At 41.0% G+C, this 70,387-nt stretch overlaps 3 protein-coding genes across 4 annotated transcripts; 1 reads left to right on the forward strand and 2 right to left on the reverse strand.

Moving 5' to 3' along the window:
- Nucleotides 1-6,764: 6,764 nt before the first annotated feature.
- GOLT1B (golgi transport 1B) lies at nucleotides 6,765-18,520 on the reverse strand. The gene is made up of 5 exons (XM_054386766.1): nucleotides 18,492-18,520; nucleotides 13,244-13,335; nucleotides 11,238-11,416; nucleotides 9,661-9,742; nucleotides 6,765-7,157 (listed from the first exon to the last, which is right to left on the reverse strand). Exons 1-5 carry the CDS (start codon nucleotides 18,514-18,516, stop codon nucleotides 7,119-7,121), a joined length of 417 nt encoding a protein of 138 aa, XP_054242741.1. The 5' UTR covers nucleotides 18,517-18,520; the 3' UTR covers nucleotides 6,765-7,118.
- Nucleotides 18,521-21,205: 2,685 nt separating this feature from the next.
- On the forward strand, nucleotides 21,206-35,034 carry RECQL (RecQ like helicase). The gene is made up of 14 exons (XM_054386879.1): nucleotides 21,206-21,221; nucleotides 23,105-23,302; nucleotides 24,404-24,583; nucleotides 25,430-25,536; nucleotides 26,433-26,631; nucleotides 27,874-28,040; nucleotides 28,594-28,675; nucleotides 29,720-29,868; nucleotides 30,189-30,306; nucleotides 31,146-31,284; nucleotides 32,908-32,999; nucleotides 34,050-34,269; nucleotides 34,541-34,670; nucleotides 34,861-35,034. Exons 1-14 carry the CDS (start codon nucleotides 21,206-21,208, stop codon nucleotides 35,032-35,034), a joined length of 1,971 nt encoding a protein of 656 aa, XP_054242854.1.
- A 4,790-nt stretch (nucleotides 35,035-39,824) lies between these two features.
- PYROXD1 (pyridine nucleotide-disulphide oxidoreductase domain 1) lies at nucleotides 39,825-54,355 on the reverse strand. Of its 2 annotated transcripts, none has more exons than XM_054386910.1 (12): nucleotides 54,275-54,355; nucleotides 51,588-51,668; nucleotides 50,194-50,313; nucleotides 48,695-48,823; nucleotides 46,825-46,898; nucleotides 45,740-45,900; nucleotides 44,725-44,810; nucleotides 43,485-43,614; nucleotides 42,314-42,426; nucleotides 41,457-41,579; nucleotides 40,552-40,689; nucleotides 39,825-40,073 (listed from the first exon to the last, which is right to left on the reverse strand). In XM_054386910.1, exons 1-12 carry the CDS (start codon nucleotides 54,353-54,355, stop codon nucleotides 39,825-39,827), a joined length of 1,485 nt encoding a protein of 494 aa, XP_054242885.1. The 2 variants fall into 2 exon arrangements, with proteins under 2 accessions (XP_054242885.1, XP_054242884.1); XM_054386909.1 differs by having other exon boundaries at nucleotides 44,725-44,825.
- Between the last annotated feature and the right edge of the window lie 16,032 nt (nucleotides 54,356-70,387).

Below are 70,387 nucleotides of genomic sequence, written 5' to 3' on the forward strand. Positions count from 1 at the left end.
TTATCTGCTTGAGGGTAGGAAGGCTGTGCAGAGGGATCTGGACAGGCTGGATCAATGGGCCAGGGTCAATTGTATGAGGTTTAACAAAGCCAAGTACCAGGTGCTACACCTGGGTCACAACGACCCCATGCAACGCTACAGGCTTGGGGCCGAGTGGCTGGAAAGTTGCTCAGCAGGAAAGGACTGGTTGACAGCTGGCTGAACATGAGCCAGCAGTAAGCTCAGGTGGCCAAGAAGGCCAATGGCATCATGACCTATATCAGAAACAGAGTGACCAGAAGGAGTAGGGAAGTGTTCGTACCCTTGTACTCAATACTACTGAGGCTGCACCTCAAATACTGGGTTCAGTTTTGGGCCCCTCACTACAGGAAAGACATCTTGAGGGATCACTAGAAAAGTGATGCAGCCAACAGCCCATCTGAAGTGCCTCTACGTGACCATATGCAGCATGGGCAACAAACAGAAGGAGTTGGAAACTACTGTGCTGCTAGAAAACTGACCTGATTGCCATCACTGAAAGTTGGTGGGATGAATCCTTTGACTGGAGTGTGGCTATCAATGGCTACAGGCTGTTCAGAGAGGACAGGTGAGGAAGGAGGGGCAGAGGTGTTGCCTTTTATGTCAGAAAATGGATAGAGTGTGAAGAGCTGTCCCCAAAGAATAGCAATGAACAGGTTGAAAGCTTATGGATAAGAATTAGAGACAGAGACAACAAAGGGAGCCTTGTGGTTGGCATCTACTACAGGTCATCTGATCAAGGGGAGCCCATTGATGAAGCCATCGAGGAATCTTCATGCTCACAGGCTCTTGTCAGGGGGACTTCAATCACCCTGACATCTGCTGGAAGGTAACACCATGAGCTGTAGGTGATCGAGGAGACTCCCAGAGTGTCTCAATGATAGCTCCTTAAGCCAGGTAATAGACAGCCTACCTGAGAAGATATGATACTGGACCTGATGGTCACAAACGCAAGTGAGCTCATTCAGTGATGTCAAGATCGGAGGCAGCCTGGGCTGCAGGGATCATGCACTGGTGCAGTTTCCAGTCCTAAGGGATATGGGACAGGCAATGAATTTTAGGAAAGTAAACTTCCAGCTTTTCATGGAGCTAGTCAAGAAGACCCTCTGGAAAACAATCCTCAGAGACAGGGGGCAGAACAGAGATGACAGATCTTTAAGGACACTTTCCTTAGTGCAAGAGCTCTTGATCCCCACATGTAAGAATCCTGGCAAGGGAGGAAAGAGACTGGCATGGCTGAATAGAGACCTGCTGGTAAAAATAAAGAGGGAACTGCACAGACAGGGGAACTGCACAGACAGTGGAACTGCATGGACAGTGGAAGCAGGGACAGGTAATCTGGGAGGAGTATAGGAACACTGCCTGGTTGTGTAGGACAGGAAGGCCAAGGCATAGCTGGAGCACCTAGCAAAGGACACAAAGAATAACAAAAAGGCCTTCTACAGGTACATTAACCAGCAAAGGAAAATTAAAGTGTGTTCCCCCTCTGAGGAGTGAGAATGGAGAGCTGGTGTCAGCAGATGAGGACAAGGCTGAGGTACTCAGTATTCTTTTTGCTTCAGTCTTCACTGGCAATCTTACTCTGTACCTGTCCTGAGCTGACAGACCACTAGATGAGGACCAGGGTGGTAAAGTCCCTCCTACTGTAAGGGAGGCAGTCAGGTGAAGTCCCTGGAGACTGGAAGAAGGGAAACATTATACCCATCTTTAAAAAGGATAAAAAAGGGGACCCTGGAAATTACTGACCTGTGAGCCTCAGCTCTCTGCCTGGGAAGATCATGGAACAGATCCTCCTAGAAGCTATGCTAAAGCACATGAAGGACAGGGAGGTGATTTGAGACAGCCAGCATGGCTTTACCAAGGGCAAGTCCTTCCTGACCAACCCAATGGACAAGGGAAGACCAACACATGACATCTATCTGAACTTGTGTAAAGCCCTTGACACAGTCCCCCAGGACATCCTTCTCTCTAAGCTGGAGAGATATGGATTTGAGGGGTGAACTGTTCAGTGGCTAAAGAACTGGTTGGATGGTGGTAGTGGTCAATGGCTTGATGTCCAGATGGAGATGGGTGACAAGTGGCGTTCCTCAGGTCTTCATATTCGGACCAGTGCTGTTCAATATCCTCTTACTCTGAGAGTGCCTGGAGAAAAGGAAGCAGCCAGGCTGTGGCAAGTGGATAGCTCATTTTCTGAATCTTCAAATCACAACCTGACTGCTTCAGATACTGCCAGCTGGGGACTTATGTACAGCATTTTGGCGTGAATGGCTCTCTATGAAAATTTCAATGTGCATTTCGTGTTTTGAAGCCACGCTGTGGTTCCCCAGTCTAAATGAAATGAAGCCTAAGAAGTGCACGTCAAATCAACCAGACATTTCCAAGACGTTTTTCAGTGCCCACATACCGGCTATACGACAATAGGAAGCACCTTTTGCCCTCAACCACCACTTAATCTTTAGCCCCCGTCTTTGCCGGTGTCAGCCCCGCTCTGGCTCCCTGCCCCGCGCTACCGCCCCCACCGCCGGTGAACCGCCCGCCCCGCCGGGCCCTCCCGCCGCCTCTCGCTGTTTCGCTTCCTCCTGGCGCCCCCCGGTGGCCGTCTCTTCCGATCGCAGAAGAGCGAGGTGCGAGGGTAAGTTTAAAAACAGCAAATAAAGACGTTTTAGCCCGCGGTCAGTTCGAAGGTTATAAAGAACCTGGCCCCCGGATCATGATGAGACCTACAGCCCTGAGCCCTTTCAGTAGAGAAATTCCTGTGCATGATATGCCAGTCACGAACCCAAAGCTTTTATGAGCTTTCAGCATCACATGCAAAAAGATGCATCAAGCCTATGTATTTTAATATGAGATCCATCACATTCCCCAGCAAATGAAAAATAATACTTGCTAGAACATACAGAGGAACGCACTTGCTTTCCAGCAAGCATATCTCCAGGCATGCATGCTCTGCTTCAGCAAATAAACTAGACACGTTAATGATGGGTTAAAAGCACATAAATGCATTGCCATAAATAAATCTTGAGCAACATCCCAAATTATTAGCCATAATCCTTAGTCTGAGATAAAGAATTCCACACAAAATTACACATCAGTTCTGTCATTTTGCTGGAAATTGGTCCATTATTCAAGGATGCTTCAGCATATAATAATGGTGCTGAAATTAGGTTTGGCAAGGGATTACAGCAGCTGCAGAATCTCTTTGTTGGACTGTGCATGAGATCCAAGTCTTCTGAAAGGTGCTTTAATAGGCCAAGCCAAACATTAGAGGGGTAAAACTCAGAAATGGGCCACAAAGGCCAAATTCTGCTGTGCAAGTTAGTCTGGTAATGGCATATTAGTGCTGTCATAGCTGGTAACAGTGATCTGAAGGGTAGAAGGAACACCCAAAGCATGCCAGGATGTGGCAGCCAGAGAAATAGCAACAGGAGTCCAAGGGTTGACAACAACATCTGAAGAGGCAGCAGGGAGATAATATATACTACATTTGTTTTAGGGATGTGGACTTTGATTATTGGGCTGGAAAGCAAACAAAGGAAGAAAGGCTACACTAAGGGAATCTGTACCTTGAAATTTGGCAAGGGAAGAATTTTAAAATAATCCAATACAACCTTGCCTTTGATGTGTACTGCAGAGACAAGATCCCTTTCTTCAAAATCTTTTGGACACAGACTCTAGACTAGAGTGGTAGCATATTGTCAAAGTATTTCTGGTTATTAAATGACAACTGTTCACTGAAAGTAACTTGCCATGAGCTACATACATAATAGTACTGCACCTCTTACACTTTAGTACATGTAATTAGATGTAGCTGGGATTTATCCCACTTTAAATTAGAAAGTGCTGGTCCTTTGGAATTATTAGCACAGAAATAACTGCAGTAGAAGTTAGTTGAGAGGCTGGAAATTGTCACTTTGGCTTCAGGGCATCATGTAGCACATGGCTCCAACACAACACCTCAACAACCAATTAAAAACCCTGCTTTGCTGTCCTTCTCCATGAAAATCCTGCAGCATGGGCTGCACGCTTGCAGATCACCACAGAACACTAAATCTGCTTATCAGGCTACTCTCTGGCATACAGAGAACTTACACTCATATCCTTGAACTAAACTGAAAGCACAGGGACTAGAACCTGGTCTGAGTTCTAGACATGCACCCTTTGCTCCTGCAGTTTCAGTTCTTTTCTCAGAAAGGAAAGGAGGCAGTTTAACAACGATTTCCCATGTAACTGCGATTTCCACACTTTGTTCTGATGTGCTTGAAGGAAGAACCTGAGTAACTAGAGGAATACTTATTGCAAGAAAAAGAGAGGAAACTTTTTCCAGTTAAGACCAAAGGCACTGTTTACAATTCAAGTCACAACAGCCTAAGACAGCCAAGCAGTAAGAGCGTGCTCTCCCTAACCTCCAGAAAGTAAAACTTGTCAAAAAACTTTCTTAAAGGTGCATGAAAAGAGACACAAAGACACATTATAGAAAAAGGTACCCATTTATTCAAGGTATGACAAGGATATTTACAGTATTCATTTGCTCAGAATAAGATCCATCCTTATGATGTTGAAAGCAGCAATTATAAATTATATTTAAAAGGGGAAATGCTTCAAGCATGTTTCTGTTAAAGATATTTTCACAAAGACAGAAACACTTTAAGGCTAAGTCGTTTTGACCTTTGCTGCCACCCACATTTATCTGGGCAAAACTGTCTCAAAGACAACATTACTTTGAGGGATAAATTCAACATACACTAAATTCAACATACAATTTTGTTCCCTCGGACACTTTTCACAATAGTTCACATCTGACAAAAACTGACTTTTGATTTAAAACAATAGAAGTGATGAACTGCCTGCATCCTGGCATTTCAGAGAAATAAAAGATCAAGTACAGCAACACATTCATCACCTCTGACAGGTACCATCAGCTTTCTTGCTGATGAAGGTACTTCAGCACTTCAGCTTACCAAGCAATTTGCTTTCAGTCAGAGCTCCATAGTCATGTGGTGTAATCCACCTTTCCCATCACATTGCTTTTCAAAAGACAAGAATACACAGCTTTAGGGAGCTGACTTCTAATGTAAATGATGAACACTGTCTGCTTCAGACAGTACTTGATTCCCACATACAGACTAGCACTCCAGTAAAGCAAACAAGATTGAGTTTGCTAAACTGCTGTAGTGTTATTCTCTAGTCATTTTAACACACAACAGATCTACAAGAGCAGTTAAAATTGATTTATCTCTTGAGGTAGAAGCCACAAGTCACACTTAGTCCTGTCTGTAAACTGTAACACACATGCCAGCAGGCAAATATAGGCTTTTTTTTTTTTTGCCATTTATAAAATAAAAATCACTGATTTTTCAGATGTTATTCATTGTAAATAAATGGCTTTTTTTTTCTCCACTGAGTAGTTTTGTGCCTGTTTGAGAAGGAAGCAAATGACACATTCAGAATGTTAGATTGTGGCTATTTATACAGTTGTAATGAAAACATGCCTTATAGAAATAAGCTTCACAGCAACTTCCAAAACAGTTGGTATAGAAGGATTCTCTTCTTATTTTGGAAAACACCAATTTTAACTGCCTAATGATGAAAAAATCCAAACCAAACCCACTCATTAAATCTTTAAGACTCCTAGCTACTTAAAATGCTACCATTGTATTTTGGTAGTTTGTTTTTTTTTAATTTTTTTAGGATTACATTTAAGGGAAAAGGAAGATAAACACAACAGAGACTCCCCTCCCCCACACCCCCCCCCCCCAAGCCTGTACAAACGCAGATTACTTTAATTATCACATTTTGTTAGGTGAGGACACAACATAACTAAATCTATTGAAAGTGCACAAAGTTTTAGCATTTCAATAGAAGCGAAAGGGTGACCCTTGCATTAGCAGGGGGCATTTACTCCAGGTTAGCTAAGAGCTGCCGTAGCAGCAAAGTAGCTGCTGTGAATGATAGGAGTTTAAAGTTTTTTGAAGATAACCCAAGCAAGAAGGTACAAAATATATGGAGATTGGCACTTGATCTGTAGTTAGCCCCATTATTAGTTCAATCTTCTCCCCAGAGACTCACATACACAGAACTTTCAGTTTTCATTTTATTACCATAAAAAAGTCAATTTGTAGTTCCAGAGTAAACAAACCCCTCCTCAGCTTCCACCTATTTAAAAAACAAAGGTTCAAATTCTGCTAAGATAGATTTCACAGGGTCCATATCAGCACCTTAACCAAATGCCTTTTTTTTTTTTTTTTTTATGAACTAAGCATATTTCAGAAAGTTTTCATGTTAGTGACAAGGGGCTACATTCTCATCTGGATGCACATGTAACATGACTCAAGGAGAACAAACTGGAAGGAGTGCAAGTCAGGTCTCCAGAATCCCCTGTTGAGCTCCACATGGTCAGAACCAACATTCACAACTGAAATTAAAGATTGACCTTTTGCATATTCCAAAAGGGAAGGCATATACAATCAACTTAATTTGGCTTTGAAACATTAGGATAACAATGTTTTATTTCAGCCATATATTTACAAAAAAAATGTTTACAAGAGAACTGTGTAGGTTTTTTTTTGTCATAATACACTTAAAGATGAATAGTCATCTTAACCGTCATGCAAAGATGCAGCTCTTGTTACACAAGAAGTTTTCTGTTTGTATTTTGTTTGGTTTTTTTCTTCCCTCTGAAGATAGCAAGCAGAGAGTTGGGTAAGTTTGGGCCACCCTTAAAAATATAGGCCTGTTTGCTCTACTATACCTTCAAAATAAGGAGGTAAAGTACAGGCACTGTTAATTCCACAAGGGTTCACCGCCTCTATCGTGTTTTCCAAAACCGACAAAAATTGTCTTGAACAGTTATAACATGGGTTATTCCATGACTTTCACCTCTTCAGTTTACTTCCTGACCTCTGGAGTTACTTTCCTAGAAGCATACTTGCTGAGCTTCTTCTCTAAGGTATATTGTTGACTATACATTTTAAATTAAACTTACGTAAAGAATGTAACAAGCTTTTCCTTTGTACACAACTTAATCTTTGTGCTGAGTATTCTTCAAAAGGATTTCATAAATAATACAGTAAGTTTAGAGTCAGTCTTCTCCCCTCTTGCCATTATACCATGTTGTTGCTTTCTCCAACTTTATCTACAAGCTGCAAAAAGGAGACAAAAAGGTTTTAGGCTGTGTGACATTTATCTACAGTGAAGTTATTCTCAAGTATTACTTGCTGCTTGCACGGTTAATATGCAACTGAAAATGAGAGTCAAATTGTACTCACCAAGGTTTTATGATTTACATTTGTGAAAATTAAAAATCTTACATTGCAATTGTGCTTCTGCATGACATGTTTTTCTCATATAGACATTAACAGTGCAACATGAAGATGCAACAGGATGAGAAAGGAAAAAAGAATGCAGATAACACTGCTAGCTTAATGATCAAAACAAAACAATACGGTATCAGCCACACATGCATTAGTAGACCAAGTAAGATATTTCAACTGACCATTACTGTGGATTCTCTTCTGAGCCTACGTAGGCTTTGAATAAAACATTAACAATTATCTTTTAAAAATAAGATTTAACCCCATTATGATCAAATTAAATATGACTAAGTAAGATCAATTGACAAATTAAACATTCAATTGATCACGAATTATGAGCCCGAACTTGGCCTACCTGTAAGATAGGAACAGATGATCTTGAACACTAACTTTTAAAAAGCACCCTGTAGACATCTAAGTTATATCCCCTACTAATTTTTTTACATAATGACAGAATCAACTAGGTTGGAAAAGACCTTCAAGATCACCAAGGCCAAGCTATCACCCAACACCATCTAATCAATTAAACCATGGCACTAAGTGCCTCATCCAGTCTTATTTTAAACACTTCCAGGGACAGTGACTCCACTGCCTCCCTGGCCAGCCCATTCCAATGGCCAATCTTTCTCTCTCTGTGAAGAATTTCTTCATAACATCCAGCCTAAACCTCCCCTGGTGCAGCTTGAGACTGTGTCCTCTTGTTCTGGTGCTGGTTGCCTGGGAGAAGAGACCAACCCCCACCTGGCTACAACCTCCCTTCAGGTAGTTGTAGACAGCAATGAGGTCTCCCCTGAGCCTCCTTTTCTCCAGGCTAAACACCCCCAGCTCCCTCAGCCTCTCCTCACAGGGCTGTGCTCCAGACCCCTCCCCAGCTTTGTTGCCCTTCTCTGGACACATTCAAGCAACTCAACATCTTTCTTAAACTGAGGGGCCCAGAACTGGACACAGTACTCAAGGTGTGGCCTAACCAGAGCTGTGTACAGGGGTACAATGACCTCCCTGCTCCTGCTGGCCAAACTATTCCTGATCCAGGCCACGATGCCATTGGCTCTCATGGCCACCTGGGCACACTGCTGGCTCATGTTCAGCTGCTGTCAACCAGTACCCCCAGGTCCCTTTCTGCCTGGCTGCTCTCCAGCCACTCTGACCCCAGCCTGTAGCTCTGCATGGGGTTGTTGCGGCCAATGTGTAGAACTCGGCACTTAGGCATGTTAAATCTCATGCCATTGGAGTCTGCCCATCTGTCCAGCTTGTTAAGGTCCCTCTGCAGAGCCCTCCTACCCTCCAACAGATCAACACCTGCCTCCAGCTTGGTGTCATCTGCAAACTTACTGATGATGGACTCAATCCCCTTGTCCATATCATCAATAAAGACATTGAACAGGATAGGACCCAGCACTGATCCCTGGGGGACACCACTAGTGACAGGCTGCCAGCTGGATGTGGCACCATTCAACACCACTCTCTGGGCCTGGCCCTCCAGCCAGTTCCTAACCCAGTGCAGAGTGCTCCTGTCCAAGCCACAGGCTCACAGCTTGGCCAGCAGTTTGCTATGGGGGACAGTGTCAAAGGCCTTTTAGTAGCAGCTATTAAAACCACTGCTTTCAAAACTAGGGTTAAAAAAATCCTTGTGTTAAACTACATACAGAAATTAGCACAGGAGAAGTAGCTGACTGAAATACCCTAGGATTACCATCTTTCTGGCATCTGTAAATTGTCTTCAAATCCCTGGCTAGTTGGTTAAGAAAACTGAAAACTGCACTTGAAAAAATACAAAATCTCAGCAAACAGCAAGATGTAGCCCAGTGCAGTGGACCTGACTAAATATATTTGATGAATGATTATGCATTGTGAGAGTTTCTGGATTTGCCATAAAAGTTACAACTCGATATAGAATTTAAAACTTTGCTTTTACAGGCCACATTTCATAAATATATCCAAATACTGCACCAAGAAGAGTGTCTTCCTCATTGTGCAGACCGAAGAGGTACAGAATAGTGGCATGATTCACCTATATGGTCACCTAGGGCCAACAGTGAAACAGGAAGCAGAATCCCAGCATTCTGAGTTGTAATCCATGGCTTTTTCCACTTCACAACCTCTAACTGGGGGCAGCTTCTGCAAAGGTGTTCTTTTGTTCCTTATACACCTAGAAGTCTCCAACTGGGAATGGAAGTGATTAGTATGGTGCAAGAACTGTACATGAATAGAGACAAAGTCACTGCTCTGAAGTTATATTTGGTCTATTGCTGATGCATTTCTATTACTGCAATAACAATGGAATAAAACACAGTACAAACTTCAAATTTTGCATGAAGTACCAAACACTTACCGAGCTTATACCAGGTAAATTCAAGAGATATCCAAGAACTGGAACTCTTCTAATAAAGCCAACCACCACAGGAAAGAACCCCCTTGAGATAAGATTAACAGAAGATTGCATTAGTTTTTTACATTTAAACTTTCTCATGTATAGGTGGAGACAAAAAAGGCATTCAGTAACTCTGCCTTCTTTGTATCCTCTGTCACCAAGGCACCCACCTCATTCAGCAGTGGGCCTATATTGCCTCTGACGTTACGTTTTCCCTGCAATGTATTTGAAGAAGCCCTTCCAACCCAAACCATTCCATGATTCTAGAAGCTGTTGTCCTCTTTGCTAAGCTGATAAGAACTATTTGCTTGGTAATATCAATAGCAGTCATTTTTTTCTAGATTTTTTTTTTTTTTAAAGACCAGATCATCTCAGTGGTCCAATAAATTGTGATGCAGGACACACAAGTCACTTGTAACAGATTAAAATAACTGGTGTAGCCAGGAATAAGGAATAGTCAACACTGGATGGATGATGGTATTAGCCATAACTTTAAATGCCTCTAATCTGAACAAAGCTTCAAAGCAGCTTAGAGTACACAACTGTTCCTTCTAGTGGGAAACTTGTGGCAGCATGTTAAACAACAGCAAGAAGAGAAAGACATTCTAGATTTAAACCAGACTGAAAGAGTAACTGTGCCATCCCCCACTTCAGTCAGATGCGAAATTAATAAAAATATCATCTTTGCAATTTTGTAAATAAAGTGTTCTTGGTCACTAGTACCTAACCACTGCCTTGTGGACAAGAGCAACCCTGCAATTACTGCTCCCAGGGTGCATGAAAAGTGTTAGTGCAGATATAGTCTAGATAAGACAGCAACCTACAGTGGAACTGTTTTAATGGTCTAAAAATCAAAAGACTGAAAAAAATACAGTCCAGTGATTACATTTGTATTATCTTAGTCTGAGCTGAAGTTACCAGAACTGCTAAACTGTTCTTATGTTAAGGTTTACCATACAGAAATCCTGATAACCCACATGACTAGAACCAGTAAGATACACAGAAATGCGTCCTTACAACACACTGCCCTAACAAATCCAAAGGTGCCTAAGTATTGATCCAGTAATCCTATTTCCTAAAGAAATTATCTACTTCAGGGACAAATGACAAACAGGGAAGTTTTCTGTTTTGCAACCGAACAGCAGGATGCTGAGGAATTATAAAATGATGCTTGAAGAAAGGAGATTAATTAAGTCTTGGGGAAAAAATAGTATTTAAGCATTTAAACTAAATTAAAGACTAACAACTTCACTGAGTGGAAAAATAACAAGCACCAGGAGAACAGTGGTTTGATTTTGATTAACAGGAACAGCATTACTCAGCCAGTAGGTGAATATTTTGAAAGTATTTTAGGAGTCTTAGATTAATAAGCATTAATGTAAGTCTGAATTTGTAAACCAACAACTTATATATAAAAATATCAAAAGCAAACATTTAAAGGATGGTGCTTTGTCAGATGTAATGCAGCAATGCTAAACCAATACATTTATTCCTAGATATAGCATCCCAGAAATGCATGTTGAAAAAAAAAGTCTTACCTGAATAATAGGAAGAACCCATAAATTTCAAGAATCATTCCTATTAAAGGCCAGCCAATGAGAACTATGAGCACACCACCCAGGAAAAAGCCTGTTGCTTTCATTTTGTGTTTTTGAAAAAAGAATCTAAATGTTCTTTCTAAACCGATAACAAAAGACAAGCCAGCCACAAATAAAACCTGGAAAAGACAAAAAGCAACAAAGAAAGAAAAGAGCTGATTATATTCCCAAATTAAGGATATCAACGTATATTCTACAAAATTAAGATTGCATTTCTTGCACAAGTCTTAATACCAAAAGATAGATGAGAAGGGATTTACTAGTGATTTTCCTTTTGTAAAGCTAATCTTAAAGCATTTGTAGGTAGCACTCAAAATTCTTCTCTCAGCTGCTTAAAAAGTGAAGAGTCTGCCTTTGTAGTCTCTGACAAACACAATCATGGCACAAGAGCTGGTGACAACAGTTATACCTGTTCTGTAACATAAGTACAACTGTTATCCACAAGTAGAGCTGGAGTTTAGTACCACTGATAGCAAATGTTCCTACAAACTGAGAAGAGATGTGCTACAAAAGCACCTCTGGTCTGAACCATGGACATTTTCAACAGCTTGTACTGATCTACAAGAATGCAAATCCAGAAAGGAAAAGAGCTGATGAGCATTATCAGCATGATCAGTTATCTCACTCACCCGAGGGTTCATTAGTTCCAGTATAGACTCAGCACTATAACACTAGGCCCAACCAGGCAGAACTACTTTTACAGTCCCTTAGCAACAGGACTTGTAATTGTTGCAGCTTATAAACATACATCTGGGCAACATTTGTGCTGGGAATGTGATAGTACCTCAGATTTTACTAAGGTAAAATTTAAGTTTTATTACCATTTTGTAACCACCTTTTCTCCTTTCTGATGCAACTTTTTTTTTTAAACTTTCTGTAAGGATACAAAACGTTTTTTCTATTATCCTTGGTAGCCACACGGCCTGTCATTGTCTCTTCCTAACCAAGTTTTCATCATTTTACCTAAGCAGGATCACTTATTTCCATCTCACCTTAGGAAATAAAATTAAAAGCTTCAATTTATTTTTTACTCTATATTATACACATTAATACATATTAATAATGTGTATATTATATAAATATACACATATATAAATATAAATACACATTATTAATGATTCAGAACAATGCTTCAACTAATGCACCTGAATTCAAATACACATTTTTATATTTTCCTTCAGTGAATCTCAGTATTTGACTCTGCTGCCACAGAATTAAACTGATCAGTTTTGACCACAGACTTTGAGGTATCAGCTAAAGAGGCTGTGAACTTCTACTGGGCTGTGTTTTTTGGCTGGCTGGTGAAGCTCAAAAAAGCAGAGACAGATTTATCATGTTCAGAGAACACCTTGTCATTGTATACTTGCTTTGGATTGGGAATTTTGTATACTAGAACTAGGATTTATTTTCTATGTTGCTTTCTGTGAAAGCTTTAATTTGCTAAAAAATGAAGATATTAAATATCTCTGCTATGAAGGGTGACTGGCTTTTCTAAAGCCAGATTATAAGCAATTCATGCTTCTTTCCTCATAAAGCACAGCAAAGCAACCTTTGCTGGAGTGTACAGGATACTTCACTATTCTTATCTAAATGTATACTCAAATGTGACAGTTGTCTGACAAGAAAAAAAACTAAATAAAGTCTTAGTAATAATAGCCAATCTAAAACTGGAATTTCAGCAGCGTAACAACTGTGGAACACATGGATTCTTGTCTGACCAACATAACCACAGGTCTGACCTGGAGGTATGATATTTGGATTTATGTGAGCTGTTTTAACTTTAATTAGGAAAAATGATTCATTCAAACCACTGAGCATAAGTCTTCCCCTATACCAAACTGCCACATTTGTTTCAAATCGTTAACATATTGTTTCATTTTTATTTTTAATATCTCATATACTGAATTATAAGCAATGCACAATCTATCTAAACAGAAGACACTTACATTTCCAATAGCCAGAAGAGCTTTGTCAAAGAAGAGTATCATTCCGAAGAAAAGGAAAAAAACTCCAAAGCCTGTTAGTCCCATTCCAATCTCTGAAAAAGAAATAAATTTAGGCATTTAACAAAGCATGGTACCAGCAATTTCTCATGCATAAAAATTGTGAAAAAAAAAAAACAACCCCAAAACAACAAACCCTCCCCCCAAACTTAGAACCTCCAATCTACAGACATTTAAAACACACAGAAACCCCGAAGGCTCTGCTGCCATTCAGCCAGACCTGGCCAACCTGGAGAGTTGGGTGGGGGAAGTTGTCCAATAAGGACAAGTGTAGGGTCTTGCATCTGGAAAAGAATATAACCCCATGATCAGTGCATGTTGGAGAGCAGCACTGGGGAAAGGGACCTGGGGATCCTGGGGGACAGAAGAATGAGCATGACCCTGCAATGTGCCCTTGTGGGCAAGAAATCCAATGGCATCCTGGGCTGTATTAGAAAGGGTGTGGTTAGTAGGTTGAGAAAGGTTCTCCTTCCCCTCTACTCTGACCTGGTGAGGCCACATTTGGAATAGTGTGTCCAGTTCTGGGGCCCTCAGTTCAAGGGCCTCAGGGAACTGCTTGAAAGAGCCCAGTTCAGACTCACAAGGATGATGAAAGGAGTGGAACATCTCCCATACAAGCAGGAGCTGAGGGAACTGAGTCTCTTTAGCTTGAAGAGGAGGAGCCTGAGGGTTGACCTCATTCATGTTTATAAAGATGTGCAGGGCAGTATCAGGAGGATGGACCCAGGCTCTGCTGAGGGATATCCAATGACACAACAAGGGGCAATGGGTGTAAGCTGGGGCAAAGAAGGCTCCATGTGAACATAAAGAAAACCTTTCTCACTGTGAGGGTGACAGAGCCCTGAAACAGGCTGTGGACTCTCATTTGCTGAAGACATTCCAAACCTGCCTGGATGGGTTCCTGTGTGACCTGCTCTAGGTGATCCTGCTCTGGCAGGGTGGTCAGACTGGATGATCTTTCCAAGTCCCTTCCAATCCCTAACATTCTGTGATTCTGTGAACCCAGCCTACTTCATGACCATTCAAAAAAACTTTATAGCGCCTACAGATACAGTGAATCTAGTAGACTCCAAATACTTCAATAACAGAGAGATCTTTGGAAGCTGCTTATCAAAAAAAGTATGTATTTGGAACTCTATCCCAAAATTTTAAGAACAAATAAAGCATGCTTATACATATAGCAAAATCATCTCTCTTGATTTGTTGCTAGTACAGAAACAAGGACAGTTTTGTGAGCAGATAATGAAACCTTGGTTTGCACTTGCAACTCTTATCCCATTATGTTCACTGCAGTATGCTAGTCCTTTCCATTCTCCTGAGACCTCACATTTCACCTCCCATAATGTTGCACAGCAACCCCACCTTTCCCAGCTTCTGGACTGCACACAACACAGGCTCTTTCCAAGCTACACACACACTGATGACTATTAAGCACTAGTTTGGGTCTCCAGCCTATTGCTAATTTTCAAAACTACTAAATATCCTTTCCTGTCTGTAAAATTTCTCAAGAAATACCAGGAAGGCAAGATTAGTATGGAAGGTTTGTCTGAGAAAACTGGCCTAGCTATGACTATAGCTACCGTTTGACAATAGCCTCTAATGGATCTGCAAGACCATGCTTAGAAATGCATCCTACTTTTAAAATTAAACTTCAAAGGCCTTCCTTTGACTCATGTAGACCTAATGGGAGAGAAATAACAGGACAAGCAGTAACATGGCTGCAAAAATCTTTGCATTTGTCCATTCACTCACCCTTACATTACTATTATCCCTGTGACCAGAGAATTTAGAAGCCTACAGAACAGGTAAAAACAGGTAGCAAACCCAGCCATAATACTTCAGATGGGGTAGCAGCCCAGTTTGTGTCTGTGTATATTTTGAAGACCCCAGTCGTTTTGTAGAGTCTAGCCTGAAACAAGAACAAAACCCCCAAATCCACACTATCACAGCCTTCACTGCTGTTAGCCAGATCCACTTAAATGTATTCTAGTTGCACTTTAACTGCAATGTAGATCTAGTTGATTGTTTACTGTTGCTCAAGTAGCTCAGGAGTAGCTCTGCCTATTTCAGAACTTCTGTTCAGTTACTGCAAAAAAAAAAAAAAAAAACAACCAGCTCAGAGTGAAGGTTTTTCCTAGCAACATTCAACTTCCCTACCTACTGCAAGAGGTCATCTTTCAGCAAGGTTGTAGACCACATGCTGTTAACTTGGTAGTTCTGTGCTATCACCTGCCACCTTAAACTTTGCTATGAGCATTTCAACCAACCAGAATTTAAAGCACCGAGTAACCTACTACAACTGATTTACTGCAGACATTCTCAATATTTGTTTACAATGAAACATGGAATGGCAAATTATTTTAAAAAACAATTTGCTGACTGAAGGCAACATAACAATTGCAGTCTGCCCTTTTCTCTAGTACTCTTTACTTCAGAAGAGCAGAAACAATCTGTATTCTGGAGGGAAAGCACTTAGAGGCAGGACTCCAGACTTAACCAGCTGCCAGTAAGACAAATATGCAATCATGGGAGGCAAGTGTGCATTCCACCCACAGACAGAACAAAGTAAGGATCTAGCAAGAAGGCAGAGGCCAACTCCCAACAGCTGCTGGAATTACTACTCTGACACTCCTCCTGCATTCACTTGGAACATGTCTGTAATCACCTACTCCTACAACGGATTTAGATTCACTTTAGAAGTTAACCATATTCTCTGGTTAATGGAAGGAAACTAAAAGAAGGAACACCTTTCTCATTGTCCCAAAACCACTCCTGAAAGAAGTTAAGTGGTCCAGAACTAATGTTCTGATGTCAGTACCCTCTGCTGAGATATTACTGACTTAATTCATATCAGAATTAAGAAATTCTCAGAAGAGGTAGAAGAAAAGAAGACTGTCATTTTGTCTACACTCTTTGCAGCATGAACTAAGAATTTTTGTAGATGGTGTGAACAGAAGAATCTTCCTGTATTAGTCAAATCCAACATTTCAGTGCCTAGAAATGCAGAAAAACATACTAGCCATGTGACATTTACTCTGAATTTTAAATGATTCAGAGAAGGGAGCAATGCTTTCTTAATATTTCTGCATAAATCCTGTAAGCTGTGCAACAGTACTGTAGTCCTGTATCAGAACAGCTTAGTACATATTAAGACTTAAGACACATTGCTTCTGAAAGTTCTGGGAGAACAATGCACATGCTCTATCTTTTGTGCACAAAATAAAGGATGTAATCATGCATTATGGGTTCTCAGAAGACAAATTAATGCTGTTTATAGGTTAGCTAAAAATGAAAATCTTATATTTTGCTAGTACTATGTTTTAGCATTGAAAATTTTGGAGAAAACTAAGTGCATTCTTTTGCAGTTCGTGGTGATTTAAGTCTTTAAGTTGAAGAAATCACCTAAAAATGTGCTAGACTACAGCTGTAAGTTTAGCTTTTCACACATCAACTAATACAGTGGTTCTCTCCAGGTGTTTATCATGCTGCTCCACCAGTGAATCTATGGTAAATTCCATATTTTTCCAGACAACAGTTAATTAAAAAATACCTGATTATTTATTTTCAGAATTTCAGAAAAAGTGTGAAAAAACTAAAAAGCTTAAACTCTACAGCATTTTACCTACCGCTCTTGGCTCTGACAATTAAAATCAACAGTCAGCACCAGAGTTAGCTGAAGGTCCCAAATGAGGAACTAGGAAAAGGAAAAACAGTGAAAAGATCTCTTCTTTCTGAAGAGATTTTTCCCTTTTTTCCCCAGTGAATACTCCAGAAAGGAGGAAAAGGAGCAAAATCAAAGCCCACAGGGATTTAATCAGAAATATAAAAATTAATCCCAGAGTTAGTAACTGTCCTAGTAATAGAGAACAGCACCTGAATTTCACAAAAAAATCCTTGAACCTGAATCTGTTAGCCTGCTTTTCTGCCTGGCTTCATCACTGGCCTTGACTGGCTCACCAACACCTCCATTTCCAGTATCCTACAATGAAGTTAAACGTTGTTGGTTTAACTTTTTTTACTTCACCTTTCACTCTTACTCCGCATTATAACTGACACTATGGCACTTACCAAGGAGCCTCATTTCCTTTTGTGTCAGCCATGCCAGAAACACATAATTTGTGAGATGCTAATTTAAATCAAAGACCTAACATTCTCCTTTACCTTGTAGTTTAGACTCTTATGAACCTCTTTACTTTGATTCATTTGTATTTTCCTTTTCAGTATCTCTATTACCAAGTATTTTCATTCAGTGAAAACAAAACTTTGATGATACACAAGTACTTTTTTTTCCCCGCTTCACACTGAGTGTCTGTTCCTCACCTTAAACTACCTTCAGTGTCACCTGAAAACACTCAGCATGATAATAGAGTTAAGATAAACACAGTAAACCCACTAACACGTGTCCACATGTAGGCGTATTACAGGACTTCAGCTAATTTTAGCTTTTCTTTACCATTTCATGCATTTTCGCCACCATCACATCACCCCTGACAATACCAAACAGCTCACAGCCCAAGACAAACGCCAGCAGCTGCAGTAGCAGCGCTGATGACAGTGTCCTCCTAAGGACAAAAGGACCAGCAGCCCTGGAGCGCTCCTTTGTTACTCTGCATCCCATCTCACTGTCCGTTTTACGTTACGGCTCACTGTACCGCCGCCACACCAGAGGAAGGGGCCAGCACGGTTTTAAGAGCCTTTACAAAGCGGTGATGCCGACAGGTGCGGACAGCAGAGCTCCGCCTGCGCCCTCCCATTCCAGCCTGCGCCCGGCTCCCAGCCGGTGCCCACCGGGAGCCGCGGGGTGACAAACGGTTGGGTGGACGGTCCTCCGTCGTCTTCACAAACCGGACCCCTCCTCGGTAACTTGCCCCAGCGCCAAGAGTCACCCATCTGCGCCCTGTGCGGGTATGGGCCGAGGAAGGAAACGAGCTTTCCGCCACAGCGAACCGGGAAGCGGCCCTGAGCCCCGACCGCTCCAACGGCTGCAACTGACGCGCTGCTGGAGCAAGGACAAAGAGCGAGGGTCCGTCCGGTTCCGGGCCCGGAGGACCAGGCCCGCCCCGCGCTGCTCGGCCACCACCGGGGTCCATTTCCAAGCTCCCACCTCCCCGCTTCCCATCTTGGCAGTCCCCAACTCTGCAGTAAACGATCCGCTCCCTACTTCCCACCGCGGATTACCAGCGGCGCTTACTCTGGGTGTCGGACAGGGAGATCATGGTGGCGGCGGGAGTAGGGCTGGGGAGCAGCAGCTGCAGCGGCCACGTCTTCCGGAAACACGCAGCCCCCTTCGCCTCGCCGCCGGGTGAAAGACTGTCGCCGATTGGAGGAGCCAGCGCCAATCAGCACCTGCGTTGTTCGCGCAGCTGCGCCCCGCCCGTCTCGGTACCCGCTTCTCTGCCTTCAGCAGCGCCGACTGGAGCCTCGCGGGGTGGCTGCTGATTGGGGCAGAGCGGCTGCATGTGGTCACTCTCACGCTCGTCCCCTCTTGGTGATTGGCTGAGGGAAGGCGGTAGCGGAAGAGGCGGAATCGAGAGGGGAGCCGGTGGCCCAGGTGCGAGTACGGTGGAGGCTGTGGCGAGCACCGGTGCTCACAGGAGGGGACGACGGAGGGTAGCGGGGACCAGGGCCGCGTCCTTCTGCGCCTGGAGTGGTGCCCCGGCACCCTCCCTCTCGAGCTTATTCCGCGACGCCTCCTGCTCTCGCTTCTCCCGCCGGCCCGCCAAGCGGCCGCTCCCCTGCAAGTCGTGACGGCTCCGCCACAGAAGGCGTGGGGCCACCTCGGTGGGACGGGCGCTCACTGCCTTTCCTGCCCAAGGCTCGCGTTCGGCTTGCAGGTGATGGATGTTGAAACTGCCGGTATAAATTATATCTCCTGCTGTCGGTTTGGCTTCTTGTTTTCCTTTCCTAATGAGGTGGCTTCTCGGGGTTTTATGACCAGATGGATTTTTTTTTTTAATCCAGTTAAACTACCTCTGACACACCGTGTTTGTGCATTTATTGTGGGTTTTATTCCTTAATTTTTTAAGTGCTCTTTGTTTGATAATGCTCTATTAACATCCCTTCTTAGAGTCTGGGCAGAAGAGGTTTGATTTGGAGACTGGATAGAAGGCAGCTTAAGAAAGCTTCCGGTGCTGAGTTAAATCTGCTGGTTGGAAGTGACATTGGTTACTGATCTGTTTTAGGCACGGCCAACATCCTCTATCCTCTTTTCCCCCACCGGTGAGCTACTTAGAAAAGGATGTAATAGGAGGAATTCACAGGAATTGAGCTGTTTTTACAGTGGGCTAAAACTGGCTGATGAGCAAGATGCCTCTGCTAGCCTTTGTGTACTGTGGTTTATAAGATAGAAGTTCATCTTCATATAGTTTCTTATGAGGTTTTGTTTGTTTGTTTGGATTTTTTAAGGAATCAAATTATAATTGGGAGTGTGTTAGCATCAGTGACAGAGAATTAGTTATTTTTCTCTGTGTCTCTGCTTGCTCTGTACTGTGGGGATGCTAATACTTACAAACACTTTAGGGAAAGTGGCAGGTGACATAAAAACAGAACTGTGTAACTCAAATTGTGTGGGTGACCTGGGTGCTGTTGAGTTACATCCCCTTCTTTCTTATGTGTGGGCCTTTAACTTATTTTTAATTATAACCTCTTCTGTCAAAGTCAGTGTTTTTTCACCCATTCTTTTTATATATATATATTTCTCTTTATTTATAGAAATGTATTAAAAGATTTGTAATGGTAAAATAAGCTTATAGTGAGGATCCACTGAATTTGTTTCCTTTCACCTTCTCTTAGATTTGTCTTCTGTGTATATAGTACAGGGTTCAGAATTCAACAAGACTTGGAGAATATAAAGATTCTTGAGTTTTCTATTGTTAGCATAGAATACAGCAAAGAATGCTGTTCAAAAAAGATGCCCAATAAATAGAATTCTAAGTTTACGTCACTGATGACTTAAAACCAATCCCCCTTCTCTGGACTAAACTACATTTCTGCTTCCTCATAGGAGATCCTCTAGGTGTTACGGGGACTATTTTTCTTAGAGACACAACATAATTTGTTCAGGCTTTTCTGTAAAGTAGTCTTTGAACGGATGGGGAAAAAAACCAAAAGATAAGTGAATGACCTGTATTACAGATTCATAGAATAGTTTAGGTTGGAAGGGACCTTAAAGATCATTCAGTTCCAACCTCCCTGCCATGGGCAGGGATGCCTTCCACTAGACCATCTCGCTCAAGGACTCACCCAACCTTGCCTTGAACACCTCCAGGGAGGGGGCATCCACAACCTCCCTGGGCAATCTGTTCCGGTGTCTCATGGCCCTCACTGTAAAGAATTTCTTCCTACTCTCCAGTCTTTATCTGCCCTCCTCAGTCTTTAATCCATTCCTTCTTGTCCTGTCCTTAGGAGCCCTCCTAGAAAGTCCCTCCCCAGCCTTCTTGTAGGCCCCCTTCAGGTACTGGAAGGCTGCTCTAAGGTCTACCCAGAGCCTTCTTTTCTCCAGGTTGAACAGCCCCAGCTCTCTCAGCCTGTCCCCAAAGGGGAGGTTCTCCAGCCCTCTGATCATCTCTGTGGCTGTCCTCTGAACCTGTTCCTACAGTTCAATGTCCCTCTTGGGTCATTTAGAAGACCAGTGAACCATTGCCTTAGCAACTGATTGAGTTGGTATCTGTCCCTTTTGCAAAAGAGAATAAGTGTGTTGTTATCTAGACATTTATTTATATAGACAGGTTAATCCAGTACTTGAACTGCTATACTAACACCTCTTCTAATAATGAAGAAACTCTTGCAGTGAATTTTTTCTGTGTTTAGAAGGATTACTCATGAAATACCTTTTTTTTTTCTTCTTAGTGACAGTTGCTTGATTAAAGAAGACCTCCTAAGGATAACAATCTCTGCTCTCCAAAGATGTCAGCTGTTGCAGGTAATCCAGAACTGGTATTCAATATGTTAATTTTTCTATCTTTTAGCTAACAGACACAATCACCTGATGTTATTGATTGTTATTTCTATTATTTTAATGTATGTGGAAAAATGTATGAAGTCTTCACAGAATGACAGGGGTCAGAAAGGGACCCCTGAAGATCATCTAGTCCAACCCCCCTGCTAGAGAAGGCTCATCTTATACTTCAGATTTGAAGAAAAAGTTCTTCTACTGCATAACATTTTGACTTTTAGGTTAAAACTAGAACAAAGGCAAGCTAGTCCAGGAAATTATTTGGTTTTCAGTATTTTGAAAATGCTTCATATTTCATATTACAATAGGCTTCATATTTTAAGATACCTTCTGCTCTTTCCTGCTAAGTAACAGCATTTAGGAAGACAAGTGTCTCCATTTTGTGCCATTTGTAGTGAGCACATCTTTTTCCATATAATTTTCTTCCATGAACAGATTATTTTATCTGTTATGCTTGGACAAAAGTCTCTTATTTTTTGGGGTGGGAGGGAGGAAGACATTTCTCCTTGAGCCTTTCTGGCCTTGCTGTGAGCTAGTGGCACATGCTTGGCATGCTGTGGTGTGTGTTAATTATTCTTTTAAAACTTGGGGATTGGATTCTAGAACACAATCTGTGATTTACACAGATTCGTATTAGGATGTGAAGAGGCATATTCCTGCCAAAGATTAACTTAATATAACCCTAGCTTTTGAGGAATATTTGCTTCATTTTTTTTTCAAATCTGAAGCATGATTTGTGTTCAGAAAAGCTTTTTGTCCTCTGTGTTCAAACCTTGGCATTCAGCAGATCCTCTGGTCCTGCATAGGAGGGAGATTTTTGGTGCCTGAAATGTAGCTTTGTGATAAAACCCCTATTTCCATCTTCATAATACCTTTACTTGCTGAGATTAATAGTGCTTCTCATATGTAAATGCTTTCTATTGAGAATATTCTCATGTTGTGCTCACCTTGGAATTGGCTGGAGTGCTCGTCTTCATTGTAAAGCAGCATTTAATATCTGGGCAGATGCAATATGGTTTTTACTGTTTAACCTGCATCTGCAGCAAAGAAAATAATTCCAAGTGTTTGTCTGGAGAGGCACTGCTTTTGAGAAAATGGATTATGATGCTATTTTTATCTGTTAATCAAAGCAGGCAACAGTAGTGCTGCTCATCTTTCATGTGCTGTACTGGAGATGACAACTTAGAGGATACCTGGGTATTTATGTCCCCCTAGTACATGAAATACATTGTTAAGCATTGCTCAGTGTTTTTACACAGCACCTACAATATTAGATGTTATAATTGTATCAGTGCGCCTGTCAGCCTGTTTCTCTAGATCCTCTCCTATGGGGACAGACTGCAAGAGTTGGGGCTGTTTAGCCTGGAGGAGAGAAGGCTCAGGGGAGACTTCAGAGCAGCCTTCCAGTACCTGAAGGGGGCTACAAGACAGCTGGGAAGAGACTTTTTAGAAGGGCTGGTAGTGATAGGACCAGAGGGAATGGATTTTAACTTGAGGAGGGTAGATTTAGACTGCATATTAGGAAGAAATTTTTTACAGTGAAGGTGGTGAGACGCTGGAACAGTGAACGTGGATGCCCCCTCCCTGGTGGTTGTTCAAGGCAAGTTTGGATGGGGCCTTGAGTGACCTGGTCTAGTGGGCGGTGTCCCTGCCCGTGGTGGGGGTGATTGGAACTAGATGATCTTCAAGGTCCCTTCCAACCTAAACCATTCTATAAATCTGTGAATCCTTTTTATTTGTGTTTAATTTTTGTTGTTTTCAATGAGCAAATGAAATTAAGTATCCTTTAAAACTGAGATTAGCAATTTACTGTAGTCTTTATTCTGTCTTCACCTTATTTTTCCCTTCAGTGCTAGAGGAGGTTCTGGTTTCCATTGAAAATGAGCTGCAGGCAGTGGAGATGCAGATTCAGGAGCTTGTGGACAAACAGCAAGAACTCATTCAAAAGAAGCTGAGGGTAAAAAGTCTGATAAAGCAGTCCTCAGGAGACTCGGAGGCAAGTGGAAGTAAAGACACTGAAACTTCTGCTGAGGCATGGAATAAAAAAGGTTTGCAGAGTAAAATTCAAATATTCTAACCTAGAAGTAAATTAATTCAGTAGGGGGAAAATGTATTTGTGTAGATTTTTATCTGGATAATGATATTTTCCTATTTAATTTTGTTCAGCTGGGTGGCCTGCCATGGTAATTACACAGGGTAATGTTTGTATTTCACTCCCTGAACATTCCTAAACACTAATCTGAGTTCTGAGCAGAATTATCACAAGAATGGCTTGTTCTAACTGCTTTTATTCTTTTCTTGGTGCAAATTCACTGAAGTTAGCAGGAGACTTTTCTTGGTTTCAGAGAGCCTGGGATCTTGGCTGTGATCTCTAAATTAGAAAGCAATGTCACCTCAAATTCCAAAGTTAACTCTTAAATTGCATGTGATGTAGTGTTGAGTTCCCACAGTTTTTCTGCATTTTAGTAATACAAAAATGCTTAATATGCTTCCTGATGCATCTGAAATTTAATTTTCCTGGTATTATCTCTTTATATAATGCAGATTTTGGCTATTAATTAAGAAAAAACATCATAGGCATGTTGCAGCCATTACTTTGGAGATTAAACTTCCCCCTCTTCCTTTCTAAAACTAAATGCTTATTATCTTTAGAATGTATGGAGGGAAAAAATGGTAGCCCTGCCTTCATTACACTATTTGTGTGAGGGAAGTATTTGGGCAACTTAGTAGTGAGGCTGTTGTAGGGGTCAGTGTCTGAGAATTTTTATTTTCAGGGTGGGCCTGTCACTTCCATTTGATTTTGTACTACTCAGTTAATTTGATCATTAGCATTTGAAGCTGTTCGTCTGCTTATAAGCTTTTAACATTAGTTAACATTTCTGTGCAATAAGAGCCAGTAGTCTGGAGGTGGATTGTGTTTACATTTCATGTTAGTTGAGACATGAGTTTCATTTCAAATTAATTGAGACAGGCTCAGGTTGTGTGTTGCTTTTTGTGAGCCATTATTGAATCTTTGAACGCTTTCCCAGATCTAAAACTGTGTTGCTTCCACATTTAGTTACTGTATGTGTAAATTACCCTTCCTTCCTATATTTTAACTTGGTTATGAAATGTTTGTTTGTTTGTTTGTTTGTTTTTTCCCTTTACAGATTTTCCATGGTATGAGAAGATAAAAACTGCATTGCAGGGCAAGTTTAAACTCCAGAAGTTTAGGTCCTTGCAACTTGAAACAGTAAATGCTGCAATGGCAGGGAAGGATATATTTCTTGTCATGCCTACAGGTGGTGGAAAGAGCCTTTGCTATCAGTTACCAGCAGTCTGTTCTGATGGTATGGAGGGGAAGAAAAGGTCATATATAAGCAATTAGATTCATTTTCTCCTTTTTATAGTTACGTGGAAAATGAAGACTAGATTAGTGTCTAGTATTGGTGTCTAGTGTCACAGTATGGGGGAAAAGGACAAAGATATGAGAGAAAGTTTTAGTAAATCTATTTGCTTTACTCTCTTATTTCCTCTGAAGATGCAATAGTAGCTTTAAAATAGATGTGCCTTTTAGATGTGATTGAGATTTAGCTAATTTATCTAGGTTCCTTTCAATATGAAAGATCTTTTTTGAAGTTTGTCAATATATTTTTCTTGCTTTGCCTTTTAACTCAATATAAACTGAAGTATGTGTCTACTGTTTGTCTGTCCGCTCTAAAGTTTTAGCTTCACAGTATTAGAGAGAGACTTCCTGATTATTAGAACTAAATATTCAGTTTTAGTTGTTATTTTTTTTGTCTTAATAACCCATCAAATTACATGGAAGTTTACTTATTTACAACAACCAATACCTAGCATTGCTTAGTTGTGTGGTACATTTAGCACCTCATGACTTCATGACATGGAGATGAATCCCAGCTTTCTTTGGTTTGAGTGTTAGCTCTTTCACAGTTTGTTGCAGCTCCACTTATCTGTGGCCTGCATTCTTCAGGGAATGTTGCAGGAGGGTAATTAAGTGTCCCTGTGTGACATAGTATTCGCTAGCTGTGGACAGGAATCTGCTGCTGTGTATGAAGTTTAAGCTCAAGTTTTGCAGATCCTGCAGAACAGGGCTGTTGCATTAGTAAAAAATATTAGAGGAGATATTTGTGACATCTGAACTGTTCAGTTTGCACAATGATTGATTATTACAGGTTTCACACTTGTGATATGTCCTTTGATATCACTTATGGAAGATCAGCTCATGGTTTTGGAACAGCTTGGTATTTCTGCAGCTTTATTAAATGCCTCAAGCAGTAAGGTATGTTTAATTGTCAAGTCTTCATGGTTTTTGTGGTGTATATGCTGGCCTCATGCCTCTCTGTATGTTATGTATGAATATTGAAAGAATGGCACAGTTGTAACAGCTGATGCCTTATGGATAATGGGAATAAGTATCTCTCATTCTCGTTTTAATGACAAGAATACATGGAAACCACACCTTTCATGGAATTAAATAGATTTAATGGGGCTATTTAGAGGATGTGAAGTACCTTTGGCTGGCGTGTGTTGTGGGTTTTTACTCAATTTGGAGATTTTAAAGAAGTAACACGTTGAGCAGTGCAGGCTTTTACATGAAAGCATCTGTCTTACTTTAGGATGGTAAGCTGTTTGATCCAGAGGCCGAAAAACAACTTACTTCCCAGTCTGTTATTGGTCAATTTTTTTTTTTTTTTTACAGTGAAATACATTTTCCTGACTACCAGAAGGCTGTGGTCATTAACTTGCACATGACACTGGATTTAAAAGGTTAGGGACTAGATGCAACATGCCAGACTTGGAGCTGTCTTTCAGAGAGAGTGCTTTGAAAACTCAGTATTAAAGACTATCATTGTGTGTACTTGAAGTACCACAGGCATGTTTGGTACATTGTAATTGGTTGGGAAAATACTGATGTCTCGTGGTAAAGCAAAGACAGGTATTTGTTTGTTTTTTCAAGGTTCTGTGACAGATTTTGCAAGTATTAAAATTGACATATTCCAGATAATAATCTCCTACAACAAGTTACAGTAGTGGTAAATACTGTACGACAGTTTGCTATTCTCTGTTAATTACCTTTATGACTTGTTAATAACATCTTAAGAATCTTAGTGCTAAGCAACTTCGGTTTGTTGACCTAGTTTGTTAGCCCCTGATTTCTCCTTTTGTTTTGAACAGGAACATGTGAAGTGGGTTCATACCGAAATGCTAGACAGAAATTCACAGCTGAAGCTCATTTATGTGACCCCGGAGAAGATTGCAAAAAGCAAAATGTTCATGTCAAAGCTAGAGAAAGCTTACCAAGCAGGGTGTCTTGCTCGCATTGCTGTAGATGAGGTCCATTGCTGTAGTCAATGGGGCCATGACTTCAGGCCTGGTATGCTCATTAGAAATCCAGCTTACAGTGTTATTCAGGCACCAATAAATCATGAGTTAGGCCTGACATAAATCTAGGTGCTTTCTTCATGTATTAAGCAAGTACTTGGTGTATGGCAAATACCTGTGGTAGCTCAAGGACTTTAACTTTCATTCCCAAATTACTATATCCTTCTACAGGAGCTAAGATCATGCAAATGAGTGTGATTTCTATGTAGATCTTGCTGTCAGTATTCTGATAAAACTCCTGTATCAGTTTAATTGGAGCTTAATAAAACGGAAGTTTTTGGTCACCATCTTTAATATGGACAACGCAGTCATCTTTAATCTACCACTACGTTAAAAAGTATCACTCTGTACACTGCTCCCTAACACTGGGTGACAGATAAAGGTATCTCATGAATTTACAAAATGTTCTTAATTGCTTCTTGAGCAAGTTGAAACAAATGCCCTTCCCTTGCAGGGAAATGAAGTGTTCTTCAATTTTTTTCCTATCTTGTCAGTTGTAGCAGACTGTTACTTACTAGTTACTTTTTCTTCACCTTTCAAAGAAAACCTGATTTGAAACAATCATAACTGTGAAGTCAACCTTTCAGCCTTTGTAGTTTTGTTAAAAGTAGTGTCTCAGCAAAGAGCCATGCCAGTTAAACCAGCAAAGTAGAATATCTCTGGCTGCATTTCTGTGTTAAGGCAGCACTGAGCCTTTGCTAAGGCAGCACTGAGCCTTTACAATCTTCCCTTAGTACAGTCCACATTGCTGCTTTATTAGCAAAGCTGTTTGTAAAAATGGACTTGCAAAAGAACCTGAATGCTGGTTATTGCCATGCTGCTTGTATTTTTCTAACTTGTAAAGAACTGCTTCAATATGTTTTGCTTTCTGAATTGTGGCTACTTCTGTAAAATTCAATTAGAAGATAAAGCATCTATTTTAATAAATATTTAATTTCAATATATCAATCAGTTCTACAGTAAATTCATCAATAATAACGGTTATTGCAGTATTACCCCATTGAGCGCTATCTCATTAATGTTTTCTAACCTTGGAGCTCTGGTATGAGAAACCTTTTTCTTTTCTCTTTTTTATTTCAATGTATCAATTATCAGTAATATTAATCAGTAAATTATCAGTAATAATATTCATTGCAGTATTACCCCACTGAATGCTATCTACATTAATATCTTCTAACTTTGGAACTATGGTATGCAAACCCTTTTTCTTTCTCCTTTTTGTTTGCTTGCTTAGACTACAAGTCTCTTGGTATCCTGAAAAGACAGTTTCCCAATGCTCCCTTGATTGGATTGACAGCAACTGCTACAAACCATGTTTTACAGGATGCTCAGAAAATTTTGCATGTTCAGAAGTGCATTACCTTCACTGCATCTTTCAACCGGCCCAATCTTTACTATGAGGTTTGTGTTAGTACCTGTTTGTTTGACTGCACTGCATTCATATTATCTTCTGTTGGTTACAGTTGATGAAACCTAGAGTAGATTTTCAATTATACATTTTAATAAGTAGTTTTTTGTTCTTTCATTACTCCATCTTGCTGAATTTCTTGTCACCTGCAGAGAAATTTGGCTGGTTCTGCCTTTGCGAGCAAGGCTTAGCAGGTAGGACTGTGTATAAGGGAGAAGTAGGACTGTGTACAAGGGAAAAGTAGGTTAACAGGTTCAAACTCTTTCCAAATTGTTGGAAAATGTGTCATATGATTACAGAAAGTTGTGAATGATTGTGTTGTCCTGTATTTTCAGTTTGACTACAGATTCTTTTATTGGTCTTTATGGGCAGACTTGTGCAATTCTTTTTCAATGGGCTTTTGAGATGTAACTGGGCTACTCAAAAAGAATCTGGTAATTCTGGTTAAATGGTAGAATGGTTGTGTTTATTGTACTGGAAGAAGGATTGTCTGACAGACTGTGTGTTCACCAGAACTCTCCTGCTTGTGTTTATTATATTTTTGAGGTTCGGCATAAGCCTTCAAATAATGAAGATTTCATTGAGGACATAGTTAAGATCATTAATGGCAGATACAAAGGACTCTCAGGTAAAAAAAAAAATTAAGAAGAGCATGTTATTTTTAATAATCTTCAGTGTTACAGAGATGTTTTCAAGGGATCCTGAAATTTGCAGAGACGTTCTACCTTCACCATACACTAAACACCTAGCATTAGAAGGAATAAAATTTAATAAGATCTGTACCTTGAATAATTACTCTTTTAATTCATCACTGTTTAAATGTCTTTACAGTTCACTGTAATGTATTGTAATGTAATATAATGTTGATGTATATATAGAACAATGCTCACATAGAAAAGAATAACATAGCACTTTTAAAGACTGTTAAAACAAGGGTCCAAAAAACCGAGAACTTCTTACATCACATATATGTCAGTTGATATTTGTGTGTCAGGATAGTTATGGTCTGTAATGCTTATTTTTCGTGTTTGATCATAAGATTCATGTATTATTTCGTGCCCAGAATTGATGTATGGTGGGTTGATCTGCATTTTTGTGATGAAAACAGAACTATAAAAGTCGGACTTAGTGCATTCAGTAAATGATGCGAATTCAGCAAATAATGATCAGAGCCATATCGCAAAGGCAACAGAACCCAGTTTTCTGGAGCAGCAGTCTGACCCCCTGTCTCTGGTGTGGAACTCAGTGGCCTTGATGTGCAACTCCCAAGTACAGATGGTGCTAAGATGATCACAAATCCTGTGGTTTTGTGTGTAATCCTTGATTTAGCCCACACCACCTAATGACAAAAAGCAGATTTATCTGAAACCTAAGGCGAAATGTCATAAGAAACAGCACCCCTTTAGATAGGCATTAATAACCATTGCTCTCCTTGAACATTAATAGAATACTTCCATGAGCATGTGGATTGACACCCATATTTTCTCTTTGGCCTACAAGTCAAAGTTGGTAATTGAAATCCCCTTCATGGTTACTAATACTGCAGACTGAACAGACACAAAGATTATTTACTGGGTTTTATTTATTTATTTTTAAGCATTGGGGGTTGTTTGGTGGTTATTTTTTTTTAACGACGTTATAATTAGGCATCTCATCTTTCATTTTTGTGCAGGAATTGTTTACTGTTTTTCCCAAAAGGACTCTGAACAAGTTACTGTGAGTTTGCAGAAGCTGGGAATCAAGGCAGGGACTTACCATGCAAACATGGATGCTAAATATAAGACAAAAGTTCATAAAGGATGGGCAGCAAATCAAATTCAGGTTAAGTGGATACTTTTCATAGATTCACGGAGTGGTTTAAGTTGGGAGGGACCTTGAAGATCATCTAGTTCCAAACCCCTGGCCATGGGCAGGGACACCTTCCACTAGACCCTGTTACTCAAGACCTCATCCAACCAGGCCTTGAACACCTCCAGGGAGGGAGCATCCACGACCTCCTTGGGCAACCTCTTCTAGTGTCTCATCACCCTTGCTGTAAAAATTTCTTAATATCTAGTCTAAATCTCCCTTCCTCATAGACTTGCATCTCATTTAAACTGTTTTGATACATTGATGGTTTCTTAATCTTTTTTTTTTTTCAGGTTGTTGTGGCAACTGTTGCTTTTGGCATGGGAATTGATAAACCTGATGTGAGGTTTGTAATTCATCATTCTATGAGCAAATCGATGGAGAACTACTACCAAGAAAGTGGTCGTGCAGGTAATGTAAGAAATGGCTTTTGCAAAGTCACCATTTACATCTGTTAAACCAATACATTTGTTCTTCAGTTTCAGCCATTTGTGACAAGTTCCAAATTGATTCATGCCATTCTGCTTCTGTAAAGAGGCCTTAAAACAAATGGAAATTACATTAATGGTCTCAGGCTTCTGTACTGCAGTGTAGCAAAGAGTAACTGAGCATCAGCTCAGCTATTAAGTTACTTGATATTTGTGACATCTGTGGCTTGCCAGAATAGTTCCATAACATGACATTGATTGGATATATGTTACAAAAAGGGTGGGTTTTTTTTCTTTGCATGGCAACTGGGATGTATGATTCACTCAGATTGTCTCTAGGTGATGTCTATTCACTGCATGAGTCTCAGTGACCACATAAATACAAGCAGGAACCTGGATCAGGGAATTGTAAGGATTGATAAATGGGTAACACCACCAAGTAGCTGATATAGTTGAATAAAAATGTTTTGTGGTGGCTTCAGCATGTATTTGGCTAGGGTTTTCCAAGGGGTGTTAGGATGAGTTATCACTGAATTCCAAAAGGACATTAATATTTTATTCTAGTTGTTAAAAAAATCAAAATCTTCATTGCATAATATTTTCAGTTTGCTTGATTCTGTACTTGTAGAAGATTGTTATAAATCTGTTTTGTTTCTAGACTGCATTCTATTGGCTTAACATGTTATGCTTGATTCTCTGTTGCAGTCATGCCCTTTCTATATAAGGGGCTGCAGAAGTCCATGTAGGTAAAAGTGGGATTTGTACCAGAAAATGCTCTGCTTAAAAATCTTTTTTTTTTTTGTTCATTTTAATGCATTACAGGTAGAGATGACCAAAAAGCTGACTGCATTTTGTATTATGGTTTTGGAGATATATTCAGAATCAGCTCAATGGTAGTGATGGAAAACGTAGGGCAAGAGAAGCTGTATGATATGGTGTCTTACTGCCAGAATATGAACAAGTAAGTTACTGAGGTGGCTTTATTGCTTGGGTTTTAAATGGGTTACTTTTTGTAGATTGTTTTGTTTAGGGGGTGTATTTTCAAATGCAAAACACACCAACACAAGACAACACCAAAGCAAAGCCACCCAGCACACTATAGAAACACTACTTGTGGAGCAGTCAAGTTGGGAGTTGGTGGTTTTGTGTGCTCCTGCACACAACTAAATGTTGGTGTGTTGCTTGCCTGCTTCAGTATAAAGTTCTGTGTTGAGGTGAAATGTCAACAAAACACTGTTTGGATTTCAAATCCCACTGACAGCAAGACTGGAATGCTTTGTTTTTTACTCTGAGGTACCAGTGTTTAATGGCCATACAGGAATCCACAAGTGTTTAGTGCTTCATCTGCTGCACTGAGCTATTTCAAAAACATAATGGGAAAGACGAAGTCGTGAACAACTACTTCTGCATTCAGTACAGGCGTGTTTTGGCCTCAGTCTAAGAATCAGCTAATATTGTTATGATTTTTGAACTAGAGAAATGTAGATTTAGATTAGACATTAGGAAGAAATTCCTCATTGTGAGGGTGGTGGCTTCTAGGGTGGATTAGCAGTGGTGTGGTTAGTAGGTGGAGAGAGATTCTCCTCCCCCCTTTACTCTGCCCTGCTGAGGCCACATCTGGAATATTGTGTCTAGTTCTGGGCCACAGTTCAAGAAGGACCTTGGGGAACTGCATGAGAGTGTGCAGCACAGAGCCACAAAGATACTCAAGGGAGTGGAAAGGCTGAGGGAAAGATGCTGAGGAAAGGCTGAGGGAGCTGGGTCTATTAAGCTTGGAGGAGACTGAGAGGGTGACCTCATTCATGTTTATCAAGATATGAAGGGCAACTGTCAGGAGGACAGAGCCAGGCTCTTCTCAGGGATGTCCAATGATAGAACAAGGGGCGATGGGTACAAGCTGGACCAAAGGAGGTTCTATGTGAACATAAAGAAAAACTTTTTTACTGTGAGGGTGTCAGAGCTCTGCAGCAGGCTGCCCAGAGAGGTTATGAAGTCTCCTTCTCTGGGGACAATCCAAACTTTCCTGGATATGTTCCTGTGTGACTCAGTGTAGATGACCTTGCTCTCACAGCGGGGTAGGACTGGATGATCTTTTGAGATCCCTTCCAACCTCTAACATTCTGTGATTCTGTGAACACTGGAACAGGATACCCAGGAGTTGGTGGAGGCCCCGTCCCTGGAGACATTCAATGTCAAGCTTGGTGAGAGGTCTGAGCAAGCTGATCTAGTTGAGGATGTCCCTGCGTAGTGCAGGGGGGGTTGGATTAGATGACCTTTCAAGGTGCATTCCAAGGCAATGCATTCTATGACTCTTCCTATTGAAACTGCAGATTCTTGTTGCTTTTCTGCTTTAACCAGACTGTTCCTGCAGAGGTGTTTCCTGACAGCTACAAGCTACTGCTGCTAGCATAACTGACAGAATACCATGGGACAGTATTTGTTTCCTGATTTATTTTTTCTGAGCTAGTTCTCCAAGCTTGTTTTGAGACCTGAGCTGACCCAAGGGGCTTTCTTTTTGCCACTTTGATGATTTTGAACACAAATGTATCCACTGATGTTCTACAGTCCCTCTTTGCCCTTTCAGATGTCGCCGCGTCCTCATAGCCCGTCATTTTGATGAAGTATGGGACTCTGCCAACTGCAACAGAATGTGTGATAACTGCTGTAGAGAGAACTGTAAGTACATGGCCTTGTAATCAAGGACAGAGAACATGCAGAAGGTTGGCTTAAAGAAATAACCTACTTTGGACAAACTATGGAACTATGCTTTTAATATTACCTGTTTCCAAGGTACACATTTTTTAATGAATGTCAGTTTTCAGTGGCTTAGTGTTGCTGAGTTCAGGATGTTTAGCAGGATATTTCCTGGTTTAGCTTTTTGTCTGTGGCCAAACACTTCGATATCTCTTTAGGCTCATTCACCTGTTTCCAAAAGTGAAGGTGGGTCAAGGGAGAGATTATTCACCTGATTTTAAAAAGTTCTGATATCTGTTGTTTCTGGATTTCTTTGGGTGTGAAAGCTTTGTTTTGTGAAGAAGCCTTGCTCTTCTGCATGCCAAACTGCTGCACATCTAGGCTCTGATATGTAAAGAGAGTCTGAAGAAAACAAGCAGCAGTTCTAGATTTTTCAGTACTTAATTCTTACTATTGGAGGAGGCAGTTGGTGTGATTCTGTGCCATGGTCTGATCATGCAGTAGAAGCATGATCATTATGTACTATATGGATGGGTTAGCACTTGAAATAATCATTCATGACAAAGCTAATTTGTATAATGAAATGAATACCTTTTTTCAGTCTCATTTGGTCTGTATTTTGAGAGAAGAAATGTCTTGCTTATGTTCTTTAATTTTTCTTTGCTCTTCAGTCTTTCCACAATAAAATATGGAGACTGTGTACAAAGGCCTGTAGTGATAGGACAAGGAACAATCGTTTCAAACTGGAGAAGAGCAGATTTAGATTGGATGTTAGGAACAAGCTCTCTACCATGAGGGTAGTGGAACAGGTTACTGGCAGTCGAGGCCCCATCCCTGGAGATATTCAAGGTTAGACTCAACAGGGCTCTGGGCAGCCTGATCAAGTGGAAGATGTCCCTGCTTGACTATAGGGAGGTTGGACTAGATGACCTTTGTAAGTCCCTTACAGCCCAAACCATTCTAATGTATATCTGAATACTATAGAAATCATTATAAAATAACTTGCTATGTAAACATCACTTCTGTTTGTAGCATGTGAGAAAATGGATATAACAGGTTACTGCAGGGATCTCATCAAGATACTTGAGCAAGCTGAAACCATGAGTGAGAAACTTACCCCACTGAAATTAATCGATGCGTGGTCTGGGAAAGGTGTAGCAAAACTCAGAGTGGCTGAAGTTACTCCACCCAAGCACCCTCGAGAGGAACTGGAGAGAATTGTTGCTCATTTACTGCTGCAGCAGTATCTGAAGTATGTAAGATGACTCCTTTTTATTTTATGATTTTTAACACCAAATAGTAATTTTTCTTTACTCTTGTGTTACTTCTATGTAATATTAAGGGATACATTCCATAGTCCTTTTAGCCTTGTATATTAATCACCCATTTGAATAACTAAGGCTGAATCAAGCAGCTTTCTAGAATATTCATCAAAAGGGTTAATGTGTCCTATTTCCCCCCTGCATGATCTAGCCTGTCTTTGTCTCCAACCTTCACTTACATCACTGATTTAATTTATACAGGGAAGATTTCAGCTTCACAGCATTTGCTACAATATCCTACCTTAAGATAGGACCAAAGGCAAATCTGTTGAAAAACGAGGCACATGTTGTGACTATAGAAGGAATAATCAAGAAGAAAAGTGTTTACAAGGTATTTATCTCTGTCCTTGCTTGCTAGCTTGTTTTAATACCTTGAGATCTGCTCAGTATGTTGGTTTTTTTTAATAGTAATGCAGTCAACAGGATTTAAGTAGACCTTATAAGTATCTTCATTCTTAAGTGAGAACACAAAAAAAGAAGGAAAAGTTAGAATTTTAATAGAATTATTTTTTATTTTACAGGAGAAACCATCTCAGTCTTCAAACTCAAATGCTCAGACTGGTTCAAAAACTGTCCAGGATTCAGTGGTGAAGAAGTCACAGAAACATAAACAGCTTAACTCTAGTTCTAACTTAAAAGCAAAGAAGATGAAGCTTCAGGCAGGTGGAGATGACCAAACAGTAGTGCTTGACTGAGCTTCACAGACTGCATTTAGGATCTAATCATGTTTGCTTCTCTGTGGACAATGCAAGATGTAAGTTCAGTTTGTGTTTTAGTAATGGTAGTTTTTGTGCATTTTTTTAAACCAAAAAGCAACCAGGGAAACAAGTGCTGTTAAAGCCCTTAGACCTACAAAAGTCTAGTAGTCAAGGGAGCAAGGTTTCATGTCAAAATAGCTTTTGTGTATCTTAGCATATAGCAATGGCTGCAAAATGTCAATAACTACATAACTACCCTGTTGCCTTAGTGTATAGCAACACTGATGCAGACTGGGAGGGACTTCCAGATCATGCAGTCCAACCTCCTGCTCAAAGCAGGTCCAATCGGAACAGAGTACTCAGGGCTGTCAGGTAATTTTTGGCTATTCCCGAGGATGGAGATTCCACAACCCCTCTTAGCACCTGTTGCAGCATTTGACCGGAAAACAAAGGACATTTTCAGAGCTAATTGTTATTTCCTGTGTTGTAACTTGTCTGTTGCCTTTTGTCCTGCTACTGTGCTCTTCTGAGAAGGGTCTGGCTGCATTGCAGCTATGCTTAGCCGTTAGGTAGCTGAAGACAGCAGCAGGATCACAACTATCACTCCACTTCTCCCCCCTGCCTTTCTTATCTTTTAATCTGAAATAAATTCAGTTCTCTGGTTTTCCTGTCTAAGTCCCTGCTGCTTCTCTCAGAGTACCTAGGCAGGGTGGCAGCCCTCTGCTAGGCTCAATCCAGTGTACCAGTGTGTTTCTTTCCCTGGGAAATGCAGAATGTCACCCAACATTCCAGCTGTTGTCTCACAAGTGCTGAATATCCAGAAAGAATCTTTCTTCCACATTGCTGGTTCTGCTCTTGCTAATACAGACTACATTCAACTACCCTGCAGTTGTCTGTGCGGCAGAGGCATGCTGCTGACTCACTTCAGCTTATCTCCCGGGAACCTGGCTCCTTTTTGACAAAGCTACTTTCTAAAGTAGTCAGGTCCCAGTCTGTAGTGTTGTATGGTGTTACTCCACCCCAGGTGCAGGACTTTCTTTTGCCTTGAACTTAAGAGGTTCCTGTCAGCCTATATATCCTGCCTGTCTAGGTCCCTCTGGATAGCAGCCCTGCCCTGCAGTGTATCAACAGCTTTCCCAGCCTTGGTGTCATCTGCAGACTGGCTGGAGCACACTCCATCCTTTAATCTAGACTGTTAGTGAAGACCCTAAATTGTATCTGCCCCCGTATTGAACTGTGAGCCTTGCCACAAGTAAATGGCCACCAGCTGGATTTTGTGCCATCGATCCTAACTCTTTGTAGCAGGTGGTACAGATGGTTTTCTGACTACCTTGTACGTTTATCCAGTCTATATCTCACTGTTATTTGTTAGTTGAAAGGAAATTATGGGAGATAATGTCACAAGCCTTCTTAAATCCATTGCTACCCTCTTTATTCATCCAGGCAGTTGTCCCAATCTGCTTGACCAGGTATGCTTTTACTTCTGCTAGATCTAGCTGTCTGCTTCCAGTCACATCCATGTCTGAAAACGTCTTCTGGGAGTATTTGTTCCTTAGGTTTTCTGTGGGCTACAGTGAAGCTTACTGGCATGTGACTCCTTAGACCCTTGGATTTGAAGACAAGTGAGATATTTGCCTTTTCCCAGTTGTCAGGTATAGTAAGCTGGGTGGTGGAGAACAGACACCAACCATTAGCACTTTATTAGCCATGCTCATCATCAGCAACATCATGGCTTCTATATATCCTTCCTTCTGTGCCCCAGCCTCTTAAGCAAAGCAATAGACTTAGCCTTGTCATTGTTGTTGTCCAGGTGCTTCTCTCCTCTCTACTTTCCCACACTGCTGAATCCTCCTCCTTGGAGTTGTTTACATTCCTGAGTCAAGGGAAAAAAACTGCACTTCAAGGCTGAGCCCGCCTGGGGCCCCTTTCTAATCTACACCTATCCACAGTCAGGAACCTCCTCCATCTTCCAAGTCCTCTCAGAAATGACAGCAGTCTTGCAGTGATATCTGCTAGCTTCTTCAGTGCAGCCCAACCACTGCAGTGACTCTCTATACAGCCAGTTGTCTTAAGTGATCTGTAACTCCATCTTCCTCTGGTTAGGACTGTTAGTAGGCCTAGGGACATCAGAGGTCTCAGGGAAAACTTTACCAGTGAAAATGAGGCAAAAAATGGGAGTCCCTTGGGCTTTTCCATGTCTTGTCTCTAGTTCCCCTACCCCTCTGGGCAGTGGGACCATAATTTCTTTACCTTTCCTTCTACTGCTAAGGTACTTAGAGAAGCCTCTTAACTGCTTTTCATATCCTTTGCTAGTTTCACCTAACTCCCTTCCTGCATTTCAGGCAACATCTCTTTGTTCTGGGTACCTTGTACCTCCTGCCTCCTTTTTGTGTTTGAGTTGGCTGAGCTCTCCATCTGTGCTGGCTTGCAGAACTTTTCACACATAGGAAATGACTATTGGCATTTTGAGGGGGTTGTGGGTTGGCAATCAAGCAATCAGTCAATTTTGAGGTTTGGAATTAGACTGAAACTCATCTTTTTCTTTTTTTTTTTTTCCCTAAAAAGGCAAAAAAACTATATTTGAACGTTGTCAGAACCTGAGACTGAACACAGGAAGCCTAGGTGCAAAGGGATAGACAATAAAAAGAATGCTTGAGATGTTACCTTGATAAGTTTGGAAAAACGTGATGAAATCCTAGTGCTCATAACCAGCAGAGCCTTTGCTGCTACTGTGAACATGGTGCTTTCAGTTCCACTTGTGTTGGTCAGAGGTGGGAACCAAGGGCTGAGTTGAGGGAGAAGGCCTGAAGAGCATCTCTGCCCACACTTCCAGTGCCTGAGCAGCAACAGCTGCTGGGCTTTGATTTTGTTTACACTTAACCTTTAAGCACTGTTTAATCCAGAAATGCAGATGTTGTGGTTGTGCTATTTATTAAAAACAACCTTTGAGCCATGTGAAAGTTAACAAATAAGAGCAAGTGCTTCTTCACTTGCCCCTCAGGGTTCTGGAATTCCCACTGACTTCTTCTATGTCTTGCTAGCCAAGCCATGGCCACTCTGCACTAAGGGTCACAATCTCTTTCCTCAGCAATCTCTATAGCCCAAGGAAAATCTTCAGCTACAGAATTTTCCTGCCTCTCCTTGCAGGAGGGAGGATACCTAACTGCATGTGAAGCAGTCTTTGCATGCCTGTTGACTGCCTTTGATGAACACTAGTGTTTCCAGAAGAGTTACTGTGCTGGCAGCCCAACAGCTCCTGCTGATGTCCAGCATTGCTTAGTATTTCACCCCTTTGTTTAACTGAATTAATTCACCGTGGAATAGGAATGTTGAGGAATAGCTGAAATTTTTGGGCTTTATCCCCTAGGCACTAAATTATGCCTAGCTACCAAGAAAGGAATTTAACTGAAGTGAGCCTGCATCTAAAGAGTACATGTTGTGTAACTAAATATGCAGCCATCGTGCTAGTGCTAATTGAGAACAAACAGCTTTACCACACAGTTGCAACTCAATAGCCAGATACTCTGTCGCTAGTTACCACAAGTCAAACTCAAGTTTAATACCTGCAACACTGCCTGATGCTGAAAATGAGGACAGGGCAAAAAGTATTCAAGACACATAGTCCCCATGGACTTTTTCAGCAAGTGACTCTAGGAGCTGTCTCTTAAGAATCCCATCAGCATACAGGACTCATCCAAAATGCTATCTCCTACCATGTAAGGAGGATACAGCAGCCTGCTTCACAGGCCCCTGCCAGGTGACATCCATCAGTGCTGTTGTGTTTGCCTTTCCTTGGAGTGCACTGCACCTGGGTCCTGCTGGGGATCTGACAGGATGCAGCAGTGCAGCTCTCCTGCACTGTCTGAACAGCTGCAATCACAAGCTGTAAAAAAGCTGCTCTCAACTAAGCAATGAAAGCCAGGATGAGATGTCCAAGTTTTTGTGTTCCACGCTTAGCTGAGTAGAAAATACATTTATTTTAGAAATTAATAAAAAAAAAAAAAAAAAAGCATCCCTCTTGCTATGTATTTGCAGGCCACATTCCAGGTAGTGAGAGCTCTGCATGCCCTCTATCCTAAAGGTATCCTCTGTTAAGCTGAGTTAGCTCCACAGTGATTGTACAGGATTAGCTGAAACAGGAGTCTTAAAACCTGTGGCAGGTCCTCACAGGTCTGAGCAGGGACAGGGTGCTAGTGGAATGGTACCACATCACATGGCTACCTTCTAAATGTTCACCTGAGTAAGTGGGTTTAAGGAAGGAGGGGCTTTTCCATCCTAGCCAACACTTGAGGTAGCTTGAGTCAGGTAAAGGCAGCACCATCACCTCAAGGCATCCCGGCCCACTGGCTGACGTGAGGAGCTTGCACAGTAGTGAGCCATGGGGAAACAGGGCTCTACTAACCATAGCAGGTGAAGTCTGCATGGTTTAGGGAAGAAGTGAGCTATAACGCTGACCCAGGATTTAACATGTTTTATTTACTGTTAAAGAGTGAAGGTTGCCTCACATTCACGTGGCTGCAGTCCTCTCTCAGTGCTGTGAAGGCCACTTTAAGACTTGCTGCTCTGTTCTCATCTCATCAATGTAGATGAAACCTCTTTGCCAACACCCATCCACTTGCATTTGTTGCTGCATTTCTACACTGAGTTTGCCAGCCAGTATCTTGACAAGATCAACACAAGATCTTAAGGAAGTACATTTATCACTCGTTTCTGGTAATCTTGAGGAAATGGTTTTATAAGACATATTCTTTGTCAAAACGCTACACAAAATGGAAATGGGGTTTTGTTCAATCAAAATAATCTTCTATATCAATATCTGGATTGAGGAGATCTTCACCATAGGCTGAAAGGTCCATTTGATTTAAAATTAAGTTTTCAAAGGTTTCTTCCAAGTCTGTTTCACCTATCAGCACAGCTCCCATCATTCTGCCATTCTGCATCACCACTTTAACATACTCTTGTCCCTTGGTACACCTCAGCATCAGTTCATGGTCTAAACCCAAGCCTTGAGCATTGTATTTTCCCAAAACCACCACCTAACAGAAGAAAAAACAAAAAACACTCATGAGAACGCTGCAGTGGCTTTTAGTGTTTCTATTGATAACAGTTCTAAGCTTTAAATGACTAATGCAAACAGGGAACTATTTGTCCCTGGGGAATATCCCCCTTCAACAGAATTTAAAATCTTCATCTTGAAATATCATTCACAACCCCTAGTAATGACCCAGAGAGCATGCTGAAATGTGTGAAATTTATCCATTAACAGAAATTTACTGAAATGGGCAATGAAAAGATGCAAAGCAGATCAGTCACCAAATAAAATTTGTCATATATATAGATCTTTGTCCTCTTCAGTTTCAGCACTCAAAGTTAGTATGAATGGAGAAAACCTAAACTAATGATGATTATACAGAGCAAACTGGTTTGTTCCTATTAAAGCATCTGCTCAGTATTAGGGAGGGAATACAAACAGCACTTTGTGTTACTCTGTGGATCAGCGCTATTGGACTTTACCTTGTAATTGAAAAACTTCGTAACGTGAGCAAACAGTTCAAAGCAGAAATCCATATCAATAGATTCCCCTGAAGTATCTGCAGCCATGCATTTTGCTGCATACCATCCCATCTGCCTGGCTTGAGTCCACAGCCTCATCTGAAAAAAAACACTACCATCAGAAGACTTTACAAGCACAGATCTGTGTCAGTGTGCAGTGCCCCACGCTCACAGCTCTCAGCAGTGCATAGGATGGATTTGCATTGCACTCAGCTTTCAGCCAGAGAGGGAGCTGCCTGTCATCAACGCATCTGTGATTACAGAATCACAGCACAGTTTGCATTGGTAGGGAACTCCACAGGTAATCTAGTCCAGCCCCACTGCAGTCAACAGGAACATCCTCCACCAGATCAGGTTGCCCAGAGCCTTGTTGAACCTGACCTCAACAGTCTCCAAAGATGGGGGCTCAACTACCTTGCTGGGCAACCTGTTGCAGTGTTCCAGCACCCTCCTGGTGCAGAACTTGTTCCTAACAACCAATCTAAATCTGCTCTTTTCTCATTTCCAACCATTGCCCCTCGTCCTATCACTGCAGGCCTTTGTAAACAGTCCCTCTGCAGCCTTCTTGTAAGTCCCCTTTAGGTAGTGGAAGGCTGCTATTAAGTTTCTCTGGAGCATTCTCTTCTCTAGGCTGAACAACCCCAGCTTCCTCAGCCTGTCCTTGGAGAGGTGCTCCAGCTCCCCAGTCATTCTCATGGCCCTCCTCTGGACCCACTCCAGCAGGTCCATGTTCTTCCTTTGTTGAGGGCTCTAGAGCTGTTGGTCAGTTCCTGCCCCAATGACACTTCCTTCTCTCCTGCCTCTGCAGCAGTGCATGACTGACTTTGTAGATCAGACCACCGCTGAGCTCCTATGATTTGTTTTACCTGATGCCATACTGGACTAGGTTCCCACGATGCTGTGCAGATATCTCCAGCTGCATATATATCTGGCAGGGATGTGTGCATGTGTTTATCTACTTTCAGACCTCCATCTTCACCTACAGCAAACTAAAGTATTTGCACAGATCAGCAGTAAGAAAAATAATCATTTAAACTAAGTAATTCAACGTCATCTGTGTTAAGCAGTCATCTCAATTGTTACTTTATAAGGGCAGACTTCTAAAAAAATTTAGTAAACTCACAGTTCTGTTTAATCAAAGCATGGAATCATAAAATAGTTTGGATTGGAAGAGACCTCCAAAGATCATCTAGCCCAACTCCCCTGCTGTGACCAGGGACATCCTCCACTAGATCAGGCTGCCCAGAGCCCTGTCAAGCCTGACCTTGAATATCTCAAAGGATGGGGCCTCAACTACCTCCCTCAGCAATCTGTTGCAGTGTTCTACCACTCTCATGGCAAAGAACTTTTTCCTAACATCCAATCTAAATCTTCTCTCATTTCAAACCATTGCCCCTCATCCTATTGCTGCAGGCCTTTGGAAACAGTCCCTTTGCAGCTTTCTTGTAGGCCCCCTTCAGGTACTGGAAGGTTGCTGTAAGGTCTTCCCAGAGCCTTCTCTTCTCCAGGCTGAGCAACCTCAGCTCCCTCAGCCAGGTCCATTTTCTTCTTGTGTTGAGGGCACCAGAGCTGGACACAGTACTCCCATGTGAGGCCATACCTGCCTTATTTTGAAATGCTGTACAATGTTTCATGTCAGAGTAAAAGCATAAGTCAGATGAAGATACATAGTTCACCTGACTTAAAAAACAACTTCAACTCTGAAAGAAATCAGTATACTTACGTCATTGCCATCAAGAAATGGTTTAACATTTGGCACGACTCCAGTTGCACTGACAATAAAATTGCACCCATAAATTTTTCCATTAGTTAATTCCACATATACAGGCCACAGAACTGAAAAAAGGGAAAATTTTGCCCTGAGATTGTAATCAACAGAAGTTATTAGTATTATTAATGATGTTTTTAATATGTCAAGATAGAAAATAAAAAGAAATTTATCTATATCTGATTAGGTAGGGAAAAACAGAAATTATGAATGAATAAAAAGAAAATAATCAGAGGTTACCTATCACATTCCTTACCTTCACTCCAAGACTAGTAAAACATGAGATTTTGGAGCTTTGCCCCATGTCCTGCTGTTAATTTTCTCTGGAATTTTCCCTGAAGACCCTCATTTTTACAGGGGAAATACCATGTCCTGCCACTGCTTCAGACCTGTGGGATGTTCTCTGAACTATGCAATTGCAAAATATTCTTTTACATCTGTAAATTTACAGATGCAGAGGAAATGCCATGAAAGCAAACAGATTCTGGAATAGGCTGCCCAGGGAGGTTGTGGATACCTCCTCCCTGAGGGTCTTCTAGGCCAGGTTGGATGAAGCTTTGAGCAGCTGAGTTTACTTGTGAGGCATCCCTGCCCATGGTGGGGAGGTTGGAATAGATTATCTCTAAGGTCCCTTCCAACCCAAGCCATTCTATGATCAAAGATTTGGCTTCCTAGGATGTTATGCTGGAACTAACTGGCTATTAAAACAGTACTTTAAAGGCTAATTTTCATTCAGTGGAAGTTACAGATACAACTATTTATGAAACACTCAACCTTTTCTTCTACTTTCTTTGAAAGATTCAGTTTTGACACTAAAAGTTTTTGTTTCTGCTTAACTTCACTATTAGTAAATGATTTTATTAGACTATCGCAAGGAGGGAATATTCTGCATACAGGATTTGAGTGACTCTGTGGAAAAAGAGTCTGACTCATAACATTTTGTAATTTAATTGTAGCCCATAAATCACATTCTCAACTACTAGAAACTGCTCAAGCTCCAGTTAATTTCTAGAAATAAAGGATTTCTTTTCCAAATCTATTTGCTCTAAACCAGCAAACAAGATCAAACATATTCCAGCACTGCTTTATCTTCAACACATTACATCTAATCAGCATTGCTACCTACCCTCCTCTGGTTCTGCATTTTTCCCTTCCTTAGGAAAAGTCAAAGAATTCCGCTGCAGTTGTAGAAATTCTTGCTGCAGGTGTATTTTCTTTACTTCACACAGTATTTCAATGTGTACTTTATGAGAAAACTAAAGAAAGATCGACAAAATTGTAAACACAGTGCTTAGCAATAATAATATTTTTAAGAACAAGGATATTTTCACTTACTAAACCTCCCCCTGTTTCATCCTTAAGCACAACACATTAGCCAAGCTCTTTTCCTTTTGTGGTACAGATCTAACAACAGCAAGTGACAATTTACCTCTTTGTCAGCAGATGGTCCCTGAAATTCCAAGACAATCTAGATATTCAAGTTCTCCTGAGTTTACAGGAAGAGAATTCAGAACTTAGCACAACAGAAAAAAAGTAAACTCATCTTTTCTGTCTTTCAGGATTTCAACTACTTCATTTTTCCATCACAGATTACATTCTGGTAACAGTAAGTTTATGTTCTAAATGCTGTAAAAAGAAAATATATCCTGTTCCACCAACCTATGTTTCAGCCACTCCTATTCTGAACTTGAACTGGAAAGTTACCCATTTCTCTGAACTATTTTGTTGGTTCATGCCTTGAGCTATTTCATTCTCCACTACACAAACATTTCCACAACCTTCAACAGTCAAAACACCATCTATTAATCTGCTGAATATCCTAAACATCCTTTACTTGGTATTGTAAAGCCACTTCTGCCAAATCTAGGGCTGATCATGTTTGAAAGGTCGTTTTTTTTTTTTTTTAACTGCATGCAACAGATGTAAACCCCTAACAGCTTAGAAATTGATAAATGAAAACCTTGTAATAAAACTATGAAATATGAGAATTTTTGCTTTATTTCAAGCATTGAACTTGACAATGCTCATGTCCACCACTGATTTTGCATTTTATTATCGTCTGTGACAAGAGAGTGGTGTTCTCTGTACAAATCCTACTATGCTCTATTTTCTCACATAAGAAAACGTTGGTATGGCAGCTAAAATCAGCCCAACAAAGGTGCCACTGTTTCTGGTTAAAGCTAAGGCTGACAGCAGTCCTCCAGAAACATCAAACCAATATTTGTGTTACAATCTGAAGAGCTAAAGCCATGCCAGTGGAATTGACTAGTCCCCTAAAAATGCTGAATGTGATATTTCAAGTTTTCTCAACCTTACCCACTTAAAGCAACATTTAAACAAATGTGTAAGCAAGATTATAACCATACCTCTTTAGTTCCTTTAAGATCTAAGCCCTCATGCCAATCAGGGCCTAAGGCACTGCCTGGTTTGTCAGATGCTGCTATAGATCTTTCTTTTTCATCACTTCCTGAAGGAAAGAGATAAGGAGTGTCAGATTTAGTGTGCATCCTTCATTTCCTGCAGAATTCAGAACAAGGACTCAATTAAGAGAAATAGGTCTGGTTGCCCAAAGGGAAGGCAAAAGTGTGTAATCCCCAAAAACATTGATTTGCAGACAAATCAGCTCCAAGCCACTATTTTTAAACACCTTTAAACTTTATGCATTTCACTCTTCTTTGAAACAAGCATGCCACTGCAGACTCAGCTGCTTAATATCATTGCTAATACTCAAACTGATGTCTACCTGCTGGCAAATAGGCACTGTCCCCTCTGTTGCACCAAAGTGCAAATTCTAACATAGAATGATGCAAATGAAGAAATTTGGGTGCTTTTTGTGATGTTTAGGCTGGCTCTTTTGCAATTTATTCTTCCAACCTGAAGCCTAGAACCACACTCTTCTTTTTTGTTATTGCTTTGGTCATAAATCTGTTTATGTAATGTTTGTTCATGCATTTCTAGCTAGCTGTTGTTATTAAAACTGCTGTCTGACTGCATCTGTAGTAACATCCTGTGAGGGTTCACCTGGTCCTCCAGTAAGTTATTATAGAACTCCTTCCTGACGTAAGTCAGATGAACCATTAAAATGTTACAGAAAACACAAGTTCTTCAGTAGATGAAATACAGGAAATGAAATATAAACTTGGCATAGCTATAAACACATTTGTTGCAGTTTGTAACTGTCTGTATTACATGCTGTCAGGCATCTACAGAAATTCTGGATGGATTTTTAGATCGCACTCTGACTTCTGTTTTTATCACAGAAAAAGATGCTATTGATGGTAACAGCAAACCTTATTTATGGCCTGCTAAATTAACTGGTCTCAGGACTATTTTTAATATTAAATGCTGCTGCTGCAGTGTTAGGAGACTAAAACATCCTACCTTCCATTGTATACTTGGTTCTTTTACATTCAATTGGAGTCTCTCGGTTTTCACCCCTTAGCTTTGGAATGAGAAATTCCGCTGCTCCTGCATCAAAAAAGGTGTTCCCAATGGCTTTGTCTTTGATAGCCCAGATTACTTCACAGCCTTCAATTTCATACCTGTAGACATTTAAACAATGCATGAAGTAACAGACTACACAAAAAGGGTTCTGGCTCTTAGCAAACAAAACTAGAAGCATGTCAGGTTTCATTCCAAAAAGTTAGAAATATAAAATCTACAACTTTTAAATCTAGCAGATTCACTACTGCTTTTAAACACTACATCAGGAACCCATTAAAACAAACAAACAAACCCAAACACCTCTTCAAGCTGACAGGTCATAATTTCTCACCAGCACAACCTTGACTGAGCTGGGGTAGGAGGTGAGAGAAGGCAGATCAAAATTAAAATAATACAACTTAGTATTTCCTACTTTCCACAACAGCAAAAAAACCCAAAAAAGGTGCATTTTTGCCAGCTTGCCCACTGCTCCCACTGCTTAGAACAAGCATTTGAATCTTGTTTGCACTACCTGGTAGATGAGCTAGTAGAGACGTGGAGAGGACAAGTGCAAGTGAAAAAGTTAATGCCTGCAACGCAAACCAAGACCACACAATTGCATAGTATAGGTGGTTCTGTAATCTAGGAGTCTGCAGGACCCCATGATTCAGTATCATACTTGTGACAAAGGCCATATCAGACACGTCAGAAGCTTTGTCAAATTAGGCTGAGTGCAAGATAAGCTGCCTCTTCATTCCTGTTACAACTTCGTAACTTAAACATTGCCCTTAATAGTCTTAACAGAAATCTGTTGGTGCCAGATCACAAAAACGCTGCATGTTCTTGCTATCTATGTGTCAAAGCTTCTTCTGATGCACCAGTAAGCACCACTGTACTTGAAAAAAGTTATTTTAATCAATTTTCCAACTAAATGCCTTAAAGCTACAATTTTGTAGCTTTAAAGTCATGCAAACTAGACTTAACACTGCATTGTTAAAGATTCTGTTTACATCTATACCTTTAAAACTTAGTTGTTTACTTACACTAACTCGAGTGCAATCCCACCATTTCCTACCACTACTATTCTCTCAGCTTGAGCCAAATTCTTCTGAAAAGCCTGTATTAAAAAAAGTGAAAAAGTCAAACAACTTACATCATATGTTCCTTCACGCTCATCAACTATATCCTTTTCAGTATTTTCTTACCCTCTTAGTCTTCTTACTTTGAATTTCTCAGATTAACGACACGCATTTACTTAGACTAAGGTCTGTTAGAGAAGCTAATGAGAGCTGTGTAAGGGATGAAGTTATTGATACAGACTTACAAGTCTTCAACTGAGACAGAAGTAACTACATTTAAGCAAATCCAAGACAGTGTTAATAGAATCCCAGAGACATCTCTGTGCGAGAGACCATTAGCATTGTGCTATCTATTAATCCAGTTTTATCACAACTTGCATAGCTTTCACAGGCATTTGTGTAATGGCAAAAAGGCAAAGATACAGAAATTGAGGAAAGATACAGAACCTGCTGATCAGAAACCCGGAATTTAAAAAATAGTAAATTGTAGCAAATCTGAGAAACAAGTTAATTTGTGCAAAAAAACCTTTCAAAAGAAACAAGTCTCCAAATCTCATCTAAGTTTCACCCTAGTGGTGAGAGGAAACAAAGAACAAACCCCAAAGCAACAAAATACAGCCAAGACAGCATTTTTAGATCATAGCAGATCCTTACACTTCAAGGATCTGCTTTCAAAGAAATCAAGAACCATGACAATCACACCAACTATCAACTATGAAAATAATGTTCATCCACACTTTCAGTTTACCTAATTGGTACAGCACCTAAACAGTAAAGAGCAGGAAAACTGTAGTGCTTCAACCTATTCAAAGAAGGACACTGAAGTTGTATCGGAGGGGACTGGATAATGCAACCAATCACAATTAAAAACAAACAAAAAGTAGCAAGGATTTTCAGACTCATTCAAAGTTCAACATCAGTTTTGACAAGTGATAGCCTGCTGTCAGTCTACTCTTTCCCAGTGGCCAACAGTAGATGCTCATCCAGAAGGTGACAAACACAGGAAAATGCTGTCCTGAACATGGCTCAGGTGGCATCTTTCTCTTCAATTCAGACAAGATAAATTTATCAAAACCTGTCTTTTTTTGTGTGTGTTTGTATCTTCCTTCTCCTATTTATTTTTTAAACTCAGGCAAACTGTTAGCATCCACAAAACTTTCATAGTTTCACTTCAGTTTGCTGGAAAAAGTAATTCCTTGTTTATTCTCAAGGTCAGATTTCATTTGATGAATTACAGCGCTTATGTTACGGAGAAGCAGGGTTCACTTTCACCATCCCTCCTCTAACTCTGAAGACTTACAGCAGCAAAACCTCACATTGCGCTTCCAAGCTGAAGCTCTAGTCTGTGAAGTCACTGCTTATGTGAAAACTTCTCCGTATCTTTGACTATAACTGTACCTCTTTCTGTAAGATGAGGAAAAGATAAGGTAGAAACAGAAAAAATTCCTTCAGTAGCTCTTAACTGTAAGAAGTAGCCCTTTGTACCATGTACCAGATACAACCTCTCATGGTGCTGTCTGCTTCATGTTTATATTTCCAGACTGGCCTCTGCCTGGAGGTCAGAAGATCATCATTTATTCTAGATTATCATTTTAGAAGTAGTGTCTATGGGCTAGCTATAAAATTCATAAATTTAGGGACTAATTAATTTATTTAATGGCATTTTAAGGCTCTTTCTCTGCTACTGAAAGGGTTCCTAATTAAGGATATATAATAACAAATATAATCTCATGTTTCTCCATTTCACTTAATTATCATATTCAGTATTTTGCATCAGAAGCAAGAATATCATACACTTAATATTCTATTAACTTACTATGTTCAAAACATTTACCTCTGCACTGTCAGTATCCCGGATTCCTAATACATATGGATTCCCTTCCAAAATTAATTTTGGTTTTGCTCCAGCACACAGGCAAAGTTTGTCATATACATATTCTTTCCCATCTTCAGTGAGAACTTTCTGTTAAAAGGAAAAAACCTATTGGAGACATCTAAGAGAACATAATTTTTTGTTTTTTCCTTTATGTCATAGCATTTTGCAGATATTAAAACCTGTAACTGGCTACTTAAAAAGCAAGCCTTTGCTGATTGCCATTAATTTGCATTACTTACAAGCCTAAGTATATGACATTATATGACTGGTAAAACTGGTACACGGGGCACACAAAGGCAGGTGAAACAAAGATGACCACATGGTGGCACTCTGCACTCACTAGCTGTACCCCACTCCATTCAGAGATGCAAACCTGTACACTACTATACCTTAGCAATTAAGAATCTCATTCCAAACGTTTCAACAACGATAGACCTATGCTAACTAGGCATAGGCTAAAATACCCTTCAGAAAGACTGCAAATTCCATTCTTTGCTAAAGAAGATGGGCAGGCACTACACAAGCTACATCATTGTGAAATAGGTAATGCTTACATTTTAACACTTTATGGCTGACTTCGTTGTTTTCCAGACCAGAAGTTAAATAGTTGATAGTGGTTTTGCACTATAAAGTGCAACTAGTTTATAGTGGTTTTCCATATACATGAAATATTTATGTCCACAGAGATAAACCTAAACTAAAACACCATTACAATAATGACCTAAGAATATCGTTACCTCCAGAATATTAGCAGAATATAACTGGAATCATATCTCGGTGACTTAAAATGAGCAAACCCAGTTTTTGGATCTGAATAGAAGGTTTTGACCATGCCAAAGTCAGAAATAACATGTTGAGTTGAAAGAGATGCTAAGAAGGATCTATACATACTGTACAATGCTCCTATTTGCAACCTGTTTCCTGCTACAAAGAAAGATAAAAAGGTGGAAATGTTGATTCCTTCAAGAATTTTTTTTTTCTTATCATGACATTCTAATATCTTGATCTCTGTAGCAACACACAGTAGCTCAGGAATCTGACAGCTCTTCAACCAAGGGCTGCAGAAATTTTCAGATACCTATACTGATAGACAGGATTGGTTTCACTGACTGTTTTCCCTCCTATGCCAATCGGGTATTCAATGTAATATTTCTAAGGCATCGAAGATTTAAATCTAAAAGATACAGCTTCTTAATTAACAAGTCTCTTTAAATCTAAAATTTGCCCCCCTATATATCTCTACTTGAACAACAGTGTGATAAGTAAAATTAAAGTTAGGAAGTATTTTCTCATAATCTGGCAATTTAACACTTGAATAGCCAGAATGTTGTTTAACAGAATTTGACATCCCAAAGATTCATCTGTTTCTTAGATTAGTTTTTGAATAAATCATTTGGGAAAAAAAAAACCAAAGAAACAAACAACACATAAAAGTAAAAAAGAAAAAGTTTCCTTACATGTTCATCACTTTTCAACTGCTTTACTCCGGACTGTATAACTTTAATATTGGGATATCGTTTTTCTAATAGAGAACTTGGTTGCTCTTCTACATCAAATTCCTCAAGTGCTTTGGAGACCTATAAGAAGAAGAGAGGTATTTAAAATATTAAAAATTTATCTCTCTCTTAAATATTTTCTTTCTTATTTTTTTTCTTTTTAGTTGGAATATAACAAAGGAAAACATCAGGCCCATTGCAAATAGGCTATGGTCTCATAGGCCTTGGAAGAAGATTTCTGCTGTTAAAGCACACAGAGTTATCTCTGAGTTTATCCATGTGCACTTGCTTGTAGTTTTCTGCTATCTCTGTTGATGTTGTAATTCTCAGGAATCAGGATTTGAGATTTTTGTAATGGGATTAAGAAATACTGAAGTTCTGCATTCAGCCAGATACCTGTTTCCTGCCTTGGGCTACTGTGCAGTTAGACCACAGCAATTAATTTTGGCAGCACTAAATTATAATCTTTAATTCCTGTTCATTAAAATCCAAGAACACTTTTAACACTCTGCAGCACTTTTGTTCACAACTTTGACAAGTAGAAGGATTTCAGAAAGTTCATAAACTTCCTGCTGAGACATAACAACATTCTGTAGTTTTTCAGCAGCATGATCATGAGCCAGCAATGTGCACTTGTGGCCAAGAAGGCAAATGGCATCTGGGGTGTGGCCAGGTCAAGGGAGTTTCTCCTCCACCTCTATTCTGCCCTGGTGAGGCCTCATCTGGTATATTGTGTCCAGTTCTGGGCTCCCCAGTTCAAGAAGGACCGGGACTTGCTGGAGAGGGTACAGCAAAGGGCTACAAAGATGCTGAGGGGACTGGAACATCTCCCTTATGAGGAAAGGCTGAGAATTGGGTCTTTTTACTCTGGAAAAGAGCAAACTGAGGGGGGATCTCATCAATGGTGATCAATACTTCAAGGGTAGGTGTCAGGAGGATGGGATCAGTCATTTTCCGGTGGTGCCCAGTGATAGTACAAGGGGTAATGGGCACAGACTTGAACATAAGATGACCCATCTAAACATGAGGAGGAACTTCTTGGAGCCCTGGAACAGGCTGCCCAGAGAGGTGGTGAGGTCTCCATCTCTGGAGACATTCAAAACCCAGCTGGACTGTGTTCCTGTGTGACCTTCTCTAGGTGACCCCGCTTTGGCAGGATGGTAGGTCTCAAAGATCTCCAACCCCTATCATTCTGTGATTCTGTGAAAATACCTCATCAGTCCTACTAACACCACTGCAGTCACATTAATGTGAAAACAATTTCAAAATCATAAGCATTTTCAACATTATGTTCTAAGGCACATTTACAAACTTCTGAAGAAGTCTTACCATAAGAAAAATTAAGTATCTCTTACCTGTTTGAAGTTTGTTACAGCTTTTATAAGTGGAGAAGCTGTTACTAAAAAAATGTCTTCTGATGGGAAATCCAGGGCCAGCTGGTAAAGAAATGGAAATTATGATGAGTGAATGCAGTTATCAATAGATTTTGACTTAAGACTTAATAAAAGTATTGGTGAAAAGTAATAGGTCTTACTACATTAGTTTTGTACAATCCTATTAGATAACCAGTACTTCAAGATTATGAAATCTGGTAATGACTGAAATGAACAGAATCTGGAAAGTCAAGATTTCATTTCACTGCAGCCATGGCATAAATGACTACTGACAAGATTATTCTCACAGTGTTTTAAAAACCAACTGTAGGAACAGACTATGATCCCATGGGATTTATGGAGACACCAAGTTGCTGGACACACCTTGTGTATTGCAGAGCAGTGACTAATTGTTCACAACTTTCATTTTGGCAGAGCAAATTCTGATTCCTATTGACTATTTAAAATGTTCAGTAAAGCGATAAATTCATTATCATCTTCTGAGTGATAATGAATTTATTATACTAAGCACTTTGCTAAATGTGCTTCCTGCAGTTCTAAGAGATAAGGCAAGCCTCTGCCATCATAGAGCAATCTGATCTGGGTTTTCCAGGAAAAATATAAAGGTGAGAGAAAGGAAAGAGCATAAGAAGTGTGAATTAACAGCAGCAAGTGGCATTCTTTGTGAGCTTTGGAAGAAAACAAATCACAGAATCACAGAATGTTAGGGGTTGGAAGAGACCTTGAAAGATCATAGCATTTCAGTGTCTGTAGTACCAGTGGCCATATATTACATTAACCAAAAATAAATGGTAAAAACTAATAAATGGCAGAACCACTTCCATAGAGAATAGTATCAGTATTTTTTTGTAATTTAGTCTGTATGTAGCTTATACAATGTCAGAAATGAAGTATTACTTCATCACCAGAGAATAGATGCATCTGAAACAGTCTTTCAGTGGCTTTGTAATTTTAAGTAAGTAGGTATTCTTTACTGAACTACTACCCATATAATTTTATTCCACATTATAGGTACATAGTTACCTTTAGTTACAGTCATTTTTAAAAATCAAAACTGTTGACAACAAAAAAATGAGCAGATACCTTTTTAGAGTTTGGACAATCTCCACAGGTGTACAGCCCTAACATGGATCAAATAAATACAGAGCAATATTTATATAATGAGGAGCACATCAGATCAGCCTTCACCTTCGCTGCAGTACAATCCTCCATGGCTATAAGGGACAGTAATGCATGCAGTGCTTCTTCAAGTTTCTGGTAAGCTAATGTAAGATTGAGACTCAGGAAGTATTTGGTTACTTCATGAACCTCAAAAGGGGAGAAATGTAAGTAGAAAACGAAACAGTAGAAATAATGAAGTAGAAATAAGTGAATGAAACAAATGGAGTTCTTTACAAATACATATGAAATAGAAGAGGTAAATGAAATAACTAGAGCGCAGTAGAGAAACTGTAGTTAGCATGTTTCTTTAAGACAACATAGAATACAGCTGGAAAAAGACTAAATCTCAGATAAGGAGATGATGAATCATGGAAGGAAAGGTAAGAAATTGTGAACTAAGCAGTTTTATTGACAGTAAGAAAGAACAGAGAGTCTTCTAAACAATTACAAGTTTCACTAATGAGTCCACACCTCTGAGCATGCATGAACCTCGGGGTCAACTAGTAAACAGGCTGATAAAGAACATCAGAGCATCAGGGGGATTTTTCTTGAAGCCCCTTCCCCAGAATTTGCCAGAGGATGGGAGTGTGCATGAGAAAGAGACATTTGCCTATATTAGCATGAGCTGTGAAAGACTAATGAGTATGTTAGAGATTGCTGGGCAAAGCAATGAATATGTATTAATGTATATTTCCTAAGGCTGTATCCAAAATCTGCTCACTATTCATGAACTTTGTGAAATGCATCCAGCCATAAATAAATGCCTTTTTGCTCCCCACAACCTTCAGACTGGTCTTACAGAGTTTGAATCCGAGATTTTCAGAAACAGTATCAGCCTTCGCCTTAGCTGCAGTGCAATCCTCTATGGCCATAAGGGACAGTAATGCATGCAGTGCTCTTTCAAGTTTCTCGCCTCTTAACTAACATACAGAATGCCACCTTTCACACGTTACAAAGCTTCAATCCCCTTATGAAGCAGCGATAAAGCCTTATTAGTTTAGCTGCAGGACCGTTTTTATCTCTATAAATATTTCTGAAGAGGTTAAGTTATATACAACACTGTTTCCCTGAGGCAGATTTTGTTTGGGTTTGTTTTTTGTTTTTGTGTTTTTTTTTTTTCTGTTGGTTGGTTAGGTTAAGAGTCACAAGATTTTTGTAAAAAATTGGGAGGGAAGAGCAGAATAATTACTGTATAAATAGGAATAGTTAGGTAATTAGTGTATCAACCTGCGTACACCCTGAAATTACGATAACCCCACAAGTCTGGAAAGCATCCTCCGGGAGCCCAAGGCTGAAATACCGGCCTCAAGGGCGGAAGCGATCCCGTCTGCCCCAGCCGGAGCCGACACGGGCGACCGCAACTGATTCCCACGGTCGAAGCCACACACGGCGGAGGCGCCGTCCCCACCCGCGCCGGGCGGGGGGAGTCTCCGGCGGCTGGAGAGCGCGCGCATGCGCGAGGCGAGGCCGGGTGGCGCGACCCTTACCTTCTCCGCGCAGGTGACCCCTGCGATTCCTCCGCCCACCACCACGAACCGGCTCCGAGCAACGTCGGGAGCAGCCGCCATTTCCCCGCCTGCTCCCGAGCGCGTCGGCTGACGAAGGGAAAAAAAAATCGCAGATAATATCTCACTGCCGCGTTCACAATACAGCGCGGAAGACGGCTGCAGCAGCAGCCCTCCGCCTACGGCGCGCTCTAGCACCCAAACTTCCTCCGCTGGCGGTCCGCTCCGCCCGCGAGGTCCGGGATGGAGTGGGAGTGTCACGCCTCGCTCACCCGCCCAGTAACCCCACCCCAAAAAACAGAGATAGATAAAGCTGTCCAACGTGCCTATAGTCTGGTATGTACTGCTCAAAATGAGTTGAGGCTTTTGCAGTCTGATTTAAGAGTTTTTAGCATATCGCTAAGTATGATTTTCATTCCAAATCTGACCTTTGATTTTTTTTTTTTCCCCCTCTTGGAAGAAAGGGTAAGCTCTAAAAAGTTAAAACATAAAAGGATGCTATCTTATGGCTGATGCCTTTTCACTCATTCTTGTTGCTCTTGGAGGTGCTTTGCTAGACCTGCTGTCTACAAACAGCAGAGAAAGACTGCTGGGTGATGCGGTGCTTGGAGGCTGTCTTGAACTTAGCAACCATGAAATGATAGAATTCTCTTTCTTGGTGAAGTAAGGAAAGAGATCAGTAAAACTGTTACCATGGACTTCTGGAGGGCAAACTTCAGACTTGGTAGAGAGTCCTGAAGGGCCAAGGGGTCCAGGAAAGCTGGATGCTCTTCAAAAGGAAAATCTTGCAGGTGCAGAGACAGGCTGTCCCCATGTGTCATAAACTGAACTGTCAGGGAAGATGACCTGCCTGGCTGAACTGGGAGCTCTTGCAGGGGCTCAGGGAAAAGAAAAGAAAAAAGAAAATAAAAGAAAATAGAAAAGAAAAGAGAAAAGAAAAGAAAAAAGAAAAGAGAAAAGAAAAGAGAAGAAAAGAAAAGATAAAAGAAAAGAAAAAAGAAAATAAAAGAAAAAAGAGAAGAAAAGAAAAGAGAAAAGAAAAGAGAAAAGAAAAGAAAAGAAAAAAGAGAAAAGAAAAGAAGAAAGAGAAAAGAAAGAAAAGAGAAAAGAAAAAAGAGAAAAGAAAAGAAAAGAAAAAAGAAAAGAAAAGAGAAAAGAAAAGAAAAAAGAAAAGAAAAGAAAAAAGAGAAGAAAAGAAAAGAAAAAAGAAAAGAAAAGAAAAAAGAGAAGAAAAGAAAAGAAAAAAGAAAAGAAAAGAAAAAAGAAAAAAGAGAAGAGAAAAGAGAAGAGAAAAGAGAAGAGAAAAGAAAAGAAAAGAAAAGAAAAGAAAAAAGAGAAGAAAAGAAAAGAAAAAAGAAAAGAAAAGAAAAAAGAAAAAAGAGAAGAGAAAAGAGAAGAGAAAAGAGAAGAGAAAAGAAAAGAAAAGAAAAGAAAAGAAAAAAGAGAAGAAAAGAAAAGAAAAAAGAAAAGAAAAGAAAAAAGAAAAAAGAGAAGAGAAAAGAGAAGAGAAAAGAGAAGAGAAAAGAAAAGAGAAAAGAAAAGAAAAGAAAAGAAAAAAGAGAAGAAAAGAAAAGAGAAAAGAAAAGAGAAGAGAAAAGAGAAAAGAAAAGAAAAGAGAAAAGAAAAGAGAAAAGAGAGAAGAGAAAAGAAAAGAGAAGAGAAAAGAGAAGAGAAAAGAAAAGAGAAGAGAAAAGAAAAAAGAAAAGAAAAAAGAAAAGAAAAAAGAAGAGAAGAGAAAAGAAAAGAAAAAAGAAGAGAAGAGAAAAGAAAAGAAAAGAGAAAAGAGAAGAGAAAAGAAAAGAGAAGAGAAAAGAAAAAAGAAAAGAAAAAAGAAAAGAAAAAAGAAGAGAAGAGAAAAGAAAAGAAAAAAGAAAAGAGAAAAGAAAAGAAAAGAAAAAAGAAGAAAAGAGAAAAGAAAAGAAAAGAAAAAAGAAGAGAAGAGAAAAGAAAAGAAAAAAGAAAAGATAAAAGAAAAGAAAAGAAAAAAGAAGAGAAAAGAAAAGAAAAGAAAAGAAAAAAGAAGAGAAGAGAAAAGAAAAGAAAAAAGAAAAGATAAAAGAAAAGAAAAGAAAAAAGAAGAGAAAAGAAAAGAAAAGAAAAGAAAAAAGAAGAGAAGAGAAAAGAAAAGAAAAAAAGAAAAGATAAAAGAAAAGAAAAGAAAAAAGAAAAGATAAAAGAAAAGAAAAGAAAAAAGAAAAGAGAAAAGAAAAGAAAAGAAAAAAGAAGAGAAGAGAAAAGAAAAGAAAAGAAAGAAGAGAAGAGAAAAGAAAAGAAAAGAAAAAAGAAAAGAGAAAAGAAAAGAAAAGAAAAAAGAAAAGAGAAAAGAAAAGAAAAGAAAAAAGAAAAGAGAAAAGAAAAGAAAAGAAAAAAGAAAAGAGAAAAAAAGAAAAGAAAAAAGAAAAGAGAAAAGAAAAGAAAAGAAAAAAGAGAAGAGAAAAGAGAGAAGAGAAGAGAGAAGAGAAGAGAGAAGAGAAGAGAGGAGAAGAGAGAAGAGAGAAGAGAGAAAGAGAGAAGAAGAGAGAAGAGAGAAGAGAGAAGAGAGAAGAGAGAAAGAGAGAAGAGAGAAGAAGGAGAAGAAGAGAGGAGAAGAAGAGAAGAGAGGAGAAGAGAGAAGAGAGAAGAGAGAAGAGAGGAGAAGAGAGAAGAGAGAAGAAGAGGAGAAGAGAGAAGAGAAAAGAGAAGAGAGAAGAGAGGAGAAAGAGAAGAGAAGAAGAGAGAAGAGAGAAGAGAGAGAAGAGAGAAGAGAGAAGAGAGGAGAAGAGAAGAGAGGAAGAGAAGAGAGAAGAGAGAAGAGAGGAGAAGAGAGAAGAGAAGAGAAAAGAGAAGAGAGAAGAGAGGAGAAGAGAGAAGAAGAGAGAAGAGAGAAGAAGAGAGAAGAGAGAAGAAGAGAGAAGAGAGAAGAGAAAAGAGAAGAGAGAAGAGAAGAGAGAAGAGAGAAGAGAGAAGAGAAAGAGAAGAGAAAAGAGAAAAGAGAAGAGAGAAGAGAAGAAGAAAGAAGAGAGAAGAGAAGAGAGAAGGAGAAGAAGAGAAGAGAAAGAGAAGAAGAGAAGAGAGAAGAGAAGAGAGAAAGAGAAGAGAGAAAGAGAAGAGAGAAGAGAAAGAGAGAAGAGAAGAGAGAAGAGAGAAGAGAAGAGAGAAGAGAAAGAGAAGAGAGAAGAGAAAAGAGAAGAGAGAAGAGGAGAGAGAAGAGAGAAGGAAGAAGAGAGAAGAGAAAGAGAGAAGAGAAGAAGAGAGAAGAGAGAAGAGAAAGAGAAGAGAAGAGAGAAAGAGAGAAGAGAGAAGAGAGAAGAGAGGAGAAGAGAAGAGAGAAGAGAGAAGAGAAAGAGAGAAGAGAGAAGAGAAGAAAGAGAAGAGAGAAGAGAAAGAGAAGAGAAGAAGAGAAAGAGAGAAGAGAGAAGAAGAGAAAGAGAGAAGAAGAAGAGAAGAGAGAAGAGAGAAGAGAAAGAGAGAAGAGAAGAGAGAAGAGAGAAGAGAGAAGAGAGAAAGAGAGAAGAGAGAAGAAGAGGAGAAGAGAGAAAGAGAAGAGAAGAAGAGGAGAAGAGAAGAGAGAAAGAGAGAAGAGAAAAGAGAAGAGAGAAGAAGAGAAAGAGAAGAGAGAAAGAGAAGAAGAGAAAGAGAAGAGAGAAGAGAGAAGAAGAGAGAAAGAGAAGAGAAGAGAGAAAGAGAAGAGAGAAGAGAAGAGAGAAGAGAGAAGAGAAGAGAGAAGAAGGAGAAGAGAAGAAGAAGAGAGAAGAGAAAGAGAAGAGAAGAGAGAAGAGAGAAAGAGAAGAAGAAGAGAGAAGAGAGAAGAGAGAAGAGAGAAGAGAGAAGAGAAGAAGAGAAGAGAGGAAGAAGAGAGAAGAGAGAAGAGAAGAAGAGAAAGAGGAGAAGAGAAGAGAGAAAGAGAAGAGAGAGAGAAGAGAGAAGAGAAGAAGAGAGAAGGAGAGAAGAAGAAGAGAAGAGAGAAGAAGAGAGAAGAGAAAGAGAGAAGAGAAGGAGAAGAGAAGAGAGAAGAGAGAAAGAGAAGAGAGGAGAAGAGAGAAGAGAGAAGAAGAGGAAGAGAGAAGAGAGAAGAGAGAAAGAGAAGAGAGAAGAGAGAAGAGAAGAGAGAAAGAGAAGAAGAGAGAAGAGAGAAGAGAAGAGAGAAAGAGAAGAGAAAGAGAAGAAGAGAAGAGAGAAGAGAGAAAGAGAAGAGAGAAGAGAGAAGAGAAGAGAGAAGGAGAAGAGAGAAAGAGAGAAGAAGAGAAAGAGAAAGAGAAGAGAGAAGAGAGAAGAGAAAGAGAGAAGAAGAGAAGAGAGAAGAGAAGAGAGAAGAGAAAGAGAGAAGAGAGAGGAGAAGAGAAGAGAGAAGAGAGAAGAGAGAAGAGAAGAGAGAAGAGAGAAGAGAGAAAGAGAAGAGAAGAGAAGGAGAGAAGAGAAGAGAGAAGAGAGAAGAGAAGAAGAGAAGAGAGAAGAGAGAAGAGAGAAGAGAGAAGAAGAGAGAAGAGAGAGAAGAGAGAAGAGAAAGAGAAGAGAGAAGAAGAGAAGAGAGAAGAGAGAAGAGAGAGAGAAGAGAGAAGAGAAGAGAGAGAAGAGAGAAGAGAAGAGAAGAGAAGAGAGAAGAGAGAAGAGAAAAGAGAAGAGAAAAGAGAAGAGAGAAGAGAGAAGAGAAGAGAAGAGAGAAGAGAGAAGAGAAGAGAAGAGAGAAGAGAAAGAGAGAGAAGAGAGAAGAGAAGAGAGAAGAGAAGAGAGAAGAGAAGAGAGAAGAGAAGAGGAGAAGAGAAGAGAGAAGAGAAAGAGAGAGAAGAGAGAAGAGAAGAGAGAAGAGAAGAGGAGAAGAGAAGAGAGAAGAGAGAAGAGAGAAGAGAAGAGAGAAGAGAAAGAGAAGAGAGAAGAGAAGAGAGAAGAGAGAAGAGAGAAGAGAGAAGAGAAGAGAAGAGAGAAGAGAAGAGAGAAGAGAGAAGAGAGAAGAGAAGAGAGGAGAAGAGAGAAGAGAGAAGAGAGAAGAGAGAAGAGAGAAGAGAAGAGAGAGAAGAGAAGAGAGGAGGAGAAGAGAGAAGAGAGGAGAGAAGAGAGAAGAGAGAAGAGAGAAGAGAGGAGAAGAGAGAAGAGAAGAGAAGAGAGGAGAAGAGAGAAGAGAGAGAGAGAAGAGAGAAGAGAGAAGAGAAGAGAGAAGAGAAGAGAGAAGAGAAGAGAGAAGAGAAGAGAGAAGAGAGAAGAGAGAAGAGAAGAGAGAAGAGAAGAGAGAAGAGAAGAGAGAAGAGAGGAAGAGAGAAGAGAGAAGAGAAGAGAGAAGAGAAAGAGAGAGAGAAGAGAGAAGAGAGAAGAGAGAAGAGAAGAGAGAGAAGAAGAGAAGAGAGAAGAGAAGAGAGAAGAGAGAAGAGAAGAAGAGAAGAGAGGAAGAGAAAGAGAGGAAGAGAGAAGAGAGAAGAGAAGAGAGAAGAGAAGAGAGAAGAGAAGAGAGAAGAGAAGAGAGAAGAGAGAAGAGAAGAGAAGAGAGAAGAGAGAAGAGAAGAGAGAAGAGAGAGAAGAGAGAAGAGAAGAGAGAAGAGAAGAGAAGAGAGAAGAGAAGAGAGAAGGAGAAGAGAGAAGAGAAGAGAGAAGAGAGAGAAGAGAGAAGAGAAAAGAGAGAAGAGAGAAGAGAGAAGAGAGGAGAGAAGAGAGAAGAGAGAAGAGAAGAGAGAAGAGAAGAGAGAAGAGAAGAGAGAAGAGAAGAGAGAAGAGAGAGAAGAGAGAAGAGAGGAAGAGAAGAGAGAAGAGAGGAGAGAAGAGAAGAGAGAAGAGAAGAGAGAAGAGAAGAGAGAAGAGAGAAGAGAAGAGAGAAGAGAGAGAAGAGAGAAGAGAGAAGAGAAGAGAGAAGAGAAAGAGGAGAAGAGAGGAAGAGAGAAGAGAGAGAAGAGAGAAGAGAGAGAAGAGAGAAGAGAGAGAGAAGAGAGAAGAGAGAAGAGAGAAGAGAAGAGAGAGAGAAGAGAGAAGAGAGAAGAGAGAAGAGAGGAGAGAAGAGAGAAGAGAGAAGAGAGAAGAGAAGAGAGAAGAGAAGAGAAGTGAGAAGAGAGAAGAGAGAAGAGAAGAGAGAAGAGAAGAGAGAAGAGAGAAGAGAAGAGAGAGAAGAGAGGAGAAGAGAGGAGAGAGAGAAGAGAGGAGAAGAGAGAAGAGAGAAGAGAGAAGAGAAGAGAGAGAAGAGAGGAGAAGAGAGAAGAGAGAGAAGAGAGGAGAAGAGAGAAGAGAGAAGAGAGAAGAGAGAAGAGAGGAGAAGAGAGAAGAGAGAAGAGAGGAGAAGAGAGAAGAGAGGAGAAGAGAGAAGAGAGGAGAAGAGAGAAGAGAGAAGAGAGGAGAAGAGAGGAGAAGAGAGAAGAGAGAAGAGAGAAGAGAGGAGAAGAGAGAAGAGAGAAGAGAGAAGAGAGAGAAGAGAAGAGAGAGGAGAAGAGAGAAGAGAGAAGAGAGGAGAAGAGAGAAGAGAGGAGAGAGAGAAGAGAGAAGAGAGAAGAGAGGAGAAGAGAGAAGAGAGGAGAAGAGAGAAGAGAGGAGAAGAGAGAAGAGAGAAGAGAGGAGAAGAGAGAAGAGAGGAGAAGAGAGAAGAGAGGAGAAGAGAGAAGAGAGAAGAGAGGAGAAGAGAGAAGAGAAGAGAGAAGAGAAATGAGAGAAGAGAGAAGAGAGAAGAGAAGAGAGAAGAGAAGAGAGAAGAGAAGAGAGAAGAGAAGAGAGAAGAGAAGAGAGAAGAGAGAAGAGAAAAGAGAAGAGAAAAAAAGAAAAGAAAAGAAAAGGAGTTTACCACCTCAGAAAAGTGGGGCAGATAAGAAGAGTACAGTTATCTAGTTAGGTCATGCAGAGAGAACATCAGAGAGGCAAAAGGCCAGCTAGAACTCCATCTGGCCACTTATGTCAAGGATAACAAAAGAGGTTTTTACAAATATACTAACAGGAAGAAAGCCAAGGAGAGTGTCCACCCTTTATTGGATGCAGGGGGGAACATTGCTATCAAGGATGAGGAAAAGGCTGGGGTACTTAATCCCTTGTTTACCTCAGTCTTTAATAGTCAGACCCATTATCCTCAGGGTATTCAGCTACCTGATAGGGATGGAGAGCAGCATCAACTCCCCATACCGCAGGAGGAAGCAGTCAACAAACTGTTAAGCACCTGGGTACTCACAAGCCTATGGGGCCTGACAGGATTCACCTGGGAGTGCTGAGGCTGCTGGCAGAGGAGCTTGCCAAGCTGCCCTCCATTATCTGTCAGCAGTTCTGGGTACCAAGGGAGCTGCCAGATGACTGGAGCCATGCCAATGTGACACCCATGTACAAAAAGGGCTGAAAGGAGGATCAGGGAAGCTCCAGGCCTGTCAGCCTGACCTGAGTATCAGGGAAGATTATGGAGTGGTTCACCTTGGGTACATTCACACAGCAAGTACAGGATAACACTGGGATCAGGTCCAGCCAACGTGTGTTTGTGAAAGCCAACATGATCTCCTTCTTTGACCCAGTGACCCTTCTAGTGGATGAAGGAAAGTCTGTGAACATTGTCTACCTGGACTTTAGTAAAGCATTTGACTCCATCTCTCACAGTATTCTCCTCAGGAAGCTTGCAGCCCTTGGCATATCCAGGTGGACTCTTTTCTGTATTAAAAACTGGCTGGATGACCAGGCCCAAAGAGTTGTGGTAAAAGGATTTAAATCCAGTTGGCAGGTGGTCACAAGCAGTGTACCCTAGGGCTTGGTATTGGGACTGCTTCTGTTTAAAATCTTTATTGATGATTTGGGTGAGAGGATTGAGTATACCCTCAGCACTTGTTCTTCAAGTCCAAAAGTAACCATGGGCACAGAGCCCAGGGATTCAGAGGGAGACATGTGGAGAGATGCTGATCAAAGTATTTCTGATGAAACAGAGCAATTTGAGGAAAAGGATGTGCAACCTGCTATTAAAACACATACAGGGCCCTGTAGCTGAAGCCTCTGAGCTGTGCTCCACACAACATTCTGGCCAGGATTTGAGCTGAATGAGCTCCAGGATGAGTTTTTATGCAAGTTGAGTGGAGGCGATCAGATACTGATGGTGAGGCACCAGGCTTTTGGGGATATCAAGTGCTTCTGAGCTATAGGCCAGCAAGTGTCCTGTTTAGCTAACTGGGCTGGGGTTTGTACCCCAGAGAAAGGGGAGAACCTGTTATTATCTGGGTGAAAGGATTACCCAAGCTGGCAGTAGGAGTGCAGAAGGCTGCCTGTATCTAAGTGATGTATGAGAGATGGTGGCATGGGGTGCTCTTGCATGAAGTAGGGGGCCCATTGGAATGGGCTGCCCAGGGAGGTGGTGGAGTCACCATCCCTGGAGGTGTTCAAGGGGGGATTGGATGTGGCACTTGGTGCCATGGTTTAGATAGGCATGAGGTGTAGGGTGACAGGTTGGACTCGATGATCTTTGAGGTCTCTTCCAACCTTCTTGATTCTATGATTCTATGATACAGTGAGAGATGAACCCCTTTGCTTTCTAGCCAGACCTCAGAGATTAGAGGGGTTAGGGGTATCTGGATTTATCTTTTAATAGGGATGCCAGTTAGGGTAAGTTGTTATAGTTCTGACACCAGATGCACAAACAGCTGAGTTTTTCTGGAGGTTTGGTTGCATTTAAACAGTCTGATGCATGAACACCAGGGTTTATTTATACTTACAACATATATAGAGGTTCTTTACAATTGCTGGGGATAGGAACTTAGCTGCAGAAATCACTCTAGAGCTTTAAGGAAATAAAATTCTAATGATACATGTAACTACCCAGGACAGAGTACCTCAGTAACTCAGGACTCAGTAACGCCAGGACCCAGCTTACAAAAAGGGTATCCTTGCTGGGGAGGATGAGGAAGACAAACCCATCAAAGTGTCCCCAGGGTTTTGTTTGTTGAATTCTCATCCACCAACTGGCTTCCAAAAGGGCTAATACTGATACCTCTGTTTTCTCTTGTGTAAAGTGTGAGGGTGGGACTGTAGCCATATTGCTAAGTGGGATTTTCACTTGCACAAACATTTCTTCACAGCCTTCAAAACTTGATTTCTTCTGCCAGGAACAGTTAACTGCTGTGATAAGCAAGATGAAGGCATTCCAGGGCCATACCTGGCCTCAGCCAACATCCCTGTTTTTGTGTCATCACCAAACACAGACAGCTGGGCCTTCACCCAGTAGCGTTGTCTGGTTTAGACCTAGATGCTTATCAGCAAGTTACGCTTTCCTGTTCCAAATATTTGTGCTTCTAGCATTCCCACCCCATGGCTACAGTCACATCCATGTGCTTAAATTTGGATTCAGATTCAGAAATCAGTACCTGGGGCATTGACTGGCTTATTCTCCTTGTCACCTTCTCCCATTAAAGGGGTATAAATAGTAAGCTGAATCATCTTAATGTTAACAGCTTTCATTAAAGTTGATTTTTCACAAGATTTTGCTATACTTAGAATAATTATCATTACATATTGAATTAAACATTGGATCCAACCACTAATACCAAGTCCAAACCAGCTGAACACTCCAGAAAGCCATCTGTCATTCACTGATTCACAGAGTTCACAGGTGTCCTTTGCTGTCTATTGTATTTTTGATAGTTGCATGTTGAGGTCATACAATCATAGAATCATAGAAAGGTTTGGGTTGGAAGGGACCTCTAAAGGTCATCTAGTCCAACCCACTCTGCAGTACGCAGGGACACCCTCAACTAGATCAGGCTGCCCAGAGTCCTGTGGAGGCTCACCTTCAGTATCCCCAAGGATAAGGCTTGAACTACCTCCCTGGGCAACCTGTTGCAGTGTTCCACCACCCTCGTGGTAAGTAACCTGTTCCTAACATCCAATATAAGTCTGCTCTTCTCTCATTTCAAACCATTGCCCCTCATCCTATCACTGCAGGACTTTGTAAACAGTCCCTCTCCACCTTTCTTATAGGCCTCCTTCAGGTACTGGAAGGTTGCTATTAGGTCTCTCCAGAGCCTTCTCTTCTCCAGACTGAACAACTCCAGGTCCCTCAATCTGTCCTCGTAGCAGAGGTGTCCAGCCCCCTGATCATTTTCATGGCCCTTCCCTAGAAGGCTGCAGGGGGTCCATCAGGTCAATGTCCTTCCTGTATTGAGGGCTCCAGAGCTGGATGCAGTACTCCAGGTGAGGTCTTACCAGAGCAAAGTAAAGTGGCAAAATCACTTCTTGATGGTCCTGTGTAACATCAGGGATGCGAATGCAGCAGTCTGTACTGGAGAGGTTTAGGTATGCCCAAAGTCCATTGTGGTGTAACAGCATTAAGTTCAGTCCCATGCAGTTCTGTAGAGCTGTTTTTGAAGTAGCTTATAGTTGACTGTTAAGTAACTGTAGACTGATGTCAGTAGCAGTAGCTAATTTCTCCACATGATAGGTTAATTAACTCATCTATGATTGTGTTTTTGCAGTAGCAGATCCTAATCCCCGAATCCTTCCATTCCCCAGGCTATGTGTGTAGCCGCTCCTGGGTCTCGTCATCCTTCTACCCTGGTTCTATGTTTGCCTTTTTAGTGCAAACCACCCAGTGAGGTCAGACAGAAGTCCTTTTACCCTTGGGACACAATGCTGGGAGGCCCCAGGTACGTTGAAGCTCAGGCAATCCAACCCATAAAGAGGCATACAACATACCATCACTGCAGGCCCAGGTCAAACCAGCATCACCAGAGGCAACACGCCAATCATTACAGGGTGCAAAATTTGCACTTACTGCCTTGTGTCTTAGGCAGCCCATTTTTAGGGGCATGTAAACTGTCCAATAGTATTCAACAATGATGTTATTTCCAAATGGAACAATTTATCACGTTTTGGCAAGTCCACAACGCTGACTTGTTTGATACTGGGGCAAAAGAGAATCCCTTGTCAAATGGTGTAAAAGCTTGAGGGCCATTGTCAGATCTAAACCAGGAACAAGCACACTTATGCCCAAACCCCTGTATCAACGTCAACACATGGGGGTGTGGCAGTTCAGGCTGGATGCCCCCTGCTACTGCCACATGAGATACACCTCTGGTGTCCCAAGCGTCCGCCCAACAGGGTGGACACAGGAAACAGCGTATTTCCACCCATAAATCCTGCCCCCTATAAAGCCATCTGCAAAGCCATTCCCTTCCTCTTTCTTCCCTCTCTGCCCCCGTGGGAGATGCTCTCTCTTATTGGGTAATGGTGGGGGAGTATCTCTTTAGGCCTTTTAGCCCTGTCTAGGCCTAATGCCAGGAGGAGAATGGAGGGGGGGCAGTCTCAGACCTGGCCAGCCTGAGACCTGCCTAGCAGTGGGAGGAGGGGGAAGAAAGAGCCCTGGGGGTTTTGGGTAGACTCTCAGGTGGGAGGAGGGAAGGATTGGGAAGCCTTTGGGATCATGTAAGGGGCTCTGTATGCTTTGGGATATTCCTTGCCACTATGCTTTGTAGTTTTTGTAGTTTCACCAATTGCTTTTCCATTTAAACTTTCCATCACTCTCCAATCCGTTTGTGTGAGTCTCATTCTTTTGTCCCTCTTGGGGCAAGAGAGGATCGGTCTGGTCTCAAACCAGCACAGGGAGGTTTGGACAGATAAAGTTCACCTAATTTCACCCTGAGTATCTCCTGGATCCCAGTGGGGTGCTATCGATTTCCATAACATATTAAAGTAAAACATATCTTCCCCATATGGGTTGTAAATGTCATGCTTGTTGATTCCAACTACGGTTGTTCACATGAATGTGAAACTTGAATCTAACAGTTGTGTTTACAATCAAAAGTTTCCTTCTCAAAGCATTTGGTTTGCAAGCGGCTTTGCAAATCAAAACAAAATCACACCACACATATAAATTAACAATCTCTTTGGACTCTCAAGGTTAGGGTGAGAGAGTCCTCGGTTCCAGGTGCAGTCTTCTGAGGTCTGGGTGCACCTGGGAAAAGCAAACAAAAGAGAATTGCTCGGCTTCTGTCTAGCCGGCACACATTGGGTTAGAAAGAAGACATTACCCATCTGGTACTAATTTAATGGATTTTTCCAGCATTACTGATGGAGGTAGAGGTGTAGCTATTTCTAGCAAATTGATTGTTCACCTCATCCCACAAAACTCCATACTGCTCCATCAGGGATTTTTCACACTCTGCCATACAATAGGTCAAATCCTAATATGTTTTTGTTAGTAGCTCCTACCACAACCTCAGACTGGGTCAATCTTTTCTCCCATGGGAGAAGTTTTTGCTGTGGGATATTTCTTTATGATCTCATCAACTCCAGTGAAGAATATTTTGCAATGGAACATTTAGGTGTTCTGCAGTCTCTTTACTTTTTGCTGACATTTGAGCACCTGTATCCATGAGAAAAATCTGTAAAAATTTTCCTTAGACTGATTGGGATACTAACAATTGATTCATGGCACTTGCCTGAGTAAAGCTATGTACAGAGAAAATTAGGAAAGGCAAAGCACAGCTAGAGCTCAACCTAGCTACAGCCACAGCCATTAAGGATAATAAAAAATGTTTCTATAAATTCATTAACAACAAAAAGAGGAGTAGGGGAAATCTCCATCCTTTATTGGATACAGAGGGAAACATAGTGACTAAGGATGAGAAGGCTGAGGTGCTCAATGCCTACTTTGCCTTGGTCTTTAGCAGTTCCCTGGACACCCAGCCTCATGAACTAGGAGTCAGGGAGGGGAATCAGAATGAGGTCATCACAATAAATGAGGACGCGGTCAGTGATCTGCTACACCACTGAGGGAGTTGGCAGATGTGCTCGCCAAGCCACTTTCCATTATTTACCTGAAGTTCTGGCTAACTGAGGAGGTCCCAATGGACTGGAGGGTAGCAAATGTAACGCCCATCTATGAGAAAGGAAGAAAGGAGGATCCGGGAAACTATAGACCTGTCAGTCTGACCTTGGTACCAGGGAAGATCATGGCCCAGATCATCTCAAGCACCATTACACAACATACAGAGAACAACCAGAGGATCAGGCCCAGTCAGCATGGGTTTATGAAGGGCAGGTCCTGCCTGACCAACCTGATCTCCTTCTATGACAGGGTGACCCAACTGTTGGATGAAGGAAAGACTGTGAATATTTGGACTTTCAAAAAATCTTTGACACTGTTTCCCCAGAATTCTCGTGGACAAACTGGCTGCTCATGGCTTAGATGAGCAACAAGCTCATAGACGCACTGTCACACAAAAGGAAACTGTACAAGGAGTGGAAGAAAGGACAGCTAGAATGAGGGACTATATAAGGAAGCTGTTTGAGTAGCAAGAGACCTGGTTAGAAAAGCTAAAGCTCAGAATTAAATCTAGCCAGGGGAACCACAAAAATTTCCGTAAGTACGTTAATGGCAAAGGGAAGACTAAGGAAGGTGTGGGCCCCCTCAGAAAGGAAATGGGATAACTGGTGACAAGTGATGTGGAGAAGGCTGAGGTTCTCAATGACTTCTTTACCTCAGTCTTCACATGAAGCAGACCCATGTTCTTAGAGACCACAGCTACTTCAAGAAGACCTAGGAGAACAGAGCAATGGGAGTGTTGCAGTGTCCTGGTTTTGCTGCAACAGAATCATGGGCCAGCCAAGGGCTGCAGCTAAGTCAGCCAGGACAGCTCACTTGAGTTGGCCACAGGTGTATCCCATATCATGACCATCACACTTAGTATAAAGGAGGAAGTTTGCTTAAGAGAGGGGAGCTTCTTGCTTGGGCTTGTTCTTGCCTTCCTCCTCTTGCCTCTCCTGTTCTTGAGGACTGTCTTCCTGGATCGTGTGACTGCTGCATCTTGTTGGGCTGAGTATATATACTTTGCAGTGATGTTGGTACCAGTTTGGTTATTTCATTAAATTTATTTTCTTTTTCCTGGTCCCTCTTCTGGGTAGGGGTTGTTGGGTGACATGTAGCCCCAGGTATGAGCTAAATGTAACCATTTAAATTGGTGCTCAGTGTTTATTTGGTGTCTCGTTTAAACAGCTCACCTGAGAGAACTGCAGACCTTAGAGAGTTTCAGAGGGTTGAAGTTTTAATGGGTTTGACTGAGCACTTACAACCATTCATCATGTTGATGATGCACTCCTCTGGTATTTAGTTCTAGAGCTTCTTTTAAAACTTTAGCTTTACCACTCTGGATTTGTGTAGTTTACTGCTTCTGGGTGTAGGGCTAGAGGAGCCACTCTGGCCTGGTCTTTGCTGTTAGGTTATGGAATTATAAATTCTTTATCTGATATCTATTAAATGATAGCTGGTGAAGAGGTTTTTGGTATATCTTTGGGATGCTCCCACAACTTTGCTCATATTGTCAGGCCCTTTGAATGTCTTTCAATTCTTAGCCTTGCATAGAGTAAAATATTGATGTAGAGATGAATATTGTGTAGCTGCCAGAACTCTTGCAAAGGACCCTGAAGCTATGTCAGGCCCCACAACAAGCCCTGTGGTTACTCAACCCCTGCTGAAGGGTAATGCAGCTGACACAGGGACTCAGTATCAATTGCTCAGTATCAGGGACTCCAACAGCAATTGCTTCTGTAAACTATATACCAAGAGCAGGTCTTGCAGGGACATCACCGGCAGAAGAATCAGAGGTGACCCTGAGTTACACAATACATCTAAAGATTATGTTGCCATGAAGGGAAGCAAGTTCTTATTTGACTGCTTCAGTACTGGGATAATGGAGCCAGTAGTTTGGACTTAGATAATAGAAAAGCCAAGTAGTTGGGGCCAGTAGCTGGAGAAATGGGTGTCAACAGGAGCCTTGGAAATGAGGCACATGTTCTCCCTCTCTGGAGGCAGCTCCTGCTGTACATGAGGAACAGAGGTCTCTAGCGTGCTGCAATGAAACAAAGCAGTTAAAAACAATGTGGTATGGAAGGTGCTGGTTGAAATTTCAAGCATGGGGAGGCCTGGCAAATTGATCATATGTCATTTCCACAAACCTGCTAGGGAAAGTGCCATGTGCGTGCTGTGGTAGAAGCCACTACTGAATGGCTGGAGACATATCTTGTGCCATATGCCACTGCCCATAACAGTGTTCTGGGCCTTAAAAAGCAAATCTTGTGGTGACATGGCACCCCAGAAGGAACTGAGTCAGACAACGGGACTCACTTTTAAAACAGTCTAATAGACATGGGCTGCAGGCCTTCAGCAGTTCTGAGTCAGATAGGGCTGCTGACCTGAGTTGACTCACAGGTATACCCCATACCTTGAGCATCACAGTCAGTGTAGAGGTGAAGGGGGTCTTCTGCTTTGGCTCCTCCTCACTTGTCGCTGTTGTGGTGAACAGAGTGACACATACGCACTTGTAGTCATAAACAGAGTAGAGCCTTTATTATTTTTAACAACACACATTTATATGTCTTCTATGCTATTGTGGCTACTTCTAATTGGTTAACAGGTTGTTTTTAATATTCTTATCGGTTATTGCCATATCACTGTGGTCATAGCTATTTATGTTACAAATGGGAGGATTCCAACCTTCTATCTCACAGTTTCCCAGAACTCTTCATCCTTGCAAATGACCTGCATCTCCAGGACCTTCCATATCTTTATTGATAGACAGTAATCTGCCCAAGGTTAAGTTCTTCTTTCCCAGGCAAGGAATCTGTGGACCCACTACAGTTTCCCACAATTCCCCCTTTCTGTAACTGTGCCAAAAATGCTGTGTTGGCTGCCCGCTGCAGGGCCCTTTGCAGCAGGTTAGCCAGACAAGGCAACATTAACAGCACCACCATCACCAAAATCAACAACCCTGTCTTGATGATCAAGAAAGGCTATCCTGTAATTCCCCATCCCTTGAACAATCCTTCAAGCCATCCCTCATTATCTACTCACAAATGTGTTATTCCCTGCTCCAATTCCTGAATTCGTTTATGTATAGATACTGAATGATCTGACAGGTTCATACAACACATCCCTTCAAAATCCTCACACCCATGCCCATATGCTAACAACAAAAAATCTATCACTGCTCTATTTTGCAAAGTAGCATTTTGGACAGAATCCACATCCAACAGGAGTTCCTTCAGAGCCAGGGAGGAGGAGGCGTTATTCTGTTTTGCTAACCAACACCCCAATTTATTCAGGCTTGTGGAAGCATGTGCTGTTCCAATTCCAGAAAGTATACTTGCTACGGTGTGCTTCTCTACCCTCCAAAACTCTACCTGGTCATCACAATC

The sequence above is a fragment of the Indicator indicator genome, chromosome 14, assembly GCF_027791375.1.
Source record: "Indicator indicator isolate 239-I01 chromosome 14, UM_Iind_1.1, whole genome shotgun sequence".
In the NCBI taxonomy this organism is placed as follows: Eukaryota; Metazoa; Chordata; class Aves; order Piciformes; family Indicatoridae; genus Indicator; species Indicator indicator.

What these genes read in the sequence shown, in the direction of transcription:
- GOLT1B (XM_054386766.1), bottom strand. Translation starts at nt 18,516, where the DNA reads ATGATCTCCCTGTCCGACACCCAGA. An exon ending in CTCCCTGTCCGACACCCAGA is followed by an intron (nt 13,336 to 18,491) that starts GTAAGCGCCGCT and finishes TTTCTTTTTCAG; the next exon opens with AGATTGGAATGGGACTAACA. An exon ending in GGGTTCTTCCTATTATTCAG is followed by an intron (nt 9,743 to 11,237) that starts GTAAGACTTTTT and finishes TCTTATCTCAAG; the next exon opens with GGGGTTCTTTCCTGTGGTGG.
- PYROXD1 (XM_054386909.1), bottom strand. Translation starts at nt 54,355, where the DNA reads ATGGCGGCTGCTCCCGACGTTGCTCGGAGCCGGTTCGTGGTGGTGGGC. An exon ending in GGGTCACCTGCGCGGAGAAG is followed by an intron (nt 51,669 to 54,274) that starts GTAAGGGTCGCG and finishes TTTCTTTACCAG; the next exon opens with CTGGCCCTGGATTTCCCATC. An exon ending in AAATGCAGAACCAGAGGAGG is followed by an intron (nt 42,427 to 43,484) that starts GTAGGTAGCAAT and finishes CCCTTTTTTCAG; the next exon opens with TTCTGTGGCCTGTATATGTG.
- RECQL (XM_054386879.1), top strand. An exon ending in ACCAGCAGTCTGTTCTGATG is followed by an intron (nt 24,584 to 25,429) that starts GTATGGAGGGGA and finishes TGATTATTACAG; the next exon opens with GTTTCACACTTGTGATATGT. An exon ending in TAACTGCTGTAGAGAGAACT is followed by an intron (nt 33,000 to 34,049) that starts GTAAGTACATGG and finishes TTCTGTTTGTAG; the next exon opens with CATGTGAGAAAATGGATATA.